At 42.5% G+C, this 62,063-nt stretch overlaps 2 protein-coding genes across 2 annotated transcripts; one reads left to right on the top strand and one right to left on the bottom strand.

Moving 5' to 3' along the window:
* Positions 1 to 2,359: 2,359 nt before the first annotated feature.
* Positions 2,360 to 13,407, bottom strand: LRIT1 (leucine rich repeat, Ig-like and transmembrane domains 1). Its single transcript, XM_063406484.1, has 4 exons — positions 12,204 to 13,407; positions 9,245 to 9,711; positions 5,704 to 6,009; positions 2,360 to 3,393 (listed from the first exon to the last, which is right to left on the bottom strand). Exons 1-4 carry the CDS (start codon positions 12,335 to 12,337, stop codon positions 2,408 to 2,410), a joined length of 1,893 nt encoding a protein of 630 aa, XP_063262554.1. The 5' UTR covers positions 12,338 to 13,407; the 3' UTR covers positions 2,360 to 2,407.
* A 9,134-nt stretch (positions 13,408 to 22,541) lies between these two features.
* RGR (retinal G protein coupled receptor) lies at positions 22,542 to 36,296 on the top strand. The gene is made up of 7 exons (XM_063406505.1): positions 22,542 to 22,620; positions 25,429 to 25,585; positions 26,277 to 26,398; positions 32,462 to 32,615; positions 33,190 to 33,307; positions 34,801 to 34,914; positions 35,820 to 36,296. Exons 1-7 carry the CDS (start codon positions 22,542 to 22,544, stop codon positions 35,961 to 35,963), a joined length of 888 nt encoding a protein of 295 aa, XP_063262575.1. The 3' UTR covers positions 35,964 to 36,296.
* Positions 36,297 to 62,063: the final 25,767 nt, after the last annotated feature.

The raw sequence follows: 62,063 nt of genomic DNA on the forward strand, positions 1-62,063 counted from the left end.
TTTGTGTCCGTGTGTCTGTGTCCGTTCCTGCGCGCTCCCCGCTCGCTCCCGCTCCGCTCGGTTCTTGTCTCTGTGTATTTTCTCTTGTCTCTGTATTTTCTCTTGTCTCTGTGTATTTTGTGCGGTCTCGCTCCCGCTGCAGCCGCCGCCTTTCTCCGCTCGGTGCATTCGCCGCTCCCATCCCGTTTCCCTGCGCTCTCTCCGTTCGGCCCTGTGCCATTCCGCTCTCAGTCCCGGCCCGGCTTTGCCTCCTCCCGCCAGCGCCTCGGGTCAGCAGAGTCTGTGATCAGCCCAGACTCCGTTTTCTTCATGCAGGAAAAGCCAATTCTTTATTCAACAACTCATTTTACACAGGTTTTACAGACCTCGGGTGCAACTTTATTTGGTTAATAGCTTTCTTGCCAGTTACTCCTTTGGTTAGTAAAAGGTGTTCTACTTGTCCATCCAATCTCTCTGTTCTTGGATTGTTTACATATTTTCTTTACTGATTCTCATGGGACAAATCCTTTGTTATTGCATTTGTTTTTCAAGCCAGGAATAGGTGGCTAGGCTAACAAGTTATCATACCAAGATTGTTTTCATATGGGAACTTGCAAATTACCTAGAAGTGGTGACAGGTTAACTTTGGCAATTTAGCAGGGCAGGCCTGATTTTATGAGGCCTTTCTTTTATAATTCTTTTGCCTGTCATGATATAGAAGTAGCATGAATTATTTTATATAGGGATTGGCAAATTCTCCCAATACAGGAGAAATTCCTTATCATTAATGCAAGGAATACAGGGAGTTCTGTCAGAGACATTTGTGAGGTACTCCTGTCGCTGGTATCTGTGTTGACTTGCTTCTTCCATCAGGCCAAGTAATCTGACATAAGTGAAATCCTTCTGTCCAAAGAGGACTTGCAAAATCCATACGGGGCTCCATTCCAACCAGTAAGCCACAGTGTACATACATATCCAGAACATGAGTGGAAATCCTTCCAATAAATTTACAAACACATTTCAGAACAATTCAGCAAGCTTTATCTGTTAGCATTTCAGCTCGGCGGGATCTTTTCCATTCAACATTTGGCAGAACATAGATAATGTTCTTCATGAATAATATTTATTACAAAGAGAAAAATCTTACATACAGTATTACTACCTGAGGGACTTGAGTGGAAAATTACCCATCTGGGAATTACTTTGTGATAAGCACTCAGATTCCAATTCCAGTGAAGTTGCACAACTTAAATGACTGATCAGTTCACCCTGCCTATGAAAGTACATTAATATTAAACAGGTTTTTTTCAGGGTCCTTGAACTTGTAAAATGTTTGAAACCCAAAAAACTGCACTGAGCCTGTGCCATGACTGAGACCATAGATAGGCATGGCTGGTGTGTGCATGGCCAGTGGGCTGACACCACATCACTTTCTCCTGTTTTGCACAGAGCAACTTCTTTCCATGACCAAGTCACAAGTGCCTGGCTGATCATGTGGACCTTCACCATCAGTTTTGCCAGGAGCACAGGCAGCAGTGACAGGGCTGGTTTGGGAGATTTTTACAAAACTGTCTAATGTAGGTTTTTCCAGTATGATTACACAGCATTACACCACCACACACAACGTGCAAAGTAGGCTATTGTATGATTTTTATCTAGCACAGCTAGTATAAAACATATTCTACTAATTACAATACAGGTACAAAATGCCAGCTAGGACTGATACTGAAAGACCTTTGCTGTTGTTCCATCTATTTAGAACAGAGTTTAGGGCCAAAATGCAATCAGCAAATGCTCTCTATTATGCATTCCTAGGAGTGGATTGGGTTTTGTCTCTTCTTTGCACATTTCTCTGAATTCAGAGCATTGAGTTGTGATTATGTTGGGCATATTAGAAACAGTTGCTGTACATCTGTATTTAGTGATCTATTAAGCATCAAGCTGCATGTTTCATGCAAACATGGGGGATGTAAAAGGTGAGACTCTTCATCTTCACCTTCATGAGTATTTTTATTAAATTTACTAAATACTCCCCTGGCTTGTCAACCAAAAGAACATCAAAAGAGCTGAGAATAAAATACATAGCATATTTAGTAGAGCAGGTCCTAAACAACCAGAGCACACTCAGAAATGTTGCTTAGTGTCCTCACACTTAGAGTGTGCACTTCATTTGACAGGAAAAAACAACAACAACAAAAAAAGGAGTCCAGGAGAATGAGGCCATTATCTCAGAAGTTTTTGACTGGGTACAAAGCAGCTAGCCCCAAATGGTCTGAGCAACATGTTTCTGTAAATCTTGGGCACCGTCTGCCCTCTTGCATCCTCTTCCAGAACATGTCAGAGACAGAAGCATGGCCAGGGTGGCCTGCAGTGTGGGAGCAGAGTCACAGGTACAGCCACGCTGGGCGAGCTGACAGCCCAGGTCCTGTCAGCAGAAGTATTCATTGGGCTGTCCCTCCATCTTTGGTATGGCTTCCGAGTCCACGCTGGAGCGGGCAGACAGCAGCCGGTTGGACTCGTCGGGGGTGTGCCTGGTCAGGTATTCCCCTTCCACGCCTTTGGCCTTGGCCCCGGGGGACAGGCTTTCAAAGGTGACGTAGGATTCCTGCACGTCCTTGGGTTTTCGCACAAAGCATTTTTTGCAGCGCCGTTTGAGTGCTCCGCAGCAGACCACCAGCGTCAGAGGAACGGCGATGACACAGGCCACGCTGATGACAACCACATTGATGAGCTTCTGCGTCCCTCCCGCACTGACAACTTCATCTGTGGAGAATATGATGCACTGCTCCTTCCTGGGGATCAGCCCTTTGACACAGACACACACGATGTATTTGGTCTTTGGCAGCAGCCCATACAGAGTGACCTTGGTCTTGCCTGGCTCCACGTTGATGCGCCGCATGTCCCTCTCCCCAAAGACGGCATAAAGGACACTGAACACCGTGGTGTTCTTCGCCATGGGCGCCTTCCAGGCCAGGGTGATGCTCTGGTCGGTGTCCCCGATGACCCTGACAGACCTCACCATCCTCTCCGGCTCCTGCTGGCCCGCGGTGGGGCTCACCAGCGGCTCCTGGGGGTTGCTGTCCTGTGCCGCAGCCGGGAGCAGCAGGCTGTCCCCGGTGCCCGCGCCGGCCCCCAGCGTGGGCACGGTGGAGGTGGTGATGACGTACCTTGCCACCAGTTTGTCGTTGTAGGCAGCTGCCTCCATGCCGCTCGCCTTCCCGTTCCACGTGCCTTTGGCACTGGAGCCAGGGTCGTCCGTGCTTTCGGAGTCTGTGATGATGAGTGAGATGAACGCCTCCGTTGCCCCCAGGAAATTCTTTGCTTTACAGATGTACTCTCCAGAGTCAAGGTAAGAGACTACAGGCAGGCCCAGGATAGACCAGCTCATCCCATCACTGGAAATCTCTTGGTGAACTGCAAGGCAGGAAACATGTTAAATAAACAGGCAATAATAAATGGAATCAATTCCATGTTTGTAAAATATGAAGACTCCATCACCAAAAATCTGCTTGATAAAGTATATAATAAAGAATCATCATTGCCAGCAAGAAAATTACAAAATCAAAGTAAGTCTAAGAAAAGGACTATAAATAGATTTTGTCAAGATTTAAACTTCTTCAGTGAAAAATTTGATGCTATTTCCTCCAAATTGACGTACCACTTGAAAACATAACAGGAAAGGTTCTTCCATTAAAAATAAAAGCTTGAAAATTCTTATGTAGGTGCCATACTTCAAAGAGTGGAAGGAGCAGGCAGCAACATGATCTATTTGAGAATTCGATGCAGACCATGGAGGCAAAGAAAATACAAACAGTGGAGATTTTATTGTAATAAATACACACAGACTAGACTAGAGTATATGGGAAAATAGTTGAAAGATAATATCCTTTCTACTGTTTAATTATTGCAGGTGTTTGTCCTTACACAGGTGTAATCAATACAAATGATTTGTACATAGCTGAGTGGTTTGCTCACGTGATTTACTTGCAGCTTAAAACTAGTGGGGTTTGCCTTTTCTGTTGCTGCAGAGAAAAAAAAAAAGAGTTGGGATCTTGTGGAAGGGTAAAGCACCCTCTTCATTATAAAGCAGCCTCCCTAGGATGGGCACATGCTGCCTCAGCCCTTTCCTGCTGAAAGGTAAACCAGGGAGACATCTGAAAGGCACAGGTAAGAGGATGCAAACTTCTCCCAAGACCTCTCGGGGTCAGGATCCAGCCTTGGCAAATGGCCGCTTCCAATGGCAGTGAAATAGAAGGTAACAGAAGTTACTTTTTCAGTTTAATTATTTACTGAATGAGTATATTAAAAAACATAAAGCTATGGGTTTACTTAAGGCGATTACCTATACATACAGACTGTGGACTGTTTCTCACTCCTTTCTGCTCAGAACACCAGCATTTCAAATAGTCACATTATAGCAGTGGCACAGAAGCTGCCATTGCTGAGAAATAACCTATCTTTCCAGACAACTTTTTATTGAAAGGTGCTAGCATCTGATTTAATGGGGCACAAAAGACATCATTCTCAGTTGTAGCTCAAGGTAAACTCAACACAGGTTTTCAGGAAATCATCCCGTTTTATTTTTTGTGGTGGCTCTCTTTCAAGTGCAGGAGGGATGCAGTGTGATGGGTACACATTATCATTATGAGGAGCAGCTCTGCTACATCCTGCACATCGTGCACAATAGGGCAATGACTTGTGCAGATCCCAGAAAATGATACTTATTACAAATGGTACTACTGCTGTGAAAGAAAATTGCTCTATTCCCTGTTCTGTGCGCTGAGGAGCCCTGTAACCCTTTGAAGATCAGACCCAATACACAGCTGGGTTTAGATCCTGTATGAAAGTCAGGGCAGGACTAGGATACAGGAGTATTCAGGGCAGGATGGAGGCAAGAAGGTTCAGGTCCTGACTGAAAACTTCTAGGACAACAAGCTAAGGACAACTGTCTTCAGCAGAGCAAGGGTCTCATCCCTAAATTCCCCACAAACTAAAGGACTAGGGTTGCAATTACAGCCCCAAACTTTTGTGTGAATGGAAATGAAATCACGATCAGTCACAAAACCAGTGTCTGTCTGAAGGCTTCCCCCAGGAGAGCGGTGAGCACAGAAGAGGTGCTTAGACCAGGTGGTCAGAGTTTCTTTCACAGACCTTTTCCCCAAGAGAGCTTGTCAGTCTGTCAGCGGGAATGATTCCTTGGGGACACTCCCACTGAAGTGTTGTATCCTTCAGCAATTTCATGGCTTTTTGTCTTTTAATATATCAGTAATGCTGTGTGTTTGCAACCTTTTTTGTTTTCTGCAGCTGATCTTAATCCCAGTTGAATTCACAAAACATTTCTCTACCAGAGAAGTTTGCTAATGAATTAGCAAAAGACTAGATAAACAGAATATAGAATAATAGAATAATTCAGTGGGAAGCCTTTTCAGTGACTGAGCAACTAACTAACTGAAAACAGCTTATTGCTACAGTTGGAAATATTTCATTTTGTTAGCTCCAACAGATTCTGAAAATCCCTCGACTTGTGTCACCACCACAATTGCTATGAAACAAAGCAAAACCAGCTTCCTACACATGATAACACACATTTATCTGATAATATTTACATCAACGTGTAAAGTAATTTTATAGTCTATAGAAAATCACAGTGCAAGAGTGGATTGCACCTAGCACAGGTGTGCCTCGCTCATTCCAGGTGTGCAGAAGAGCTTAACCCAAACGCACCTGTGCCGTTCAGCTGGGCGCCGTCAGCTCTCCTCCAGCTGAGCTCGGGGATGGGCACGCCCGTGGTGCCGCACCGCAGCAGCACCGTGCTGCCCAGGATGGTCTTCACCTTGGCCACAGACGTGTGCACCACGGGGCTCTGACACTTCCTCAGCTCCACCTGGCTGAAGAAGACTCCTGCGAGGCTCCGGGGCGTGGAGCATTTCAGCCTGGGCTCAATGAAGGCTATGTTAGGAGACTGGAAATTCAGGAAATGGACCATCTCATACAGACTGCAGTCACACACCCAGGGATTGTCTTGCAAGCCTGTCAAAAAGAAATCAGGGCACTAAGTCATTCCAACAGCACCTCTTGTTTCTACCGCTTTAGCTTTTATTTTTCAGTAGGAGAAGGTGTGATAGGCTCCCAATCTGCTCTACAAGAACTGCCTATGCAGGAGTATGTGGGGTGGGGGATGTGTCCCCCCACTGCTGTTGGCTGAGCCTGGTGGATCCCACAGTTGCCAAAATGGAATAAATATGGCTTGCTAAAGTATCTCCAAATCTGGAGCTGAAGTCATATTCTTTAAGTTCAAAGCAGGATTATTCATTTCATGAGAACATTGTGGTTTGTGCACATAAAGAAGCAAAACAAGAATTTATTATAAACACTTCTCATATTCCAGGATAAAAAAACAAGTACTTATTGGAGAAAGGCTGTGGATTCTTTTGGCATGAAGAGACTATGAAGTCTCAGACAGGACAGAAAATTCTTCTCACTGGACATTCTTAGAATATTAGCCAGATTGTCACGCCACTTTTCACACCTGTAATAATTGTAGCTGATCCAGCTTGCCTATCATCGTTCTCTTCCAGCCCTGTTTTATTCTAAGTTATTTTCATTATTTTAGTAATTGGTTGCTTTTTCCTGAAATGGTAATTTATACTGGATAAGATGAAAGAACTATTTTAAGGATTAAATTGGAGAGTGTGGCTGTTATGGTATATAAAAAACATAGATAGACCATAACGATATTAAGGCTATACACACAGAAAGAGATGTATTGAAAAACACACTCCTGTTTCAGACTCTTGGAATGTTTCTCCTCTTTATTCTGCTCTCCAGTTTGTACCTATTGAATTCTAATTCTGAAAAAATGATATATTTTTAAAAATAGACCTATGGATATAGCACTGAAAAAGCAAATTTGGAACTAGAACAATGCATATCCATGAACAGAAGTTGCTGTATTCTGATTAAATCTGTGTCATCCTACTTACAAATGTTCACACCCAGCTGTGCTGTGGACAGGCTGTGGTCTGTAATGATTTTAGCTAGCAGAATTGACACCAGGGATATTAATGTCTTCTAACTGCAGGCACACGTTTGAAGCCTAAGCCAGAAGCCTGCCTGCCACAGGAGAGAGCTCTGCTCCCGCCAAGGGGGCGGCACCTCCTCTTTTCCATGCACAGCCCACGGACATGCTTGGGGGCTGGCACCTGCCTGAAAGGGAAGAGTACTAATATTCCCTCAAACTGCTTTAAAAGATGCTGCTGAAGAAATTCTTCTGAGTGTGTTCCATATCTTTTTCCCTGGGCTTAAAAAGGATCTGGAAGCGATGGGTTTTGGCAGGAGGTCAGTTCTTATAAATTAATATGTTAAAGTGAAGGGGACTAAGTAAATAATGAACATTCAGCTTGGCTTTGTTGTTTTACGCATTTTTGCTAGCATTTTCTAGTTCATGCACTAGATGACAATTGGTCCCAGGTTCCCTGGCAGGTGCCCCAGCCCCAGCTGAAGCAGCAGCACCCACAAAGTCCAGTGAGGCCTCTGCCCCTGCAGCACAGTTCCATGGGCTCACCTGGACCGTCCTTATGTGGAAAAGCTTGCACCCTTGGCACAGAATATTGGCCAGCAACTTAGCACAGGAATTACTTCTCCTTGAAGGAGTGATGAACCGCAGACAAGGAGTGGACTGGGCTCTTTTTATAATTCATGATTCTTTATACCTCCATGAGAAACAGTCATGAGCAGAGTGAAACAGCTGTGTTTTCCCAGCCTGCTCCTGTGAGGGACATGCATTTTAACTACCTGGTTCCTATGGGTGTTCACAGGATAGGACCTAGAAGCTGGAGTGTCTGTCCATTACTGCATTAATTTTAGCATTATACTCATATGGCTACATGAACTTTTTAGGATCCTGGCACAAGCAACCTGTGCACAGCTGGATATTATTCTGTTTGGCCACGTGCATCAAGGCATGGTCTGTTCTTCTTGATAAAACACTGTCCTAAACTATATTGAATGGAATAACATTTTTACATGTAGCTTGACTATAAAAATAAAAAGGGAAAAGTATCATCTAGGCAGTCTTGCCACAAATGAAATGGGCAACCCCAAACTGCCAGTTTTGGCTTAAAGAAATTGTTACTGCATCTGGCTAAACAGGATAATGAAACACCTGCTCCTCTCCTGATGCTTGTGAAACCTTCAGCAACATCTGCTAGGGACACTAAAACTTTTGTAGGTGGTATTTTGTATCTTTTTAAAGTCTTGTATCTCTTTCCACTGCAATCAGGTTTTAACAGCTTCACCTCCCTAGGTTTACCAAGGGAACAAAGAGCAGCAGGTACTTGCCAGAGTGAGAGGAAACGTGCAGTGCCTCTGCTGAGACTATCAGCAGGTGCCTGGACTCCCAGCCCTGCCTGCAGAGGCTGCACATGCAGGTGCCCACACCTCAGTGACCAAACACAGTCAGAGGGGCTCGGTCAGCAGATGGCAACAGCTCTGAGCCATCATCAACCTGCCGTGGATCTGGACAGTGAACAATGGCTGTGTAATGATGCCATGAGCTAGGGAATGTGCTCAAAACCTCACCTGGGCATCCTGCTGCTGAGAGTCAGCTGTGAGATACCCTGACACAAAAATGGACAATTGCCTCTAAGCCACACCTCTGAGGAGCCTAGAGCTGCCCCCAAAAAGGGTATTCTTGCAGCTTCACCGCTGCCCTTCAAGGCAGCACTATCTTGGTGTGTTTGGGTACACTAGGGTTTAATTCTGTGTGAACAGATAAACAAGGCTCTGGGAAGTGACAAACTGGCAGCTCTGACCCAGATTTTATGCTCAGTCATGGCATTATTCCTCTTTAATTTAGGCATAATAAATTATCCATCCTTTTATTAAGTTCTGCTTAAAATGGGTCAATTCCAAACATGGTGCTATTAGAAAAGAGCACACAAATGATGAAGAGCTGTAAACATATTTGTATTTCTATCCAAAATGGCAGTGGCAATAACTAAAAAGCCTTGAGCAAGTCACCAATTTTGTGCTGCAAAGATCTAAGCAAATAATCAAATTTATGGCATAATGAGATGGGCATGATGAGCCCGAGGTGAGTTTGTTAATATGCAAATGAATTCACACACATTATTTGGGGTATTAAATTGTATACATATAATAGCAGTGTCCTAGCTATGGTGACCACAGTGGGTGAAAATGCTGCAAGAAGATGAGGAACTCTTGACATTTGTTCTCCCTGCAAAATGGCAGGCGCTTCTCTTACCTAGGATGATCTTGGAGTTATCATTGGGGAAGTAGGGAACAGCCTGGAGGTTGGCCCAGGTGGCAATGAGAGCCTGAGGAAGAGTCATCAGCTTATTGCTGGACAGGTCCAGGTATGTGATGTTCTTGACATAACGAGCAGCTTCTGGAGGGATTGAGGTGAGTTCATTGTTGTGTAAATCCAGAAGCCTCAGCTGGGGCATGCCAGCCAGGCTTTCCCAGGGGAAGGATATTAAGTTGTTCCCATCCAGCCTCAGCTCCTGCAGACGACGAAGGCCCTTGAAGGTGATGCCACTGAGGCTGGCCAGGGAGTTGTAGGGCATCCAGAGGTACTCCAGGTTGTGGAGCAGGTGGAAAGCCTCTCCTGGCACCCTGCGGATGGCTGTCTTTTCTATCCGGAGCTTGGTTGTATCGACAGGGATGTTCACGGGAGGGAGGGTCATCTCTGGGTCATTACACAGCACTGTCCTGGTGGGGAGAGACAAGATCAAGCAAAGATGTGATTTTCTTTTATTTTGCAAAGATTTGGAACCTTATTTTAATGCAGAATTTTGATCTGTCTTCCTTTATTCACAAGATTTCTTTGTGTCATTTCTTTCTTGCTGCTGATCTCTGCACCATGCCTGTAAATACATCACCTTGCAGTAATTCCTGTGTGCCTTCTGACTGCAGTGTTGCACCTCTCCTGGATGGTGTGAGTCCACATCTGGCCTGTTTAGTGTTCCTCTTGGGTTTTGCTATCAGGTTTTTTTGAGCACTTATGATAGACAGCATTGACAACATTCATGCACAACAGAGGATTCTAGTGCAAGTTAAAACAAAAGGATCCATCAATTGAACTATAAAAGCCCTACAAAAAGAAGCCTTATTGACATGCGAGAGGACAAGAAGTTATATAGACTAAATATGACACAGGAAGTCTGGTTTGAGAAATGAGGATAAGAAAGCAGCTAACCACTCCTTGGAAATACTCAGGAGTAAGCTCTGCTTTACTGTGGAGGTGAGTAAAGATGGTAGCAGTCACTGCAGCGCAGGCACGTATAGTCACGAGAGAGAAAGCACAGAAAATTAACTCTTTGGAAAATGCTATACTGAAAACAAGGCAGATTTATGTTTTAAACATTCCTCCCCATTTCTAATCTCTAGAGGTCAAAGCATGAAAAGCCTGTACTGCATTTTTGCAGCCTTCATACAAAAAATTGTGACTTGGGATTGTAGAGAGCCGTGAGAAGTGAAGGGAGACAAAACAGGTCTCTCAGAGTGAATATTAATTTTCCTATCAGCAAGCAGGGGAAGGCAAGTTCTTAACAAAACACCAAGCCACCTGGAAAAGGTAACAGGTGAGATAGGCGTGTTCCACTCCACTTGCTGAACGAGACACCACAAGAAATGTAATGTGATCAGTCAAGTAACATTTTCCCATCACACTGCCTCTATAAACAGAATATTACAAAGCTGTCAAAACCAGACTGGTTTTGGCTGAAAGCAATTATTCCTCCACTATCAACAAAAACATATAACATTGCTGAACTGCTCAGGCAGTTTTATTAGATTTATGAGATTTAAATGCTATTAGAGCCTACGGTTAAATTGTTAATTTATAATCAAAACACAGTACATTACTCTCACCCTACACTTTTATTGTGGTATTAAATCCTGCCCACCCTCTGCTGAAAGTTGAGATTTTGAGGAAAATAAAAATATATCAAGAAAAATCCAGAAACCCACTTTCAGTAAAACATTTTTCTTTGTGTAGTCATGTCACAACCTGTTTACTAACAGAAAGACCATGGCAGTAAAGCAGAATGTTTCTCATAGTGTCCCTAAATTATGTCAGTAAGCACTAAACATTTAATCTATGAGATAATCTTCTTCTGGTGAGAAATATGAATCATAATGCAGGGAAAAAAAGGTGGTATTATGCTCCTTAAGGGACTAATGGATATTTTCTTTATTATGTATCTTACTAAAATGCACAACAGCTTTTTCTAGTCACTGACAGGAAATTCCCCTGGGAACTGTGACATTTATGGAGCAATAATTGGCTCTCACGCTGTTGCACTCCCTTTTAACAATTGCAGGCTACTTGTGTCTCCACCATGCTTTTTCCTACTGGGAAAGTTTCTAGTATTAAATCTATAGCACCATAAAAGAGATAAGAAAGCAGAGCTATTTCATGGGGTTCCAAAATACCTCACTTTAGAAATGAAAAAATATTTCAATCTAGAAAAGGTTTATTACAAAGCATTTTGCAAATCCTGTATCTCCTCTGCTGTCCCAAAACCTCCTCTGCTGTGAACCACACCGTATGAAAATATGGCCTCTATTTTCTTTAAGTCAGATACTTTGTGCTTACCCTTTAGAAGGACTCTTAAAACAGTCCTCCAGAGAAATGTATGTGCAATGGCTTTGCGTTCAAAGATGGATGTCCTCTGGTCTTGTCTTCCTTTTTAACGGAAAATTTACAGTCTGAGAGTAAGCTTCTTTTATTCCTTTTTTAAATTAAGTCTGGTTTTTTAGTTCATTCTTGTCTAAAGTCTATTGCTATTCCTAAAATCTCCAGCTGAAGGATTTTTCAAGTAAATTGTTGGGTTTGGTACCACAGCATGAATCAAATCTAGTCACTCTTTAGCAACAAACCAGCAGAGCAGAATAAAACCTTTTAGAACCAGAATTTTCAGCATAATGGTAAAAAAATATATATATTGTTTAAATTTTATTCCTTTTTTGCCGTTACACCAGCAATAATTATGTCATTTCTGTTCTCACAGAGGAGATGCCCGAATGCTTTCTCTGAAATCAGCTTACTGTGTTTTCAGAAGCTAATCCTCTGCAAATATAGCTAGAGCACAGAGCAACTGGAACAATAATGGCCACAAAGTGCAGACACAACATTTCCTCCTGCGAGCATCCTTGCGGAGGAGCAGACACCCCCCGAGGCCCGCGCAGCGCCCGCGTACCTGGCCTTGGTGCCCTCGCCGAGGCTGTGGAAGGCGCAGCTGCACTGCGAGGGGCAGGAGGCGGCGGCGCGGGGCAGCCCCGCCAGCGCCCAGCAGCACAGCACGGTCACCGCCGGCCACATGGCCCCGGGCATGGAGCACCCCCGGCCCTAGGCAGCGTGGAGGGCTTCGCCCGGTGTCCCATCCATCGGCCGCTCACATCTTGTTAGCTCCCTTTTGTTTTCAGCCACACTGTGATCTTCCAGCCCGCGCTGAGTCCATCAGATAAAAAAGGATAGGCAGGGATTAAGGATGGGGACTTGAGTTATTTTCATGAAGGTGCTTATTGCTTCCTGGAACCGTACGAACGGCATTTCTTCCTTCAAAACAGCCTCCTCTGGCAGTCTGGGGCTCTCATGCAGGAAAAAAACAAATATATTTTGGGGGGACCTACATCACAGGCAAGATAACTGTTATCTGACCAGGATTAGCAATAATTTACTTCCTCCCAGATTTATTGGGAAGATTTAAAACGGTTATTTCTGCTAATGGAATGTAAGCCTTCTATCTAAGAAACACTAAAATGTATATAGATAGTGATGCTATTTAAAAGCTTTATTTTCTTTTAAAGACTCCTAGTTTGATAAAGCAATTATTGAAGTGTTGGCAACAAGCCCGATACTGATAAACAGTTAATAACCCAGTAAAAATGTATATATTTCAGTTTCTCCAGGGGCTAACATATACCTGCAGGGCTGACCACTGTGCTCGGACTCGCTGGCACAGCTAAGCTCAGAAAAGGGACCCTTTTTGTGAGTGCCACCTGATGCAGGGCTCTGTGGCAGGATTCAGGAGTGCTAAGAAAAGCTCAGCTCTGTCTTAAGGTCAGCTGAAGAGTGACCTCGCTTTTCCAGCATTCCTCCCTGTTGATAATGCTTTTCCTTTTGAAATACATCAGGAGAAGTTGCCACTCAGAATGCAGCAATAACACACCTATCTATGTACAAATTAACCTGAAGGTTAATACCTATGCTTACATAAATGTTCCTGACAAAGATTGCTCACCAGGATTTCTGGAGTGGAGCTCTTCTCATGCAGAGTTCATCCTGTGTTCACAATGAAATTATGCTGGTAATTTTTCAATAATTCTGGGCAGTGAACTTTCAAAGCTTCAAGGTAATGTAGATGTGGTTTGGGGCTAACTATTAAACAGGTATTTTATGGTGCTGTCATTTCACATAAGCTTGTTTCACATGCGCTTGTTTCACAAGTTACTCTGATAATTAATTAAGGCTTGCAGAAATAATTTATTGAGAGGATAGCCCAAAGGATTACTTTTCCCCCTGCCATTTTCACATTCTACATTTACTGCTGTTCAACCAGAAATTCAAGTATCTCATTATTTATTTCTGAAGAGATGAGAACATAATGCATTTCTGCTCATTAACTATCCATAGTTGTTCTCTCATTGACTTCCATTAGGTCCCATTTCTAGATGTAATGATTTCTCAGTCCCCTTAATGATCTCCAAGCTAAGACCAAGCTTATTGGGTTTTTTTTTAGTGTACTCATTGGTCAACTTGCCTTGCTGCCTAGACTGTGCCTCAGCTCAATACCCACAACATTGACTGAAACATCTGAAGTTAAATTCTACTTGAAAAGGCAATGCAACATAATTAACTCTTGCATCTGTTTTTTTTTTTTCAATGCATCTGATAAAGTAGTTGCACTCCATTGGAGCTCTCAGATAATAAACTTGTAGAAAGCAGAACTGTATTGTAAGATTAGCTTTCGTGAACCTCAATTTTGCCTCACTAATGAAACATTTAAGTTACTACTAAATGTCAGGAGCAGTAGAAGTAAACTTAATTTGTAAAAATCAACAGCAATCAATAAAGCATGCCTTAGCAGCAGCTATTGCTCTGCACTTTGTCAAGAAAGCTGCTATTTACTTAACATGACACAGTCGCTTCTGAACAAGAAAGAAAAAGACCTGGAGGTAGGCTGAGAGATTAATAAAACCAGATAAATAAAAGAGGTAACATTAACAGGTTTCACATCTTGGAGTGTATTCAGAAGTGTGTCTCTGGAAGGAGGAAAAGGGAGCGAAAAGAATCAGTCAACTAATAAACCAGTTATGTTTTATCTGCACTTATATGCTGGAGTTTTCTCTCCCTGCTGACTGTATTATCTTAAAATCCTTTATCGATACACCACCGTCAAATGATGCAAATGATGGGTTAACCATCCAGGCACAGATGTTTGATCTGAATGGTCATGAGAATGGGTCTGTCATTCTGTGTGGAAACTCAGCAAGAGGTTCATCAGGAGATGTGGAAACAGCTCAGGTAGGCTTTGGACATAAGGAACTGGAGGAGAAAGCAGTGGAGGAGGAAGGCCTTGGTGCACAGGAAGCAGATATATTCCCCTGGTTCACAGGCTTCATAGATCATAGAATAACACAATGGTTTGATTTGGCTTGGAAGGGACCTTAAAAGATCACCTAGTTCCAAATTTGCTGGAACAATTTCTACTAGAACTGGTTGCTCAAAACTCCATCCAACCTGGCCTTGAACTCTTCCAGGGATGGGGCATCCACACTTTCTGTGGCCATTCTGTTCTGGTGCATCACTGCTTCATAAACAGTAAAGAATTTCTTCCTTATATAATCTAAACCTCTCCTCTGCCAATTTAAAGTGATTCCCTCTTGTCGCTACACACTCTTGTGCAAAAAGTCTCTCCAGGTTTCTTGTAGGCTCTCTTTAGCTACTGGAAGGCTGCTCCAAGGGCTCCCCAGAACCTTCTGTTCTCCAGGCTGGAGAACACCAATTTTCTCAGCTTGTCTTCATAGGAGAGATGTTCCAGCCTCTGATCATCTTCATGACCCTCCTCTGGATTTGCTCCAGCAGGTCCAGGTCCTTTTGTTGGGAGTCCCTGAACTGGATGCAGTGTGTGAGGTGAAGTCTCAGAATGGAGCAGTGAACAGAGAGAATCAGTGAAACAAAGACAATGAAAAGAGCCTTAAAATTGTAAGAGTAGATGCCAGTCCCTGCACTTGAAGGACTGCGTGAGGCAGCATTGATGAAGTGGGCTGCAGAAGCTGCTGCTGCTTACATCCATGCTCCCTCCCTAATTCAGGGAGATGGAAGAAATAAATCTGGAAGCAAAATTTGACTGCTGTGCTCAACAGACTATGAATTTGCTTTGACACAAAATTCTGGTTAATCCTGAAGCACTGTTTGCTGTACAGCAGCTTTCTAGATTTTCATGGTATTTTTAAGCCTTAAGTGTATGACCTCCTCCCAACTACTGAAGTTATTCTCTCATGATGCTATGTAATGCAAAATGAACACTCATTAGATAATTTCCTTGTAAGTGCAGGTGATATTTATTTGAGACTTTAAAATCAATACCACATTTTGCAGTGCAGAGTAAAAACATTTTTTTCAGACAGACCATCCTATTCCATAATGAAACTAGTGGGAGTTAGGCTCTTTACTTACAGTTCTGTACTCCAAATCATGAAAATTGTGCTCCTTGCTGTTTACTTAGGAAGGGAAGTAAACAGTTCCTCCTCTCCACCAAACTAAAAATACCAGTTATAGGAAAAAATGTACAAAGAAGCAGTGGGAAAGTGTCATTCATCTGAAGTGTTAAGAATTTGTTTTGCATTCTCTGAGAAGAACCAGGTCTCCTGTTTATATTTTTGATGTAAATAAATGCAAAGCAAATGGTGTCAAAGTCTACTGTCAGCAAAGTTCAGCACATGGCAATCTTTCTTGTCTTTCTTAGGTGGGGTTATAATTCTGAGAATTTTTTTGCTTTGTATTTAATAAGGTTAACTTAATTATTTGACATCACAGTTTCCATTTTTTCCCAGAAAAGCCAGAAATATTTTATCAGAAGATTCTCCTCACATACTCTAAAGCTAAATCTGAATGACAAACCCAGCATACTCCACTAAGTTGCTCATTTTTAATATGGCAATTGGACAGAATTTATTTTTATTTCTTTTCTTCATATACTTAGGAAAAATATGGCATAAAGCAAATCAAACAGCATATATTAGCATAAATGAAAGCCATAAAATACCTTATTATCATGATTTTATATGAAAGATTTTATTAGCAGGCAACACAGGGCAGATACTAAATCAATTTCATTAGGTAAAAGCAGCTCCAAGAAGCTTCTGGCAGGACACTTGTAAAGTGGAAAATCCTTCCCACTGATGCACATCGAGAGCACGTTAATGCATTACGTCACTCTAAATTGGATCTTGCATTTAATGCTGATGAAGGCAGCTCCTCCAGACCTACAGGACCAAAGTCATTAACAGAGCTCTGGACGTGCTGAAGAAATAGAACAAACCCACACGGCTTTTGGCATGGCACATTACAAGTCTGTCAGTGGTAATTGTTTCATGCATATTTACCTAGGTTGTTACAGCCTGTGCAGAAGAGCAGACGTAAGGGCAGATCTCTGGCCCCTGGGGGAGATGAACTCACACACCTCCCTCACAAATGCATTGACCCATTTCTGCCCGTGCAGCAGAACCCACCCCACAAGGCCCCACTGAGGGTAGCAGTGCCCAGCAAGGCACAGCCTGGCAGAGGATGCAGGGGTAAACCAAGGCACCCGGTGTGTCCTGCGTGCTGCCTCTGGGCACCAGGAGAGGCCTCAACCTGCCTGAAGTGCGGGGTGTCCGTGACACTGCTGCAGAGCCCCCGGGCCCAATGGAGAATGAGCCCTCAGCACCACGAAGGAAAGCTGGACACAAACTCTTGCCTCACCTTAGGAGAGGACAGGGCCATCCACCATGGCCATGGATCTTCACTCTTCTTCTACAAAGGCCTCATAGTGACGGGCAAACTCAGAGGAACTAATTATCAGGGAGTTACCAAAACATACACCTAGCACCACATAAATGTCTGTCCAGCAGCATGATTCTCACAGAAAAAGTACTATTCTCTGATATGCCTCAGCCACATACACATCCACAACAGTCCAATTCAATGACTGCACATACCATGGTCCTATCTGATGTATTTTAAATGAATGTATTTTAAATGAGTGAAGCTTTCTTAGGTTCATATTCCTGGCCCCATATCTCTATTGTTCCTTTATTGCCTAAAATCCAGTACAGTTCACTTGGTTCAACAAAATCAGCTAACTTTGGGCTTAATATCCTCAGCTGCATGACAGAGGGGGTCATGCAGTAATATTGCTGACTGCAACCACCTTTTCTGATTTGGACCTTAATAGTATTAGTCTAAGTCCTGCAGAGTCACCTCTGCTTAGGTAACAGTGGCTGTTTTATTTGGCTTCTTCAGGCGTGCAAGAAGAACTTCCAGCATTGTTTATCTGGCTCCTGAATGCAGATGCAGCACAGTGTTTTACACAGCAACCTTCTGCCCTCTTGCCAGTCTGACAATCACCAGCTTTCCTGCTCTCATTTACCTGAATACAGCCCCAAGGTTTTGTAGGCTGAGTATATACCTTTGTGGAAGTCCTAGTAAACTTCTTGGAAGCTGCAAGTCTTACAGGGACCAAGAAAATTTTTGGGAAAACAAAACAAAACAAAAGTACAAAAAATGAGAAAAGGAAAGCTTTTACATTGTGTATTTTTTATTTTTTAATGTTATTTTCTCTGCCCATTCCATCCAGTAACCATAAACAAAGCCTAGCTCAGACTAGATAATTCACACATTTGGGTTTTATATGAGAAAAAATTTACATGTGATTAATCCCTCCAAAAGTAAACATGTATCTAACACTGAAGTTGAGGAAAGCTATGCAGAACCCAGGCTAAAGTAATGCTTGTGAGGGAAATCTCAGCAGGAAGTTTGGGGAAATCCCGACACACTGGTAAAAGACTGCTGAGACAAGATATACAATACTACAATGGCAGGAAAAAAGATGTCAAATGTGGTCTAGAAGTTCATCTGCATACATGGTCAGTAGCATAGACTCATTAGGAATGGTTCAGGGAGAACCACATTGCTTCTTTACAAGGGCAATAATAAACAGGAGAGCTGGTGTGCAAATCCTCTCTTAATACAACTAAAGCCCCTCTTGAAAGCAGAGGGTTTTTGATAACTGGGTACTGGTCTTTGAACTGTAATCCCTGGAGGAGTTGTTCTTCTGCAGTGGGAAGGTCTCAGTGCCAAGAGGGAAATACTCTGACAGGGTTGGGTACATCCTGCATTCTGTAGGACTGCCTTCTCCTTCAAAGTCCTGAAACATGTCACTGTTCAGCAGAGAGGCAGTGTATTTCATTATACTGTGAATATGTACATGACTCTAAAACTAGTAGGCTACTCGAAGAGAAAAACAGATTTATAGGTGTCTAAAATGCATTTTGAAGGACAGGTAACAGATCAGGGCAACAACTATAAATATCTGATCATGATCATGATTGGTACATCCACCAAAGACTAAGAAGTCCAGGATGCAATAAATGTTCTGATAACTTTATTATTTTCTACCCTGGGTGGGTATACATATATTTATGAATTACATATTCAATTTACAGTGAATTAAACTACCTGTCTCTGGAGAGGTAACTCAAACAGTAGAGGCAGTGATTCCCAGCTCTACAGGAAGTTCTGCTCTCTGAAGACTGAGGTGCAGCAGCAGGCAGGAAAGCCAGTCCCAGTGCTGCCTGGTCTCAGGCACTGCATCCTCATGGAGCCAATCACAGGGCCAATGTGTGATATTTGGGGAGCAGGTGATGGATCTGGGTCCTTTTTTGAAGAGACTTTCATACAGCACTGCTCTGGCTTTGACTCTGAAGTTGCCCCTCCTGGCTTTCTTACCTCCCACCAAGTTTACAGCTCCTTAATTTTTGCTCAGCATGGCCAAGGAGCTTTCCCCACATTTCATCCCTGACCTCGATACTCTCTCTGTGCTTGCAATGAGCCCTTTCCTCTACGTTCCTCTGCACAGACAGCACCTCCCAGCCCTAGAGCCCATCCTGCTCTGGGTGCCTCGCACCCTCCCCACCACACCTGGGGCTGCCACGCTCACTCCCCAAAGCACAGCCACTGGCTCCTGCCTGTCCCCAACTTCCTTGCCCTGCCTGGCCTTCAGCACTACATCTTCCTCCAACAGCTCTGAGAGAGCTGCAGAGAAAATCAGATTGAGCCGAGTGTTCCACTGCCAGGCTGTGGAGGAGAAGAGTTGTTATGTGGCTGCAGGCATTTCCAAAGGGCTGATGCCTGTCTGCACACTGGTGTGATGACTTTTCCTCTGCATCATCCCTCCTATGGCAAACACCAGGTGCCTCTTTACAATCTGGGTCATATTCCCTATCATTCCTACCAAACTGAAACTCATTTACACAACTGCAACTAGAAGTTCTGCAGACAATACACTTTCTGTTTCCTTTCCCTGGCAAGAAGCCTTTCCCATGAGGACCAAGATTCCCTCTCATCTCAGTGATACCAAACTGCAGTTCTGGGTGACTGCATTCCCAGCCCGCTTCTGCTGAAATGCTGCCATTTTTCATTTGAAGGCATATTTCAACATAAGAAGTCAGATTGGGCTAAACCTGAATCAGAAGAAAGGATTAGGAAGGCAGAGGAATAATAATACATCAGTTTAGCAAAGTTCTTGCTGTGAATATAAAATATTGTGTCAGTTATCTGCATTGATTGCTTGAAGAAAATTCAGAGTGCATGAGCACGCTGTTATCTTTGCACTGCACCTTTTTTTGTTGTGCTTGTACCAGTGCATATTTTACAAAGATTAATATGCTCCCACCAAATCTATACAGTTCTATAAAATCCATAGGGACATATGGCGAGAATATATTATTTTTTTCCTGTGTATTCCTTGTAAACAGGTTAGTAATAACCAGTGAAATATTCTTAAGTGAGAGAGTAAAAGGAAATGGATCTGTTATTGATGCAGAAAGGAGATCAGTAGAATTCAAAATATGAAGTTCTAGGATAACATTAGGTTGAGCAAAAGACCTTTCCCCCTCAATTTGAGAAGAGCAAGTAGCTATTGAAGGAGTGCATAAAATAGAAAAGGATCATTAAAAACCTCATTACTAAATAGTTAATGAGTGTCTTTGGTAAACCTGTTATCTTTTGTGTGTTTCCCTGACTTCACAGGAATAAAAGATATGAGGTTATGTCTTACATAAATAGGACAGAAAGGAAATGAATGCATTTTTACCAACTGGAAAAAGAACTATCGTTAGAAGATTCTATCAATATCTACTCCTTATTTGCACCTCCCCTTTGCTTGAAGAAAACCATTTACAACCTGAACTTATAGCTGAAGTTAGCAGCCATACTGGACCATATATCATTCCATACTATCTCAATATACCCTTAGAAAGTCACTTAACACAGCATCAGCAAAGGCATTAAGAGACTGATGCATATAGTTTCTGTCAACATGAATTTCATTGGAGTCAGATGCTGAACTGCTCCTGGAAAACTTGCCTATGACTGACTTGTGTAGACTCTGCACTAATAAATTAAATGAGATTTAGACATGGAAATTGTTAAGATACTTAAACAAAAGTTAATATAATCATTCTAATAAAGGTCTTTTAAATCCACGAGGACCTGGGTAGCAGCCTACTTTCAAGGATGAAATAGTATTGGAATGAGCAAAGTTTGCCCCACAGACTTTAATACACTCCACAGAAACTACCAGCAGTGTAACACATCTGGGAGATGTGCTTGGGAGCGAAGGTGAAGTACAGTACCAAAAGTACCTGACAGCCCTCAGGAGGGCAGTTCAAATACCTGTGTCCTTTATCCCCAGTCTGGAAGAGCTGTGCAGCTTTGTGTTGACAAGCATTACAATGAGCCATCCATTTTCAGAACTATCACACTAGGAAGATTTACAGCACATTTACAAGATCTAGCACTAATTTTTTTGCAAGAACATACAATGGATCACTATTAAGATGGTTTAGATCACTCATTTGCCATGCTAGGAGGCAGGACTGTCACCTTCTTTGTCATCAAGACATGTAGGTGAGCGAAAGGCAAACATAACAATGGATTTATGTGCTGCAATGTAATTTTACTCTGCTTAAACCAAACATCTGTATAGCCTAACAAATATCATGCCCTCCTGAATTCTACTTTGGAATCCAAGAGCATATCCATCAAGGCAATTACCTACATCAAAAAGAGCTGTAAATTGAATACCAGAGATCAAAAAAGCACAGCAAGATGGTTTCACAACAGTCCTGAAGCTCTAATCAGTTCTCCTGGGCATCACACCCTTTAAGCACAGATTTCAGGAAAACTGCAAAAAATCCACCACTATCATCAACCAACACCCTGACCATAAATGCACCCCTGAAATGTAAACTCCACTGTGTAGTCAGGAGAACTGAACAAGCTCTGGTGGCACCTGGAATGAATTCTCTCTGCCTGACACCTCAATCAGCTGGGAGCCAGGTCAGCACAGTGTGGGGCCTCATCTGGGGGAAGCTCATGTCCCCTGTGCTCATTTCCCTTTTTGCTCCTGTTTTGCAGTGGGATTATCAGGATGAAGAAAGTTATGCATCAGAGAAACAACTGTCATGCTAGTGGCACCTTGTTAGGGCAATAGCTGGAGGCTGGACAAGCTGCACGCTGCACGTACTCCAGAGCCACTGTACACCCAGAGCCCAGTCCCCAAACATCTCCAAAAGGACAGTAAGGTGACGCCTGTGAGTGCTCACCACTGAGCAGCTCACTCCCGTCTTGTGTGTTTAGGGCCCCAAATCAGTAATTTGTGTTTGTCTTTAATCAAGCTGTGCCAGTGTGCCCATTAATTTAAGCCTCAGTTACAAAGAAGAAATGTGTTGATATAGAGAACAGTCATTGCCAGAAAAATATACTGGACAGTTTCTAAAAAAAAGGGGTGAGGGGAAGATCTACAAGCTGCAGAAATTATTGGTTCATACTTTTCCTCTAATTATCAACTCAGTGAGTGCCCCTTTGTTTTTCAGGTCACTCCCCAATTACATGTTTCCTTTGTTCCACAACATTTAATTCTCTTCCAGTGTTGCAAAATTAACTGGACAGGTTTCTTAATCTTGTGTCTACAAAGAACTTGTTGTAATTGTAATGAATGCTTTCATTTTGCTGGTGTCTGAAATACGATTTGCAGGGGAAGGGGGAGTGAGGGTTGATGCTTGTCCCATCATTAATAACATTCCTGCAGGGATTGTAGTGGTGGGAGTAAAAACCCCAAAGCTTTTATATAATAACAGCATGTGTTTGCACGTGAGCTGCTCCTTTAAGAAGCCTCGGGCTACTGGAAGTAGAGAGATCCAGAGAAAAGGCAGCCCCAGAGCTATAACAGAGGGCAGAGGTTAAATCTTTTGGCATATTTACCATAAGAATGGTTGCTGCACACCCTCTCCCTGAAGGCTTCACTGAAATAGAAGTGTTTGCCATTGGCACTGCCCTGCTGGTAGAAGGTAAGTTCAGTGTGGGACCTCAGCAGCAATAAGATTTTTTCCTCCTATTATTTCTGGTAAGAGGGGAGAAGGAAAACTGAAGTGACCAGCAGCATTTGTGATATGCTGACCCTGGTTACAGTGGCTACATCACCAGTACTTCTGGTGAGTAAATCAGGGTGAGCTGCAAGCTCTTTGCCTTGAGTATCTGTGCTCTGTGCATAGCTGTGGCAGTGAACTACTTGCTACTCAGCTCTCTTCTCGGGAATTTGGAATATAATATTTTGTTGTTGACTTTTAAAGGCAATTTTATCTTCCTCTGGGGAAAGAGGTTGAAATGACTGATAATCTCTCAGTAAAATTGGACTGCTTGTTTTGTAGGTTGTGATAGCTGTCTTATAATCAAACATGATAAGCTCCAAAAAAACCTCCGGACTGCATTGGAGGCATTGCAATTAATGGCTGTTGGGTAAAAGTAACAAACCATACCAATTTAATTTCACCAATGTGATCTTTTCTTAAGGCATATGCCACTTATTGAGAGATTGCCACAGAACTGAATTTATATCTACCTGGCAGTTAGCAAAGGCTCATAGCTAGGATTATGTTGGTATCAGTCCCAGGGCCTGTGATCCCTGGGACTGTGATTCCTGCAGAGTGCTGCTCAGAGGGGGATGTGGGAATCATGAGGCCCAAAAGCAGAGGAGGAGAAGCTGTGAGCACCATGGGATAAATGCTCATTAGCTCACCCCATGAACACGGAGCATGGGTGCTCACCTTTGCCTTGCACCCCAGCTCGTGTCTGGCTGCAAAGGAAAGCTGGAAATGCTGTCAGACACTCTTCCTTGGAAGAGAGAGGAAAAAGCTTCCACTTCTTGCCCAGGGACAGGCTGCTGCCTAAGCAGAGTCCAGGGCTGAGCCTGGCTGCCCGTCCTGAGCCATGTGCACAGCCTGGCAGGATCTGTGCTCCCTTCCTGAAGGGTGGGAAGCATCAGGAGGACAGGGACAGTGCTGGGGGCTGGCAGAGCCCAGGAGCTGGGTCCTGCTGGGGACCTGCTTGTGGCACCATGGCCCTGCCAGCCCTGACCTGTGCCAGGGGCTGCAGCCTGCTGGGGACCTGCAGTTGTGCAAGTTCCAGCGTAGAACCCCGTGGTAACCTTCAGTTAAAACTAGGTGTAGTCTAATACATTTATGGTTTACTAAATACAAGTATTTCCCATAGGGTTTTAGGCAGAATGTGCCCAGTAGATTGGCAGTAAAACTTTATTATTGTCATTTGGGTTAGAAGACCAAGCTAAATAATCAGGATTAATTCACTTTCTGAAACACTCTGAGACAAAGAAAATGAAGACCTCTCCTTTTTTTATGGCAGCTTCTTACTGCAGTTTGCAAAAAAAGGTTGTGGTGAAGGGTTGCATTCACTTTATTAAGTGGACACCTTTGCTGATGCAAAAATGAAAAACCAAACCTTTTTTTTTTTTTTAATTTAGTAAGTTTTCCCTTAGTACACTCATGCTGACCTTCAAGAAAGCAGAATCTGGTAAAGCCTGAGGCTTCCAAAAAACAGGGAAAAGATAGAGAAAAATCTGATATAGTAATAACTCTTCAGCTCTACTCTAAATATGCTCAGAACACATCTCTCCTAAAGGCTTCTCTGTATTTGGGAGAGTTGATAGCAGTTTTACCCTGTGGGTGGGAGGGTAATCTGGCAGGGAGGAAATAAAAACAGCAGATCTCAAATGGCTCCAAATATTTCTCCTGGAAATATTTTGTTATATGTTGTGTAATGATAGACACACATCAGCTGTTACTATGATTATGCCATCAGCCATTAATGCAATTAAGGTAGAAGCAGGATTTCTGACTAGAAAAAATCATCCATCTTATGTAACTGCAGAATTACAATAAGCATAAGTAACTACACTACTTTACAGAATCAGGGGATAAGGATTTTTTCTGTGCTACATCATTTCTTTTTCCAAGAACACAAAGACATAGTGGCTCTCATCTAGCTGAAACTTAGAGACAGGATGTTGAGTCAGAGCCCCCATCAGAGCTGAAATAATTCAGGTCGCCTTGAAAAGGGCATTAAAAGACAAAGCTTAAGTTTAAACGAGTGAAGGATGGGCTTCGGAGTGGCACAGCTCTGTGCTGGTGAATAGCTCGGGTTGCTTGGATCCCTCTCTGAGGACCAACATAAATTTATTTTTTTCAATCTTTCAGTGACTGCTTTTCACAATCAGATTATTCCTTTCCATGTATAGTTTATTGATGAGGGGCAGTAATAAGATTGAGCTGGTGTGACTCAAGCACTGTGTAGGCTACCCTGAGACAGAAGCCCAAAGGGAGGCAGGCTGACTGAAACATGGCTGAGGGATTTCTGTGCTTAAACAAAAAAGATTGTTACAATGGATATTAAATACAAATTATTTCTCTGTCAAAGTCATGGATGTGTATACTAGCAGCATATGCTGGCTGTCAGGTCTCTGAAGCTGCCTCCTCTGCATCTCACTTGCTCTGAACCCTGAACCATGTGACCCTGCATGACAATCCAGTTTCTCTTATTATAACAAAAGGCAGAATTACCAATAAGATAAAAGCACTTCTGCTCCACATGATTAATGAAATCTGAAACACTGGCTGGAGCTGTCACTGATGACTTCTCTTCTGAAAGCCTTTGTAACTTGCGTGCAGACTGACCACTACAGATATATTCCCTGTGCATAGGATTCCACTGTAATTATTGTTCTCTCATCAAAGAAAACAGCACTATCATTGCAGATATTTTCCACTTCCAATTGAATCACACCAAACAATTCTGTCTTTCAGCCCTGCTTGGTTTCTGTCTGAATGGCCTGACAATTATTTCTTTCCGGAAAATCAAAGAGCTCCGAACGCCCAGCAATCTGCTGGTTCTCAGCATTGCCCTGGCCGACTGCGGGATTTGCATCAACGCCTTCATCGCTGCCTTTTCCAGCTTCCTCAGGTATGGCAGAAGGGATTTCCTAAAGAGCCACATGAAAATTAACAGCTTAAGATCTACAAGGTCTAACTAATTAAATGGCTCTCTTTCTACCATAAGTCATAGCCAACCTTCTCATTCCCTCAATCTGAAACAGCAAAGCAAAACCCTACATGGTTCTACCAGGCAAGCAGAAAAGCATATTTCACTGCATATAATCACTGACAGATTATAAGACTGACTAAAGAAGACATTTAGCCAGACAGCTTGAATATAGAAGCTACTTGAATATCACAATATCACTTCATTAAACCTCCAGACTGACCCCAAATTCGTCTGCAAGTCTTTATCTGTTTGTTGTGTTGCACTGACTTGCACACATTGACAAAATGGCTCCTCTCAAAGGAGGCAAATCTTGAAGATCTGGATAATTGGATGAAATGTAGATTTCAGATTTAAAACCCCAAACTTTTCAATACACAGACACAGGGTTATATTTTCTTCTCAGCACTGGGAGTACAAATACCTGTTGTACCGTGAGAGACACCACAGCAAGAAAAATGCTGGCAAATGCCTAAAAGCAAACACAGTAACATCTTTCATCTCAGACAGACAGGACAAGCACAGGCTGTCATTGTACCATCTCTGTTCATGCAATTTCTAGACGTGTCTTCCCCTTTATCGTGTTCCTAACCTGTGCCCTGTTTGGTGGCAGATACTGGCCCTACGGCTCCGATGGCTGTCAAATCCACGGCTTCCACGGCTTCCTGACTGCGCTGGCCAGCATCGGCTCCAGCGCCGCCGTCGCCTGGGACCGATACCACCACTACTGTACAAGTAAGGGCCACAATTTACCTCACAACTTGTCCACATCCTGCAAAAGGCAGCTGCCTTGGGCTTCTGAGAATCAAAGCAAACATATTCTTATTTGTGTGTCTTATATATAAGTTTGTTTTTCTTACACGTTAGATAGAGCAAATATAAACAGTTTCTCCAAAGAACCTTTTCCCATAGAGGGGGAAATTACCAACCATCTTCAGGAGATATTCTCTCATCCAGACCACATCGAATTTGTGGCCCTCTTGCCGTGCTTTCTCTTAATCCATAAGCAATCTTTAAAACAAAATCCCAAATAAAATCCAACTCCTCGTGTTGAAGAAAAATCTATTGATCTTGGGCTTTTATCCAACACCCTGCTGTGTACCAAACAGATCATCATGTCCATGCAGATTTTACTAATTATAGACAAATTTGGTGTAAGCAGAGAGCTGCCTCTGCAGAGATGGTGCCTGGAACAGAGCCCATGCAGAGGCATGATTGGGCAGAGTTCAGCAGCCCATTTGTGCAACACAGGCATTTTGGGGTGCAAGAGACTTTTTTTACCCACAGAGCCCTTCAGGCACAGCCTCCATGTGATTCCAGGAGCAAATGGCAAAACATACCCAGAGCACACAGGGACTATGGTCAGTCTTACCATCCTGTTGAGGAAAGACTGCCAGCTTTTTTGTTCTGCAGTTTTTGCAGGAATTCAGCTTGGGCAAAAAAATGTATTTTTTCATGTCCAAACAAAGGCCCCAAATAATGCAGGATGTGAGCTAAATCCATACTAACACCCTTTGGACACTGAAATTCATTTGGAGCTAGAAGAGGAGCATCTGTATTTTATGAGAGGGAGCCTTAAAATAAGCATGTCTGGGAAAGACATTTTACTCTCTGCCACATTGACTTTAATGCTTTTGTGTCATGCACTCCCCCAGTCAAGAACATACACTACATTAAGAGCACAGGCAGAAGGACCCTAAGGGCACAAGCTTCTTTACTTTGCTCAAATTGTTACTTACTGATGGCCAAACATGGCTCCTATAGAGAACATTTTGAGCAACAAAACAAAACAGAACAAAATGAAATGAAAATCCCAGAAGGTGCTCATGCCCTGTGGCTATTCCAGTAAAACCAGCCCCTTCTAGTTCAATTCTTAACATGCTGATTGCAAGGAAGATTAAGTCATATTTCATAGATGTGCTACACCAAGCCCACAGGCTATACTCTGTTCTCAATCCATACATTAAATTCGTGTTGACACCGGTGTGACTTGCATGCCTGTACAGAAGGTACAAAATACCTTTACCTAAAACAAGGCTATCAGCCTTTTATCTCAACTTCCCAGGATCTGGTACTCCTTCCAGGCTCAATTACATCATCCTCAGATTTTTTTTTTTTTATGTCCTAACAGTTTCCCAAGAAAACCTTGGTTGTGGCATTCATCAGCTTGGCACTTGATTATTCACCACCTGTATTTCTGGGAAGAAAGAGGTGATGAGAATGTAAGAGATTACTATGATGATAGGATAACTTGGGACTTTACAACCATTCTGGATGCTATATACCACAAATTTGTTCACCAACATTCCAAAAATTGACCAGGTTTTTAGATTTAGAAGTCAGGACAGCCCTAAGTGACAAAGCACCACCGTTAAAGTGTTTTGATGACTAGACAAGTCACTCACCAGAAATCAGGTTGATATTGCTTGGCATATGAAAGAAAATAGTATTATCACCCCACATGACAGAGAAGGTCAGGATATTTTACTCTCCTCTCTTTTTCTTTTTTTTACTTCCAGGCAACCACACTGGGCAACTCTCTTCTCATCCCCTAAGTGTGGCTCTGGGGTCTATGAGATGCTACTTTGACAGCAAAGAGGAGAGAACTAGAGAAATGACCTAAAAGCGTGCAATAAGAACAGAAATAGCAGGGGAGTCTGAAGGGTATCAATGTCAATCTCTAGCAAGATGGGAAAAAAGATTTTAAAATTTGATCATTAGGGGGAAAAGAAGAAAACAGAAGTAGATGTTAGTGCCTAACAATGAAGAAGAAAAGGGCAGATTGTGAGGAAGCTGTCTCTCAGCAGCCAAGTATTCGGGACAGAAGGTGACAGTTTTGGTCAAGGCAGACATTGTCTGTTCCTCTGGCCGTTCACACTCTGTTCTCACTGTCATTAGAAGTTTCTGAAGAGGGGAAGAATCCCGGTCAGTTCATAAACACAGCATAAAGGTACAGATTTAAAGGGAAAGAAAAAAAAAATTTAACTTGCTTTTAAGAACTAGAAGGAAACAGAAAATCTGAAGTGATTTGTATCCGTACTTCTCTCATTGTTATACAAGAGAAGACAAGCAAAACCAGCAGGGATTTCACAGCAGCATTCCATTTCTAAAAGTAGAATTACAGTGACTTTTATCTAATCCTTAACAACCACGGTAACCTGGGTTGTTACATCAGTATTCAAAGATTACCAAACTACCATTTGCTAAAATTGCAGCTGTCAGCTGTGTCAAGGTAGAAGTCCTAAACTCCTGCCACACTGACTGCAGCCACCCTGCCACAACCCCTTCACCTGGTTTGGCACCTGTATCCGTTTTCCCTGACAAAATGTTGATGTTTATACAGATCTTGTGTTTTTCACTGAAGCAGGAGGCAACCACCAAGACAATCTAAGATCACAGTGAAACAAAGCAAAATTTAAAAAAAAAATGGAGTAAAAACATCCCTTATTAGGTTATTTTAAAAAGCTTTTTATAACGATATGCACAACAGAAGCTATTACACATTACTGCTTTCCTATTCCTACAAGAAATGTATACTTGTGAGTACCAGTGGCTGGTGCTTTTTGCACTGCAGATGAAGTAGGTGTTAACACCTATTTTATTTATGACTGATATATAGTTTTCCTCATCAGATTTTCTGATATTTCTGTCTTTGACAGAAATATCTGAAAATCTTTCAGATTTTCTGTCTTTGACAAACTTTGCTTATTTTAAATGATGCATGCCATTAAGTTTGGCACAAGCCAAACATATATACATATATTGTCCTGGAATATATTATAAAAATATTATACAGATATTATAATTTAACCATTTGCAAGAATGAGGAGAAGGGACTATTTTTCCCCTCCGTTATAGAAAATCCTGTTGACCTCTTATTTGAGACACTCCTTTGGAACAGGAGACTGAAATCTGCCACAGTGTCAGAGATATATTTTCAGTCTGTGAAAATCAGCTAAATGTTTGAATAAATCATAAATCTTAAAAAAAATACATTCATAAATGTTTCCACAAACGAAACCCTGAGATATAGTTTATGATTATATCACTAAAAACTGGCCTTTATGATCAAAAGGATTAAGGTTCCATGCTCTGTCTAGCACTTGCTAAAAGTTCATCTTTTGGCATCATAATTTTAGTAATCTTTGAATGATGAGGGAGCAGTCTTTCTGTTCCAAAGCAATTAGAGAAATCATTTAAAATTCCCTATTTTAATATTTCACTGAGTGGAAAAGAGAGGCTTCCCTTCTGCTTTTCAAAGAGAGAAAACCAGAGCACAAGAGTGATTAGACTTAATGGGGCCAAACTGCCAGCACTGGGCACTAATTAGGAATTATATCTGTAAGCATATGCTGAACCCCATACACATGCATTTAATTCAATGAGGACCTACATGGCTATTACACTAAATTTTATCAGGCCAAGAAAAGGCATTTAAGGTGAAGCAATGGTCTGTTGTGCACAAAAACAACTGAATTGCCTCAACTTGTGTTCTTGCTCTCAGCCTTGTCAGGGAAGGACATTTTTGCCTTGGGAGCACAGCACAGTTCTTTCACTGTTCTTGTACTGAAAGGGTTTTTTCTGAGTAAAACTAAAATAATCTCAAGATTGTTTGATTTTATATTCATACATTTTTAGCTACTTCTGATGTGTGTGTAAATATTTTCTAAAGGGTCAGCCAGCAGCTGATTTTACCAGGTCTACTTCACCATTAATCTCATTTTGCAAAAGATCAAAGCCAAAAGGAAAAATTAAGATTTGTTAGTTCTGATTCTCTCCTCTTCAAGCATCCAAAGTGGGGCCTCTTAAGTGTGAGAGGAGAAGAAAGATGAGTTCAGCCACAGAAATGAGCTTTCCAAAGGCAGGCTGCCAGACTCCATTATTGCATAGTCCTTTTATTCTACATCTAATAAGAAAATGGTGATCCCTAACTCCCACAGAAAACTAACTAAAATAAACTTTTCCTTACAGTTTTTCATAGAAAAGGCACAAACACTAAAGCAATAAGATGCTTAGGCTACATTGCTTCTTTGGACTGGGAGTTTAAAAATAATTACAAATTACTAAAACGTTGCACTTCTATTTCTAGTCCCCTAAATCAAAAGCTATTCTTTCTTTTTCATCTATGTAATTCTACAGTCATATTATGTGAGTACCACAATGCAGTATTAAAGCCTTTGTAACCAAAATATATCTTCTATGTAGTAATCATATGAAAGACAGATGTTAGTCATTATTAACAATTCTTCATTAGTAATCATTACAAAATTATGTTTTAAATTACTAAAAAATCAATATTTTTTGTAAGTACCAAATATAAAACTTAAAGTATTCAATAGAGTATTTTCTTTAATTTTCCTTGGTATTTATATTGCAATGTGTACAACTGTCTTTTCCCATGATTCATTTTTGAGCACCTGCACCAAAAAAAAATTCCCAGTTGATTTGTAATGCAATTCAAATTTCATTTTATTTCCCTGAAGAACCTCTTGAAGATAAGAAAAAGGAGAAGAATAGAACCAGAATCCCTGTAAAAGGAAACCAGATTCCCTGTTTCACTAACACCCTTTATTTTCCTTTTTTTAAAATGTACAGAAGAACATAGCAACACGAAATAGCTACAGTAGAGTTTGTGGTGCCTCCTGGAGCTGCTGCCTCGTGGGGCTCTCCTGTGTGGCCCAGGTGTCCTTCCCAGGAGCCAGCCACACACGGCCCCACGGCAGGGGCTCACCTCATGCACCTCAGCCCCAGTCCTTCACCTCTCAGGGAAAGATCAGAACCGGCCTGAATCTTCCTGCCTGCTGTCTAAGGGCAGACAAAAAGATTACTTCCCAGTGAAAATTGCATCATTGCTTGTCCCTAGTGGGAGATTGGATTAGAAGGGAGTGCTGGGGAAAGTCACTGTTCTCCTTGCTGGTGCTGCTGGCGTCATGGGCTGCTCAGCGTGGGCATGACGACAGACACTGGCCTCAATAACAAAATTATCCAGACCTTTTTACATGCAAGCACCAGAGCTAGCACAATGTCCTGCAGCAGCAAGGAAGCCTGCCTGCCTTCTCCATGAAGAAATACTTCCTGTGCCTCCTCAAGTTTCCAATCTCTCATTACATTCCTGTGGTATTTGATGGAACCGGATGAGATAGATACAAGGGAACACTTCTATATAAAATTAGAAAAAAGTACTGATGCTGTGCTTCACATTTCCTGTTACAGGCTAATTGATGATCTTGAGGGAAAAATTACTTGTCCAGTAGTATTTTTAGAACAAGCTCTGTTCTCAGGTTGTATATATATATTCACATATATATTGATGACCAGTAATTTTAGAACAGAGTATATTAGATATCCACACATGCCGTGCACTCCTGGCCAGGCAGGAAGGAAGAAGGCAGGAGCTGGGGAGTGTGTGCAGAGTCATATTTCTGATCTGACCCACACTCTGCAATGGGACTCTGTTTCTTCAAACACTTCATTCTACTCTCTGCCTCATCTGTGTCTTTAAACACATTCCCACAACACAAGAATATAATGTTTATAACAGCAGCTGTATGTCCAGCATGGTACAAAGCTGAGCAGCAATACAGCATTTGTCTAAACAAAATACACAAAAGGGAAGTACAGTTTGCTGTTTGCTAAAGTCTTCCTTCATATTTTATGGAAGACTGATTCCTTCAGACTTGGTCAGCTTCAGGATACAAAATATGAACAACTGCTTGTTTCTGCCTGAGGCCCAGGGCCTGACAGCTGTTTCCAGTGGTTTTGTTCGGGGCATGGAGACCCCCTTTCCTCTTCCCACAGGGAGCAGGCTGCAGTGGAGCACAGCTGCCTCCATGATGGTGTTTGCATGGCTGTTTGCTGCCTTCTGGGCCGTCATGCCCTTACTGGGCTGGGGAGAGTACGACTACGAACCCCTGCGAACCTGCTGCACCCTGGACTACAGCAAAGGGGACAGGTGAGGGCCAGGGCAGCTCCCACGGGAGCAGAGGGCAGGCTGCCCTCCCCTAGGATGGCCTTGGTGGCACACAAACCCCCTCAGCTGTGCCCACCACTGCTCCTGGGGCAGATGTCCCTCCCCAGCAGCTGGCACGAGGCAGGCATCACCCAAGGCTCCTGGACTTGCCTGCTGGCACGGCTGGAGTCAGCTTCCTCTGTGGCAGAGGCTGGTGCTCAGCTTGCTGCCACTCCCTCACCCATCTACACGCTGCATCTTTTCTGGGTTTAGGGCGTGAAGCTCTTTCAGAATGCTTTTGGCTTTATGCAGGCCAGCACAGATGTCTGGTGTAGTAGGTGTAGTAGGTTTAGAATACAAACACCTGTTGTGATTTTCTACAGTGCTATCCATCCCACCCACAATAGCGTGGCACAGCTTAACTGGCCTTCAGCAAATGCTGCACCTGAAGGACGTTGATAAATGTGGTTTTTGCAATTTTAAAATTAGAATTGGGAAATACTTATAGCAAGTTTACAGAGGTGCACTGGAGTTAAAATAACACCCTCTTTTTTTCTTCCCTCCTCACCTTTTCCAGAAACTATGTCACATTCCTTTTTGCTCTGTCCACTTTCAATTTCATGATCCCAGGCTTCATCATGATGACAGCCTATCAGTCCATACACCAAAAGTTCAGGAAAACTGGGCACTTTAAGGTAAGAAAGCTCCCCGAAGCCCTGTAACCACCTTCACAAAATAGGGCTGCATTCAGTAGAGACAAAGTCCTTGAAAAAAAACCCAATTTCTTTCACAAAGACTTTGACTCAGCTGCTTCTGTCCTAACTCCCCAGTGCTACTTGAGTAGAAGGGTAGTGCACCACAGGATGGGGCCATTCAGAAAGTTCATGGAAACATCATCCTTGAAAATGTCAACATTTTATCAGACAGCCACATTTGCCCCAAGCTAGTGCTGTAAATGGTTCCCCATCAAAGAGTTGGACCAGTGATCCTGAAGATTTCCCTCCATCAACACTGGTCCAACTCTCCTCAAAAAATGAACACATTTAGAGTATACAGAATGTTTGCCAATAGCATATCAATATTTATCCAGAGAAATTTAGCTCAGGAAGGATTGTTATTTCCTGCTTTGCTACAGGCCTTTGGCTGATGGCTGAGGAAGTCAGAACTAACAGCTCTGCTAGGAAACATGCGGGCACTCCATGGGGGGAGAAGGGCCTTCCCATACACACTGTGTTAACACTTGGCTGAGGAAATTCAGGAATCTTTATGAGCTGGAAACAAAGGAACTGTTCCGGTGTGGCAGGTTTATGGGAATGTAATGTGGCCATTATAGGAGTTGTTTGCTGAGGTGCAGGCTGTACAGTCTGGGGCACTGTGCATGGCTGGTGGGCACAGCCCAACCCCTGCACTCAGTAAAGACAGTCAGATCTCAAGAGAAATGTTATACTGACAGAGACAGGCAGACTTGTTTGTAGCTGACTGGAATAAAAACATGTGCCCTCCATATATTTCTTGAACAAATCTCAGTGTTCATTATTATGTCTATTACTTTTTTCCAGTGGGTTTGTATGCACTAGCATGTGATTTCTTTCTTATGATACTCTGCAGCTGTGCAGACAAGTTACAATGCAGAAAATTTAAGGATGAAATTATCAATTCCTTACTCATTAATATTTATAAGATACTTGGGAATATTTATACTTTATAAATAAAATAATATTTATAAGATACTGCCATGAACACAATGGACAGGGCCCTAGCATAAAGGACAGAGAAATCCTCCTACCACAACATAGCTACTGCATCCATTTTCTGCAGCAGCATGGCAGTGGCTTCACACAGTTTGTCTGCAAGACCAACTAGGAAGTCAGAAAAATATCATTCCTTTTAATCTGCTTTTTAATTTCTACATTGCTCTCTCCCCCCAGCAGCAGTTACTCTCCATGGCTTCTATATCCAGCACACACTGATTTAGCTGATCCAGCATAAGGTGTTTTGTCCCCTGTGCCACTCCCCACCCACGCCCAGGATCAGGCTTTGGTGCAGCTGGGCTGTTCTGTCTCATATCCTGCTGGCTGATCCTCTCCTGCTACTGAACACAAACCACGGTCTCACAGGACCTCTCCCATCCACTTGTTGCAGTGTGTGACTGTGAAACACAAAGAAAACTCTCGCTCTTGTTTTTCAGTTTAATACTGGTTTACCACTGAAGACACTGGTCATCTGCTGGGGTCCCTATTGCCTCCTGTGCTCCTATGCAGCAGTGGAAAATGTGATGTTCATTCCACCAAAATACCGCATGGTACGTGGGTGCCACCTCAGAACCCAAACAGTGAAATTCTCCTCACTCTCCTCTCTCTGTCTCTATGGAACAATGCCTATTTACTCACTACTGGGTTTACTTGTAAAAATGTATACAAGAAGTCCTTTTCCTCAAAACATTCTGTTCATCTGCCATTTTATAGTGAAAACAGGTAAGCACAGTGATATAACAGGCACTGCATTACTGCTTTGATCAAGCAAAAATTTAGGAAGTCGGGGGTATTTTCAGCAGTTAGTTAGGAGTGTGTAACCTGTACTCTTCTGTGCCATGTAGGAGCTTTTTGTGTCCTTCCCACAGTGAGGTACCAGCTCAGAATTTTCAGTTTTAAAGAGACTGTCTGTCTCATTCATATTTCTAGCACTTTTCTTTCCTCAAGGAAGCTGTAATTGATCATTCCTAAGGTTCTGCTGCCTCCTTTTTCCCCTTTCTTCTATGAGTCTTGGCTCCAAAGCCACTTTTGGGACTCAGTAATATCACATCAAACCTTACATTCCATGCCCCAAAATCAGCCCAGCTTCAGGTCACCAAATGCATGACTGTATTCAGTATCCCACATTAAATGTGTTAGCAACATCAGCCTGTTTATCTATCTCCAGGTGTCCATGGCACACCTTTCACTCCTCCTCAGTGTTTGTATTCACTCTCAACTGAATTATCCTTGTCTGAGGCAATGCCAACCTAAATTCTTTCTCCTGGAAACTGTAATTTCCTCAGGAGGACTTCCCAGCAGTGAAATTGCTTTTACTTCTCCCCTGTCAGGGAGTGGGAAGCTAATGCCATTGGAGAGAGGCTTTTTTTGGTGAAGGGAAACTAAACTTAGGCTGAAATCAGCCCACTGGCTTCTCTGTTGTTTTCCTAGTAATAAATATTGTGTCTCATGACAGATTCCTGCCCTTATTGCCAAGACTGTGCCAACGGTGGATGCCTTTGTATATGCCCTGGGAAATGAGAACTACAGAGGAGGAATATGGCAGTTCCTCACGGGACAGAAGATTGAGAAAGCAGAGGTTGATAACAAAACTAAATAACCCATTATGGCATTACACAAAATTACTGCGGGTACATCACTGAAAGCAAAATTCAAGAGAAAACTGAGTGCATTCTCTGATGTGTGCAAAGGTGGTTCCACATTGGAAAGGCTGTGCATTGGCTACAAACAATGAAGTATGGAAAGAAAGCCCTCCAGATAACTGTCCAAACCATCAGGAGCTGCTTGTCAAACAAGCTGCCTTAAATCTGTGTCGATTGTCATCAGTCTCATTTTGTATGTCACTGCAAATAAACTATGTGCTGGAAAGCATTTTTTATCTCCTGATAAAAGCTAACAGAAAAGCTCAGCAAATTAGCTAAAGAAAGATATTCATTTATCCAGTGAGGCCTCATCAGATCAATCTGTGCAGGTTGTCCATATGGTAATGTCTGGATTATTAGAAGATTAAACCAGTATCCACTATTGACCACATGTCTGTATAAATAGCTTGTTCATCTGAACAACTCATTTTCAGTGCACCCAAAACAGGAGTTTCCAAATTTCCATCATGAATCTGACATCCTTGCTCCATAAAAACATTTTAGTGAGCATGTTTCCCCAGTAAGGAATATTAGCTTGGCTCCTAGTCAAATGAGTTACTGTGTGACATTCAGCTCTGTCACACACTAAACTGCATCAGATTTTGCAGCTGCTGCTTAGCAGGACAATCAAAAGCTTATAATCCATCATAAAAAACATTCATCTTTTTGTTGAACATTGAGCAAAAACTAAAGGGAGATATGAGTCAGATTCTGTTCAAAAATGCCATAAGAATAAAAATCAATTTCACATCTTCTGTTAAATCCTCCTATGTTCTACATAAGAGAGCAACTACTGAATCAGTGGTGATTAAAGAGTCTGAGCAATTTAAAAGTCACTTTCATTATTATCAGAATTCATATGTATTTTGAACTCTCAGAAAAGTCCATTTTAAATACTTGCATTTACTCATGTTGCTCCTATTGCCTAATGATGAAAAACTGTCAGTTGATATTGCCTGTTATTACAAGATGTGTCTCAGAATTGCCCATTTGTAAAAAAATATGTGCATGACAGAGATTAGAAGAGATTGTGTGTACAAAAAAAGCAAACCTAATTGATATTTACAGGGATCATATGGTTCATTTCCAAGCACTGACAGTGAAAGGGTCTTTGAAACTAGCCAAAGTAAAAGCTGATCCATACTTCTGATGCCTTCCAGCATATTAAAAGGGGAACCAGTTGTTTATGAGGTACAAAAGGGTAGATGGTACAATCCTGCAAGCTAAGCAATCAGTGGGTTGAAGGAACACTCCTCTCATGTCTAGAGATAGGGAATGAAAGTCATTTTGTCAGCAGTTAACCAACATGATCCCATTCAAAGATGTGCTTTGGGACTTCATGAGGTTTAATCTGGTCACAAACTACCTGACAGAGCACTGAATAATGCCATGACAAAATTATCCAGAATAATGACATCTAATGCTGACAGCTAAGACTTACATCTTAGATACACATAATATAAAGTGAGCAGATGACAAAATGTTTGCCCTGATAAGTGAAAATAATGTGTCTGGGCACAAAATTACCTTTAAATAAGTATCTACAGTGACAGGCTCTGAATATGCAATTATCTCTTTCTCAGGAAAGAGGCCTCGGTAGGTCCTGCAATCACCAGCTCCATTGTCAGTGGGGTCACAATGACAAATCTCAGCAGAATGCTAAAAAACACTAAAAAAGGAGTAGGCAGCAAAACAGGACACATGGTCACACCATTTGAAAACCATCTATTCAGACTTAGTGAATAGAACACATAGTTTGGGTCATTCCAGCTCAGAGAGGATAAACTACAGAGAAGATCAAACACAGGGAGAAGCTTGAGCACAGTAGGGAGGAAATGAAGGAGAGTGTTGGCTCAGAAGAGGTGGCTAGTGAGGAGAACAGAGACAGGCTTATTGAACCAGGGATACAGGGCATGAGAGATGGAAGGACTGTTTGCTGCTCCCAGTAGCAGAAGAATGATGGCACATACAGTAAAATTAGTTTGAGATGTGCATTTTCTGAAGGACATGGTTTGAGGAGTGTTTTCATGTCTGCCTACTGAAACACATTATGGATTACATAAAAAGATTGTCATAATCTAATAAATAACAGCTAAAGACATTTGGTTAGGAACTGAGTCCCTTTGGCTTAAAGGAAATACATCAGGAACTCATCTCAGACTTTGGATTAGTCCATTTGCTGATTGATTTTTGACTTGCTCTTAGTGCAAACTTTCTAATGTGGGAGTAGAAAGCAGCAGAGCTGTTTCTTCATTCTGTTGGACAGCTACAAATCTAAGCATGCCTCTGCTTAGTTTGCTGCATTCTTTTTCACATTGATTACTGAGAAGTAGTGGTGGGTAAAGCTGAATATCATGGCTTAGAGAACGTAACATTGGTAAAGGGTATTCAAGCCTTGAGACAAATGAGGCCTCTGTCCCAAGCAGCAACAAAATCTGTCTTCTTGAGCCCCACTGAAGAAACACAAGGTAACCAAGTCACTGAAGCCTTTCAGACCTAGAGACGGTGCAAAACTTACACATGGAGTGTGAAGAACCCAGGATGTGTTCATAGGGCCCAGAGTAGTGTTGTAAGCTTGGGACTAAGCAGAGGCAGTACAGTGCATGACAGTGAGATGAGAACAGCCTGTCCCACCCAAGGGGGAGAGAGGACTCACCTCAGATGGTTTCCTGTGCACTGCTCCCACTGGGTCAGAAATCTCACCTGGTTTCACTCTGCACCACTAAACCTAAAAATGTAGATAAAACATGAGTAATTTCTCCTGTCATTTATCTCCCCCCCTACATGTCTTCAACAAATGCTTCACAGCATGGCCCCATAGCTGTTCCAGCTCCAGGACTCCTTCATACAAGTTCCTTACTGAGGGAAGAGAGGCAAACAAAGCATTTGAACAAACAGTTCAAATTCTGGTTTATAGCCTTGGCTGCTGACTTCCTGCCAAAGAAGGGAGGAATTTGAGTTGCTCATGGCTCATTTATTGGATTATGAATACTTTCTCTCCACAAAAGAAAAAAAAAAAAAAAAAAAAAAAAAAAAAAAAAAAAAAAAAGAAACACGAGAGTTTCCAGGGACTGGTCACCAAGATTTAGCAGTACTTGCTAACTGGTCACTCTTCTGGCTATGACTAGTTCTCACCACTGGTTTATCCACATTAGGAAGTGGCTGATGACCACTAACAATGGCCTAAACAAGTGTCCTGTGCTTCAGGAAAGTGTCTGAAAGCAAACTGCAGGGCATCAAGACGCCCAACACATACTTTTACTTAATTGCACAGTTCATCCTTAGCACAGTCAGCCTTCACCAATGTGCTGGCTCAGCGCCCCATGGCACTGCTGGTTGTCCAGGTCTTACCAGTGGATATCTGTTACCATCCTAATAACACCTGTCACAACAAGGTGTTATCTTGAGTAGTTTAGGCTGAAGCATACAAAATCCCATCATGATTTTGTCCCAGATGGCTAGAAACAGGATTTACATTACCCTAACCAAAGTACAGGCCAGGGGGTTATACAGGGGATGCAAGACACTCCTACACATGTATTCCAACTATTCTCTAAACCAAACTGCATAAGAACAAAAAAATAGACACTCAGCTTAAGCCAGTATAGCCAATATGAACATCAGTGATTAATACCTGTCCTGTCACTACAGATGAGAGTGACTACAGCAACAGTGTGTCCACTGTTAAAAATAATTAAATAACACCTCAGGTTATGTCACATTAGCCACTGCAACCCAAACAAAACAGAAGTGGAAGGTGGGCCGCCCCTTAGGCTTCAATTACTTGATTCCAACCACTCTTAACACCCAGTGATCTGCAGTATTATATCCAATATCACTTAAACACCCTACCATCCCTCTTACAGTCAAACTAATTCTGCTCATTTGTGTCAGAGGGAGAATTTTGACACACTGATGAAAAACAGACTTTCAAAGAAAAAACAGAAGGCAATTTTTCTTCCTTATCTCTAAATACAAAGTGTAATTTCTTCGGGTTTTCTTTCATCAGACATAAGTGCCTCACACCTTGCATAGCATTTCATGCAGTTCTACTTTCAAGGTTATTAAACACCCACAACTCCAAATGAAGTTACTGTGTCCTCAAAAATGCTGCAAACCCAGATCTTGCTGACTCAGCTTTCATGCACTGCCCACACTTACAAACACCCTACAGTTCAATGAAAGGGACTCAGGCTTTTCTGCAGTGCACATTCCCCGTGTGCCTCACACACATTGTGGTGTGTTTTGCCCAGCACCCTCAGCACAGCCGGTGGGAGCATTACACAATCCAGCAGTAGGGTCAGAGGAGAAATCTGCACTGTTCCCAGTCTATCATCATGCCTCTTTGAACTGCATTACTGTAAAACACGGTAGTAAGCTGGTTTTGTCATCACAGAGAAAAAAAGGACTGCCAAAACCTTAAACATGGTCCCAAGTGCTAGTGATTGGTTTGGTTCAACAAGGTGGGATACAAAAACAAAAAGTGAAATATAAGATCCTTATAGCATGATGAATGGCAAGTGTTAGTCACAAATACTCATCCTTCCTGTTACGCCTCACTTAAATTTCTGTTCATGTTTCACCTGCAAGGATGACAAAGAAGAGGCTCACACCCCAGCCGATGATAGTGAGAGTTTGCATGTTGGAGTTAAACTGCAATATTTGGTACCATCTGTGTTTCTATACACATTCACACTCAAGATTGTTCATCACAGGATTACAGCCAATGGTCTGTATGAGCTACCCTGGCCAGGCTAACACAGTAAATACTCAGAAGGCTTTTTGTTATGAAAACAGGCATTCCACTCTCTGCAGAGAAGAAGGGAGGGTAGGTGTTGTTTGAAAGTTTACTAATGTAATCTTTTGTGCATGTCATTAAAAGACAAAACGGCCCAATAACAGCACTGGGAAACACAAAAATTCTTCTCAATGAGATGCAAGTCTGAATGATTTTTAATACAATTGAAATTGTAAATGCAAGATTTAAGAAATTTTTTTTTAACATTTTGAGACCCTTGGATCTCTGCAGATTGTAATTTCTTCCAGGGTTTGCCACATATGAAGTTTTCCAAAGCAGGTTTTGTTCGGAACAGAGCATCAGATCACAGAACAGTCAGAAGAGGAGAGCTAGTGCTGTGTAAGGAGGCTGTGCTGGGCCACAGGTTTTCCTTGTTTCAGGAGAAGCAGGAGACAAGCACAGGCTCACTGGTTAGGAATAACACCCTGAGCAGTGCCAGAGAGGTGAGGCAAAGGGAGCTGCAGAGAGCTGATACTTCCCTTGAACTCTGACCCACAGAAATGGTCAAGACAATTAAGACTTTGCACCTAAATGCTGATTTAATGTATTTCAGATGCAAATCCAATTACCTGTTTTAAAGGAATCTAATTTTAATTAACCCAGGTTTCAAATTAATGTAAACTAATTAAACATTGTTTAGAAAAATGTTTCAGAAGACAATACCTAGTTCAGTAGGTCTCTAATAGTAGAAAATGTGCTTTCTTTACCAACAATTTGTTCTTCAGAATTAGAAAAATAATTATGTAGCTATAAAGCAAGGCCTAATACTTTTTTACAGTGCTGTCAAAAGTCAAGTTTGAAAAATAATTCTTTCTAATTATTGTAGTACAAGATTATGACTCTAGGAAGACAAACATTTGTGTCCTACAAATATATATCTTATTTTTAAATGGTGAAAACAATAGTTCACTTACACGTAATAGTTCACTTTACATCCCCAGGTTGGATGGGGTTCTGAACAACCTGTTCTAATAAAATGTTTCATTGCTTAAGGCAGAGGGGTTGGAACTAGGTGATCTTTAAGATCCCTTCCAAACCAAATCAAGCCATTCTATGATTCTATTTTATAAAAACCAGCAAAGAATATTATATAAGTGGAAGCAGAGAGCAAACTTGCAAGTGCTCCAGCAAGAGTGCTAAAATTTTCAATGTGCTTTCGACCTTGACAATGAAAACAAACTGTATTTCGATTCAGGTGACAGTTGGAGGCTCTAATTGCTGCAGAAGCCACCCTTTTAATCTTCTTGGTGAACAGTGAAAAAACAGATCTTTTCATGGTGTTCATTGATTTGTGTCCACTGTCCCAAGATTTCTTCCACTGAACTACACCAAGAGGTGCTACAGCAACATTCTTGATTTCTCTATCAATAAGCTGACCCATCATTCAAAGACAAGCAGTTTTGCAAGGAAATTATATCACATCAGATGAGAAACCATTGTGCTGAAATCAACTGTAGAAGCAGCAGCTTAAGGATGCTATTAACTACAGATGGGGCAGGGAAAGTGCCATCAAACAAACAGAAGGAAGGCAAACCCAGTGCTTTGGTGGCAACGTTTGTCAGCTCTTTCATACTGAAACAGAGTCAGTTCAGACTTTGAAGCTGATCAGCACTCTGCAGTTATGCTTCTGTCTCAGCAGCTCATTGAGTGGCAGCATGTCCTACATGTCCTAAACATCACAGAATGGTGCCTCTGATGCATGGATTAAATGCTGCATTTCCCAGAGAACTCTGAAGCCTTTCCTTTACTAAGAAAGGAGTATCTAGTTCTTGAAATAGATAACAAACAAAAACCTTAATGGAGACAAGACAGTGGGCTGATTTAATGTTAGCTCCTTATCTAGAAGGAATTTACATATTGAGATACTTGGCATTGGCATGTGATACATCAGCTCCTGGAGAATGGTCCCCAAGCCTGAGTTTGGTACATAAACTCTCCTCAAAAGTGGAATCCACACAGAAAGTAAGGAAAAGCACCTTAAACAGACTATAAATCTGGAAAGAGGGGAGATTTCTGCTTCATGTCCTTTGGCTCCATTGAGCCACTTCATTGCAGCCTGTTTTCAGCAAGGATTCAAAACCTGGGACTAGGCAACTCAACATCATTGAATTATTTGAGCCAGAAAAGACCTTCCTAGAATCACATTCTTGAACCACCAATTAGGAATAATTATTTTTAATTAATGGTTGGACCTGGTTTTGCCAACTCAATGAGAACAAGTAATTTGAAATTGATTTGACTTGACTAGATGTGAAGAAATTCAGATCATGGTATTTTTTCCAGGACAAAATGCAAAGACTCATGTGTTCCTAGTGAAAATTTGAATTTCTCCAGGATACTTGTAAGCATAAGTAAAATACAGCCCATTACACCTTTTATGGATTTACCATGTAACATGTTCTCTGAACTGAATATTAGGCTACTGTCAGCTCTTAAAATACAGTTCATAGGTAGATACCACTGAATGGGGACATTTTAAAACCAGAGACTTTTTCTTGATTGACTCCTTGGTTTTGCTTCTCTATGCTATAGTTCCATCTTTAAGTGACATAAAACTGTGTGGAGTAGTAACTAAGAGATAGATGGGTAAATGAGCCATCAGGGTAAATAGTTGTAACCTGCAAAAATGTATTTTGGTAAGATCAAGTGTTTGAGATTCAAGAACGGCAGTTGATTGTATGCACATGATAGAAGACTTTGCTTTGAAAAACAGAGCTCAGAAAAAGGATTTAGGGGTCATTATAGATAATCGCCTCAATGTAAGCTGTCTGGGCAATGCTGTTGCAAAAAGGACTAATGAGATTCTTGAATATGGGTGGGGGACAATAATATGAAGCAGAAATAATGAAGGATTTCAGCATCATTTGGCAGCACTGCCAAGACCCTTACTAGGTTACTGAATGCTGTCCTAGTGTCTGCATTTTAAGAGGATTTGAAGACATTGGACAGAGTTCAAGTGAGTGTCACAAATGAATTCTCTGGCTTTAAAAAAAAGCCCATGCCTTCTGACGTGATGGGTAAGAAGCTCAGCATATTCACCTCACTGGAGAGAAAACATAGACACACCTTCGTCACACTGTGTGGGTAATTGCTCTTGGGGAAGACATACGGGAGGAGCTTTCCAGTCTGGCTGACAAAGATCCAACGAATAAAAGTTGAAGTCAGAAAAATTTAACCTTGAAATAAAGGGAAATTTTCCAGCAACAAGGTGATGAAAGACAGAAACAACTTATGAGGGGAACTAATGAAACCACCACCACTTGCAACCTTTTAGACAACAGATAGCACTGAAGATACACTTTTGGCCTAGCTTCAGACTAGATTATTATGGTTGTCCTTCCTGGCTCGGTAAGCTGTGACCCCTTAGTTCTCCTATGCACAGCTTTATTTCCTCAGCCCTTGGTGAAACAGAACTGCCTATACTGTAATCAATGTGCTTGCAATGTGCAGTCAGTGCTTCCATGATGGCTCAAATGATGCTACAGGGGCTGTGACTGGGAAGGATGAAGGGTTAGTGTTGTGGGGTCATGTTGGCCTCATGGGAGAAGGGGTAACCTTAAGTTCTATTCTGACACAGAGAGTCAGGTAAGGGTTTGATAGCAGGTGTTTAAGAGATCATAATCCATTCCTAAGGGTGCAAACCAAGTGTAAAATCGTCTTGGGTAGCAGTGGAGAGTGATCAACCCTTGTGAAGCTATGAACGCTTTCCTTTACATTAAGACCAAAGCTAGTTTGAAACATTCCCCTGATTTCTCCAAACTCATCCACAGAGCACTTGGAAAGTGGAGCACATCACAGATACGGTCAGATCTGATCCAAATGTGCTTGCTGAAGGGAGTCACACTAGCCAACTTCATTGGTCTAAAAATTTAGAAGGCACCAGGTGCTTATTCAGAGGCAGGATCCTCCAGGGGAAACTGTACACTGGAGAGCATTGCAGACAGACAGATACACCTGCTGTGGGATAGACAGGTGGGGAGAGCAGAGTATCAGCATGTCTGACACAACTGCCTAAAAATGGCATTTCAAATCAAATATATATAGCAGCCATTCTTATAAATAAGAAACAGCAATGAGTTTTGACCTGAAGCATCTGCGAAAAAACCATGGTTCTTGACTCCAGTGAAACCCCACTCAGCAGATGAAATTAGAAACATTAATCCCATGGCACAGCCCATAATTAAAGGCTCCATCTACCACCAAACAGCTGTGTGACTACTGCTGGCTGGACCTCAGTGCTTTGAAATAGGATTAGGAGGAAATTAAAAGAGAAGCAAGCATTGCAAGCATCAGTAAGACAAGCAATACCTTAGTGTCTTCTATTATACGGAAGAAATTATAAAATTGGTGTCCTGTTGCAGTTGCTCTTTCTCAGAATTCATTACCAGCAAAAAATTGGAGTATTACAAACAAAACTAAGGAATTCAGGACTAGAGGCACATCAGAATCCTATCACCCAATGGTCTTTGCTTACACTGAGAATTTATTAACTTCTTTCTGCTATAATATTTCAGAGGTCTGAGCTTGTCACTTGTCCTGGTTTTGGCTGGGTTGGAATTAATTTTCCTCATAGCAGCTGGTGTACAGCAATGTTTTGGTTTCAGTGTTTCTAATACCGGGGTGTTTTCCTGATGGCTGAGCAGCATTTACACAGAGCCTTTTCTGCTCCTCACCCTAGCAGTGAGGAGGATGGGGTGCACAAGGAGCCAGGAGAGGACACAACCAGGACAGCTGGCCCCAGCTGACCTAAGGGATATTCCAGACCGCATTACATCATGCTCAGGATATAAAGCTGGGAGAAGAAGGAAGAGGGGGACATTCAGAACGATGGCATTTTTCTTCCCAAGTAACTGTTACATGTGAGGAAGCTCGGTTTTCTTGGGGATGGCTGAACACTTGCCTGCCCATGGGATGTGCTGAATGAATTCCTTGTTTTGCTCTGCATATGGACGTGGCTTTTGTCTTACCTGTTAAACTGTCTTTATCTCCACCCACGAGTTTTCTCACTTTTACTCTTCCAATTCCTCCCCATCCCACTGCGGGGGGAGTGAGGGAGCAGCTGTGTGGGGCTTAGTCGCCAGCTGGGGTTAAACCAGGACACCACTGAATTCTACTCCATTGATTTACAACCACAAGAGTGCATAATGCCTCAGACAAATATTTACAAATAATTATCCAAGGCGATGGTGTTCTCTCCTTGGATGTCTCTAAATGGTGCCTGTTGTTTTTCTGACTGAAAACTATTTGAAGATATGGACAAATGACAGGATAACGACAAGAAAGTGTCATCCTGTGAGAAAGGTGCCATATGGTACACAAATCCCATTAAGAGGGTTTAATTGTTATTTAAAAGCCTACAGACAAGCAGGAATTAAAGGGAGCCCAGTTCAGACATTCTCTGGATGCCGATTTTGCTTCAGTTTCGGTTGCAGTCAGAATGCAAGATCCATCCCTCCTCCTGCTGGTAGCCATTAAATATGACTGGAAGAATGTGGAATAACCCCCAGGAAGCCGGGGCTGTGCATTCTATCTTACCAAGTCACCAGGCTCCTGCAGTGCCTCTGTGCCAGCAGCCAGTCCTTTCTCACTTGCACTGACAATTTAACTCAGACAAGCTGGTTCATCTGTAACGCAGGATGGGAATTCCATGGTTTAAAATCTTTTGTGTCTCTTTGCAGAAGTAGCCCACCCTCCTGCCAGAGCCATAAGGCCATGGCTGCAAACAACATTACTTGTCCTTAGTCTGTTTCTTTTTTCTTCTTTTTTATTTCTCTCCAGGTGATGGAAAAGAAATTACCTGGGAGGTGTTTCCAGGTGAGGTGTCTGTACTGTGACCAAGGGGCAGTACTGGAGCTGCAGAGCTGCCATCTGCACTGGTTCCTCGCATCCCAGGCTGGGCTTTCCTGTCATGGAGGAAGGAATACAGATGAGGAGCTGGCTAACTGCTGCCTCCAGCAATCAAAAATTATGGCACAGAGCTGGCTTGCCAAGTTTGAGGCAGTGGAAAAAACTGACCTCTGAAAATGTATCTTGGATATTCCATCAAGGATAAAACTGAAGTGTCCAGTTTGATTTTATTAAATTGGTGTATGGAAATAGTACATCATTTAGAATCATAGGCTTTGGTTAAAGCTGTAATTGCAAGGTTTTAAGCAGGTCAGGGGCCCAATTAATAAAATTAAGTCCAGAAAATTTAATCCCTCTCTACCTTTTTGCTTCAATGTGACTCTTGTTAACTCCCTAAAATTAGATTTTTAATCTCAGATTGGCACCCCATTCTCTGCCACTCAAGTAATACAAGCAGTGAGAGGATTATGGCCACTTATGTAGTATCTATTTTCCTATAATCCTTTTAGCACCATAAATGCTAAATATAGCATCCAGTTTAAATTAGCTTTAACCTCGAGTTGACTCCAGTTAACCATGCAAGAATAGGCAGGGGAAAAAAAAAAAAGAAAAAAAAAAGAAAATGAAAAACAAACCACATCCCAAAGAAGGCTAGAAAGAGGTAGCAATATTCCTACACTTTAAAAAAAATGTAGTAAGCTGTTCAGTCATCATATTAACAGCTGACTACAATAGTGGTGAATTGTCAACAACTTTTTGAAAATGTGGGACTTGTGAGCCCTTAGTCTGCCTCACATGAGTAAACTGGTCACAGAACTCACTCGTACAAACAGCCATCCCAAAAAGCTCAACAAGAAAAGGGGGTGCTCCTGCAGCTCTTTATTCCTGGCTATATTTACAAATCATTAACACTGAACATGGAGGCATTTCTATTAATCAAACTCCCACTAATTTTTCCAGGACAACCCTCTGTAGGCATCATGAGACCTTCATAAGGAAAACTGGTATATCCCCTAATTAGGAGAGGACCACCACTGTAAATTGGTAGTGAGAAGAGCTAAAACAGGCTCAAAACCTAGAACAGGAACGACTTCAGTAAAACAACTGCAGAGAACCCTGCCTTTTGCTTCGCAATTGTTTCAGGAAGAAAGAAATCCTCAGCACCAATGCAGAGGTTTCAGGAGGTCTCTCATTCTCAGAGAGGGTTACCCCTGAGGGGTCCCAGGGAGTGGGTGCAGCTCCTGCTGACCGCAGCCAGCTTTACAGCTGCCAAGGCCAGGTCACTCCATGCATTTTACCTTGGACATTGATAGGTTACATACTTACTCATTAGTCTTTATATTCTATTTCTGCCTCTGCAACAGCACTTCTGACCAGCTCTGGTTTTTCACCAGCCAGTTTGCTTAAGGCCCATAACAGCAAATTAATCCCAACAACCAAATCCTCCTGAAGTAAACAACCATACACCATTAAAGTTACAGGTTCATCTCAAAACTTAATACTAGAATTAATAAGGCCGCAAGTTTGTCCACTTCTTACTTTTGCCCTTTTCAAACACCACATGGAGACAAGGAAGCCCAACTGCAGCAAACCCGGCATTTTTGCATACTCCAGAGACAGAATGACTGCCAAACCCTACTCTGGCATGGGAAACGTCACAGGGATGCAAATTAAAATATATCTGATTGCATCTGCCTGTCCATTTTGCTTCAGCTTGTTAGGAACAATTAAACAGATGCCTAATGCTAAGCAGTAAAATGAGTACCCAGGAACTCTTCCCACAGTTTCCTCCTTCACTTGGAGGACTGCCACATACACAGATTGCGACATTCTCAAATGTTCATTATTGAGACACAGTCATCTGCTAAACACAGATTAGAAGGAGAGGATAGACAGAGCTGGTCAAAGGAGGAATAATGAATCAGGAAATGTTGATGTGTACTGTCCCAGCCACTACCAAAACATGTGGTAAGCTTCTGTTTAAAAAGCTATGAAATCTCAGCAAAATAAACAAACACATTGATGAAATGGAATTGGGGTTCTACGTCAAAAGCAGAATCAAACTGGCAGAGGCAGGAACTCCAGAGCCCACAGTACTTTCATGCTGTTCCCAGAATGTTTTTCCATAAGAAGCATCAATTTTTTTCTATTTTCTGGAAAGGTTGTACAGTAGAAAAGTAAACAAAACATTTTCATCTACACCTGGCTACAAAAACAAGGAGCAATAAGACAGCAACAAGTATAGGTCATATCTGGAGGGAATATAAACTCCAAGTATTTAGTTTGAGTCTCCTGAGGTTAGACTGAGCACCTCATGGACCACAGCCGGAGCATCACTGCATGAGGAGCACTCAGTCTCATTGAGACATGAGGGGAGCAGCAGCACCATAGAGAGCAGGGGGGATACAAAAGTGAAAGCCAAGGACACAGTGGTAGAATCCCATATTTGGAGGAGAAATTAATTCAGTTTTGCTATATTGCATTTGCAAACCTATTCAACTCTTGACTTCAGCAATCTCTTTCGCTCTGGACCAAATCCCCTACAGTAGGTGATGGACAAAGATCCCAAGTAGGTTGCACAGGAAGTTACCTGGTTCTTGGTAACTTAACATAAACTTGGCCCTTTGGAATAAAATCTTTCTGATTACTTTCATTTTGTAGAATTTTCAAAACTTGTCCACTGGTACTTTTAAAATGATTACCAAACTGAGCAATTATCTAAGCTATCATTTCCTCCTGAAATACAGGTCAGTTAAATCTTCTTAGGCTTTGCAATGGCTCTACAGCACACAGTTAACAAGTTACTCCACATAAAGGAGGCTGAAAAGGTTTTGCTCTCCTCTGTATTCTTAAAAACAAATAAAAACCAAGACCTCATCATAACATAAGAAAGCCCAGTCTTAGAAATTGGAAGAAAGAGATTAATGTCATTACGCTAGTGGGCCCTGTAATAGTGAAAAGACTGCATATCTTCTCTTCATATCTTCTCTTTATTCAGTCCTGTGTTACCATCACCAGAGTACACTGAAATGGAAAACTTCCACCAGTGGGGCAAAATCAGTGGCCCTATGCCAAGTCACCCCATCCTATGCCCACAGCCAGAAAAGATGCACATGTCCATGCTGCAGTTTGAGACCATCATCATTTCTTTGGTGCAACTGTCCAAGCAGCATTGGCCAAGAGTGCCAAGAGAAAAACACTTTTCTCTTACCAAGGCATCCTTGGAAGGGAAAGGCACTGGTAATTTGTACTGCTGTTTGTTTTCCAGGCTGTGTCTCACTCCAGAAGCACATGCATGTAGGGATGGGAGCCAAAGACAGGGAATTGTATCCACTCAGCTGTTCCCAATGCAAGAGTACCTCCATCCACTAGCAAGCACCAGCCTCCCCATCCTGGAGAGATATTAAATCTCTTAAGGACCTCTCTAACTACATATCTGGCATTACTTTCAAGTAATGACAAAATAATTTCTCCAATAAACTGTTTCCAGTAAATATAAAGTGTTGGAGAGAGAGAATAGTCCCTGCATCTCTTGCTGAGGGGACCTGGTGTCCTGAGTGCAGGCCAGTCCATTTAATCCAGTGACCTGTCTCCATTTACTGAATTGATTTGGCATATGAATGTTTACACTGCTGAGTGTATTTAAACTAATGGCTGCTAAAGCAGCTTATGTGACTTTTTAATCTAGCTTTTCCATAGAGTCATTTGGGGAATGACTGTTTGAAAGGGAAACAGAGAAGAAATTGGGGCAAAACTTACGCTGACAGACACTGAAAATGGGATGATGTGGCCACAGCAGTTACACAGGCAGATTTGTGGCTCATTCATTACCATCAGACTGCTTCCCACAGCTGAGCTTTTCTACAGGCCACCTGACCAGAGGCACAGCCCCCTCCCTGTGAGCTGACCTCAGGCAAGCCCTGGGCAGCCTGCACTTTACAAAATTAATTTCATCTTCTGAAGCAGAAAATACAAATTCCTCTTTCTCCCTGAGGAAAGAGGCTGGTGGGGAGTGTGACCAGTTAAGAGAGGCCCAGCTTGGTGGCTCATTCTCCTGTGCTCTCACGGGTTTTGACTAAATGATCTTAAAGATCTTTTCCAATCTAGTTGATTTTGTGATTAACACAGTTGTTTAAAGAATTCTGTGTGAATTACAGTGAACCTCAAAAGTTGCCACAGATAATTTGGTGTGACTATCATTAATCACTGAGGCTAAAGGACCACTGGTGACTGAAAGAGTTTCAAGGGCCTGCTGCAATGTACAGGGACTGGCTCTGATCACAGATCGCCTGATTTATTGAGCAGGTGTAATACTGTATTGCTGTGGTTGAAGTCTCTTTGTGCCATTTTCCCTTAGAGAACAAAATGCTCTTACAAAACACTGAGATCTGTTGATCTGTGGCAAATATATCTGTATCATACTATTTTCTTTTTCAAAGTCTTCCAAACCTTTTTTTGGTAATTAAGCATGCCACATCAAAAATCACATCTGTGCAAAATCATGCTGACCTCCCAACACGTCAGGCAACTCATGTTGTTTCAGCATATGATGGAAAAAGTGAATCAAGGGACAGCAAACAGTCTTTGCAAGAGTAATAATTAGATTTACTTCTCCTAATTCCTTGCACATGATCTTCTGATTTGCACTGCAAGCTTATCTACCCACCACACTGCAGCCCTGTAGACAGCACAGGACCAAGTCTAGGTATTCTATATAACCCACAACTTCTCCACAGGCCCTCTGGCCGACATTGCCACTGCTGTTTTACATATGACCAATAAATTGACTAAGTGTTCATTTTAAAAAAGAGCATTGTCTAAGCCTGCTTTCTGACGTGGATATATCCTTACCAACACTTGGTACAAACATTGCTTCAAAACTAGAGACAACAAAATCAAAAATCTCCTTCAAGAGGACTGGTGCCTGTCCCATCAAACATCTCTACCTGCAGGTGCCTCCACAGAGCCAGGGGCTGCTCTCACAATCCCAGATTCCTGGTGACTGTCCCACTGCTCTCACAACTCTGCTCAGAGCAGAGTGTTGGTGACCCAAGATATAGATATAGGAAAATGAGATGGGAGGTGATACGTAACACAATTATGGTTCCCATCTTTCGTTTCCTGAAGGAAACCCTATTCCATCAGGATGACTCCAAAGCTGAAGAGTCAGTTCCCATCACCTGTCACAGCAAGAAAAGAAGAAATCACCTTTGGGTAATCTCATCCTGGGGATAATCATGCTAGCTCAGCTCACAGCCACGGCAGGTCTGAGAAGCAGGAGGAGCAGATACAGCATGATGTGGCCAGCCCAGCTCTTTACGAAAGCCACCTTCGCTCCTGGGTGCTTGAAGCCATGCTCTGAGCAGGGCTCTCCACTTTTCTGAGTATCCCACCTCCCCACAGCAATGGCAGCACCTGACTTTTCCTGCAGCATCCAAAACTTTGGAAGGAAATGGCATGATGTTAAACTGCAAGATTCACCTGGCAGTGGATTTCTGAGTGATTATCACATACCTCATTTGTCCCCGGACTCCAGTCACCCAAGAATCGTGATAATCCCCAAAATACACGCCCTAGTGTGTCTTATCAGTGGCAGAAATTACAGCGATGCATAAACAATGAGTTGTGCTTTCCACAAGCGCTCGGATCTGGCATGAATTCCAGGAGCCAACTCATGCCCTCTGCCGGGTCAAGCGTGGAAATGGCCTCTCTCCTTTCCCCACTGCCAGCTCAAAGGCACGCCACAAGGTCATCTCCAAACACAGCACATCAGCTATTTGCTGACTAGGTACCTGCATTCGCAGCTGGGAAAGGGAAGGTCATTCAGCACTGTGCCTCCTCTCAAAAAATAATACTGCTCAGAAGAAAGCTGCTGAACGTAGATCGTCAGTCCCAGACTGACAGCACAAGGTGGCAGAAAGCCAAGCAATGAGAAAGGAGAGCCACAGGACCCTGTCATAATTATATCTTCAGTTGCAGAAATTGCTTTGATGTTCTCTCAGCAGGGGATAACTTCCATTTCCTTCAGTCTTTGCTGAAGCTTTAGTAGAAACATGGGCTGTTTCTGTTGGATTTTTAATTAGAGATGCACTATACGATTTCCTGCACAAACCAGGGTGTCCTCCCTCAGCATCCATTCAGACTGCATGGAAAGGGAGGCTGGATAAGTAAGATCAGAACCAAAGAGGTGCCTGAAAATACAGAAAATATTCCTTGGAAGACGGCGAAGACACAGAGGTGCACTCAGGCTGTAGTTACAAAATAGTGGAAACCTCTAAAAGCCTGGCTGGCTCCTGCATTCAGCACCTTGTCTAAGGAGCCTGGCCATGGCTCAGCTTGTGATTTACTTTGGATTTCCAGGAGAGAGCTGACTGTGACAAGCATGAGGAGTGTTCACTATCGGGTCTCCTCAGGCCGAGGGCCCCTGGCAGCACACACCTCCCTGCCGCCTAATCGGCTCTAGGCAGCCAGACAGCAGCTGCCACTTGCTTTGTGCTCTTGCATAAACACTGCGGGTTTTACGCTGAAATCTGGATTTGACAACCTGGAAACAAATAACAATGGCTGATGGCAATCCCCAGGCATCTGAGCAGGCTACTCTTAATGGAAAAGAACTCTGCCACAAAGAAATTTGTTTCTTATATTTTAAAGATTTATATTTTTGTTTGCTGCTCATCAAACAAATCATTTGTACAATATTAATCTCCTACATTGTAACCCATCTTCACTGACATAATCCTAATGCATTACTGGGGTTACAATAGACAGAAATAAGAAAAAACAAAAGACAATGTCATTAGTGAATTAATATTTGACCCACTGATCATAAACCACAGTGCACACATCCTTGGAGAGAGTTAGCTTTTATCAGGATCCTCATGAAGTGTTTAGAGAGTACAAAGCTAGGACTTCCTCCTGCAAAACATCTGTTGAAGCCAATAACCTTCAGGTAGCTCCTAAGGGAGGAAAAATTTGCTGAATGTTCTATCAAGAATGATATCAACAATGATACCAACATTTGTCAAGGAATGTTCTACTTTTTATGTCAAAAACACTGCCTTGTACTTCTCTATTCCTTTCAAATAGTTCTTCCACTACATAAATACCATTACCCTATACATAATCTAGCGAAAATATATGGCATTTATTAACAAATATTTTAAACATACAAAACTGCCATCAGAGTCTCAGAGATATCAAATCAGACAGCTGATGTTTGTGTGCAGAATTCAGTGTCAGCATATACCAGCCAAGAACAACACTTGCTAGAGCAGCAAATCAGGGTTTATAGTGGCAAGTAATAGAGAATGAAGTTTACATATCAAATCCTCTAAGAAACACATTAAATCAGTGCCCTCTGTCACCTCAAGGTGGAATTAATTTTTTGGTATGCCCCAATAACTAAGTTCCTTCTCACTTCAGAAAAACATTATTTTTTACATGCAAAAGGTGGCATCAGATCTTTGTAAAAGGAATGAAAAGGCAGAAGTCACTCCATAGCTCGAACATGAAACTAAAATAGTTTTTCTGAACACAAAAAAAAAAAAAAAAAAAAAAAAAAAAAAAAAAAAAAAAAAGAGACATGCAGGAATGCTGTGTTGTCAATAGCAATAAAAATTTTCTCTAGAAAATAGAAATTAGTTACAGTAAACAGAGGGAAACCCATTCCCTGCCAGGCTGCCTCTCCTGGCATACGTGCAAAGTGAAATTAGATTTTATCAAATAATGTTTCTCCATATGCTGACACTCTGCATCTTCTGTGTTCTCTTTTTCCTCTGTAGTTAAAAACTTCCCTAAAGGCTTGGCACTAGCTAGAGAGCTGTGGGGCTGAGCTGAAGAAGAAAAGGGCTTTTCCCCCCAAAAACACGCTACCTTTGCACCCCCTACTGGGGAAACAGCCACGAGCAAACAGCCTGCAGAGCCTGACCACGGAGATCTTCCCCTCATCACCCGAATGTAACCACAGGGGAGCAGTTTTCATCTTTAATAGGTCATCTCTTCTAACCCCGTCATATCAATTGGATTCTAGTCAGAATCTTTACTGACTTTAGTTGGAGCTAGTGAAGAGTTTACACATCAGACTAATGCACAGTAAGAGAAGCTCATGCAAATCCCTTATTTACCACAACCTTGTAAGATAACTCAAGTTTTTTGGTTGTTTGTTTTTTGGGTTTTTTGTGGGGCTTTTTTGGGGGTTTTTTTGGGTTTGTTTTGTTTTGTTTTGTTTTGTTTTGTTTTGTTTTTGTGGGTTTATTGGGGGGGTGCTGTTTGTTTGGTGGTTTGTTGCTGTTTGGGTTTTTCTGTAAGAAAGGAGTCCCCTTGTGCTGAACAGAAAGGCCATTTAAATACAAAAAAGCTCTAGTAGCAATATATCATTAAATAACATGTCCAGAGGACAAATAGTTGCTAGCTACTGAAAATCGGACCTTTGCTATTGATACAAAGAAATGGCTGTGGCAGATTTTCTGTAGTGAGGCTGGTGAGCCCTTTTCCAGAACCTTGACTCTCTAAGGTAAGCAGCAGATCCAATATAACATTTCTGTTCTTGTCTTCATTGTATTTTCTACTAATATAAACTGTAATCCAAGGGAAATTTTTCATGTTACTTGATAGAAAACTGTGTTAAAATAAGATTATCCAAGAAAGCCACCAAATAAGGTATTTGTTTTCCCAGTTATTCAGAGATAGCAATAAACCCTTTAAGAGCAGCTCCGCTGTTACATTTACAACCAGAAGGTGGCATTGAATGGCCACAGATCTGCTCCCAGTGTCCTTAACTGCTGCCTGCCAGAGCCCAGCAGGGAAGGGTCCTGGGCACTTCACACAGTGTAAATCTGAAATTTAGGCTACCACTCGCATCAACTCTCTGGAATTAGAGCGATGTAGTCAATAACTAATTTGTGTAATAGTAGCAAAAAAACCCACTTTATTTCCTCTCTCCTGTCTCTTCCACTTGTGCAACCAACCCATGGCAAATCTGCTCTGGTTTTTTTGAAGTCCGCCAAAACCATAGGATGCAGAAAGACCCCCCACACCCATATGTGCAGAGTATGTGCAATACTCCCATGTGGAACAGAGGAGCAGAATCTCAAAAGCTCGGGAGAATTTCAAAGGAAGGAGTTACCAAGATCCTTACCACTTATTCACATCATCTCCAATGTTGAAGGCCACACTAGAGAAACTGGGGGTGTGGCTGAATCCTCAGCTGGTTTCCAGCAATTCTGACAGCCACGCTGCCATCTTGCCTCTCCTACAGCGTTTGTGTATAACTTCAGGGATGCACTTCTATCAATCACCCAGGCAGCAGCTTGCAAGGATTCACTTTGGACAAAGTCCTCTGAGGAACTGGTGCACAGACAGGAGCCCTGCCCAAATGCAAGGGAAAGCTGCCCAGTGCAACTGAGTGCACATAGAAAGCATCTCTCACAGGGTTGTAGTCTTGGAGAAAAAAAAATCCACACATGCACACCTGCACACTGACACCAAAGAGAGCCTGAGAGCCCCGTGTTTCCTCCGTGCTGTGCAGCAGAGCAGGAGCTCCATTCCCTCCCGCACTGCTCCAGATCTGCACCGCTCCCCTCAGTCCCGGCTGGTGCGCACTCCGGGGCGGCGGCACACCCTGGGGCCGGCGCTGCTCTGGCTGCACCACGCCTGTGTGTCACGGCTGCAGGAGAGCTGTCCCGTGATGTGGGACAGTCGGGGTTCAGGGGATGCTGAGAATAGCCAGGAAATGTGCTGTTCCAGAGCAGCCCTCCCCGCCGCAGTGCATGCAGCGTGACCAGCGGGCCGAGGGAGCAGCACTGGGGACACACACGGCACAGGCCACCTGGCTCCAGGCTGCCCCTCGGCACAATGGCAGCACTTCCAAGAGGACTGCAGCGAGCAGCACAGCAGGGGACACAAGAGCAGGGCCCTGCTCCCCTTGCTCTGCCACATGCCCTCATCAAGTTGCAGTCCTGCTAACTCTTTGAAGGAAAGGGCTTTGCTGTCACAGGGCCAGCTGTCAATCAGTCATACTCACACCATGCCAACACACGGTGCTCTGCCAGGAACAGTTGCTGTCTCAACACAGGCTCTGGTATACTGATAGAAAAGAACTTAGAAACAACAACAAAAAAAATTAACCTTTTTATTTTTTTACTAAGACAGCTCAACACAACTGTTTAATTTACTCTTTTAAATGAGTTTATCGTTGCTCCTTTTCAGTGAAGCCTTGTCTTATTTACTCCAGTGTTGTCCCCATCCCATCAAAAAGAAGCCATTTGGGAGAAGAAAATGCCACTTACTAAAACAGTACAAGAGGGGAAAAAAAAAAAAAAAAAAAAAAAAAAAAAAAAAAAAAGAAGAAGAAGCAACAGGCATCCAAAATTGCAAAATGGAAGGATCAACAAGCAGCCCTCTTGTTAGAGAGTAGAAATGAGCCAAGTCACAGAGTTCTTGTTTAGCACAGCATGCAAAGGGCCCTGGTTTATTCCTCTTTACAGCTCAGCCATCCTGACTGCAACCATTCCCTGACTCTGGCTGCAGCAAGCTCCTGCTGCAGGTTTCCCTTGCAGCCTCTGACTGCAGGGATCAGTGTGCAGGGATCAGTGTGCAGGGATCAGTGACTGCAGGGATCAGTGTGCAGGGATCAGTGACTGCAGGGATCAGTGACTGCAGGGATCAGTGTGCAGTGACTGCAGGGATCAGTGTGCAGGGATCAGTGTGCAGGCTGTAACTGCAGGGATCAGTGACTGCAGGGATCAGTGACTGCAGGGATCAGTGTGCAGGCTGTGCCTGCAGGGATCAGTGTGCAGGCTGTGACTGCAGGGATCAGTGTGCAAGGATCAGTGACTGCAGGGATCAGTGTGCAGGCTGTGACTGCAGGGATCAGTGTGCAGGCTGTGACTGCAGGGATCAGTGTGCAAGGATCAGTGACTGCAGGGATCAGTGTGCAGGCTGTGACTGCAGGGATCAGTGTGCAGGCTGTGACTGCAGGGATCAGTGACTGCAGGGATCAGTGTGCAGGGATCAGTGACTGCAGGGATCAGTGTGCAGTGACTGCAGGGATCAGTGACTGCAGGGATCAGTGCAGGGATCAGTGTGCAGGCTGTGGCTGCAGCTCTTACCCAGCTAGACTGTGACTGCAGGCTCCAACAACAGGCTCTGATTGCACACCCAGACTGACCTCACAGCAGTGATCCTCTCACCTCAGAATCATCCTTCTTCATCATCCTCACATTCATGACACTCCATGATTCTCACCAGCTACCCCACTCCCTTTTGTCACACTTACTTTTACTGGATAGAGCTGTGACTCATCGGGGCAAGGCTGTATTGGGTAATTAACACAGCTTTTACTGATCAGGGATGAGGTTATCTGTATTCCCTTCTACAAATCAACTATTCAGGATATTTCAACTGTATTCCAGGATAAGGTGACATGGTGAATACTGGGATTTCCTTCTTTCTGTGATCATTTACGTGAAAATGTAAAAGGAGACTCTTGCAAGGAACAATCCAGTTGCTGGAACTACTCTGTATATACATAGAGTAAGCAGCAATTTTCTCAATGAGCTTTGACCTTATCTCAAACTTTATGTGTAGCTTTGCTTACGAAAAAAATAAAGATAAAAATAATATATATTTTATTCCTGTATTTCAGATAAATAATTCAGAAGTTTCTGAGTGTTTGGAAGTTTCTTTATTTTGAAGTGAAGGGGCTCCAATGATGGACCTTTAAAGAAGAGATCAGCTTTGTCAACCCTCATGGCAGCCCAGAAAAAATGAATATATGCATGCAGAGGGAAAGCAGAGAAATAAAATTCAGGGTTGGAAGAAACCTTGTCATTTGGGCTGCCAATCATCTGGATCAGCAGAGCCTCCTGACAGCCTACAAATCTGCATTTCCCTTTCCTGGGGCTTGGTAGCTGAAGGACAGAGAAGACAGGGTGAGATCAGCTCCCAGCATGACATGAGCTAGATATGGTCCTGAGTCACACCTGGACATACAACATAAACATGGTGTGTGTTCTGGGGGTGCTTAGGTGTGAGCCCTGTTACTGCTGCCTCAGAAAACATGAGGCAGGGAAAGGTTTGGAGTGAACAGGCAGTGGCAGGTCGATCCAATCTAAAGCACAGTGAAGCTCAGTTTGTAGCACATGAAACTGCTGAAAGATTGAGTGCTCAGAGAGACTGAGGGAAATGCAAACAGAGCCCCCGGAGGGGAACCATTTTTCAGCAGGTCATGAGCAAGCCAATAATGATTTCCACTTCATTTGTATGTGTGCTAAACATACTTGGCATTACTTCAGAGACTGGGGTCAAAAGTTCGCTGATTGCTGAAGGCATTGTGCTAGAAGATGTAGCTGGATAGCTTCTAGGGGAGGGTAAAAGCCAGGTTTGCACTAACCTTTACCCCTGCCCTGTCCTGGTGGGTTTTCCCAGCTGAGATCCATTATATATGCAACTGGCACACTGAAGAATGGCCACAAAGTTTATCTATCTACCTCACTGCCAGGATGCTTCAAAACAGCAAGCAGAAAGGACAGCAACTAGGGCCAGCACTCATTTTGCATCTCCCAATAGCCTTTCCATGCTGCTGGTCTCCTGGGCCAGCAAGAGCCTTTCTTTTCTCCTGACCCTCTTCAGCATGTCCACCAAAAGCTAAGCACAACACGCACAAAAATCGAGTCATACATACAGGAGGTGAGGGAGCAGCTCCCTCAAACACCCATTGCCACGGCCCTCTGGCAGTGGAGGACACTGCACCATTAGCTGCCACTGCTGGCTTTGCTGTAATGCAGCAGCAGCAGTGCCAGTCCCAGCACTACCTGATGTGCCCTGAGCCAAGAGACACACTTGGCAGGCAAAGGGTTGGACAGTCAGTAACTTAATTTCTTGGAGACACCCACCAGCATTTTAGCCTCTTCACAAGCTTTGGTGGACTCACAGTGTCAACATCACATGCTCTGAGATACATGGTGAAGTTTCCAGAGAACTCCTTGAACTCCATGACCTCCTTAGGCTGCCCCTTATGGTCCCAGTAACACTTCACTGTGCTACTTGGGCATAAGTGGAAAAGAAAACAATTTGCAAGCAGAATTTTCTCTGCCTGAAGATAATAACAAAGCTACAGGGAAAAAAAAAAAAAAAAAAAAAAAAAAAAAAAAAAAAAAAAAAAAAAAAAAAAGGAGGGTCAAGTACACAAACACAATGCTGCAAGTGTCCCTTTCCACCAGCTCTCGATTTCCTATTGACTCCTTGCCTTTCTCTGAAACATACTGGTGTGACAGAGACTCTCACAACTCCCTGAGTTTCAGCAGACAGTTTGACTTTCTTTGCACTGAACTGCAGGAAAGGAGGAGATTTACACTGGTCCCAGGTACATTACATTGGCTGTTTTCCAGGCACAAGTAGCCCCATGGAAAAGAAATCTTCCAGGGAAACAACAAGCAGACTCAAGGGAAATGGAGGAGCAGAGGCTTCCATTAACTCACACAGGGAGTGGTTGAACTGGATTCAGGTACTGAATATTGGCTGGGGAAGATAGAGGCTCATTTTTCACAGACCCCTGTGCAATTGTCTTGAACTTCAATAGGAGCTTGCAGTGCGTGCTCTAAGACTGTAAGCCTGATAGATATGCATTGTCAATTTGACTTTTCTCAAGATGGGGAGGAGTAAAGGAAACAACCCTGTATCTTTTTTTAGCAACTCTCCCCTGCCTTTTTCTTAATTAAATTCACCATAATGACCAGTGTACTAAATCTAATAAGAAGTCTGAGTTTCTGGTTTCCATTGGCAGCCATTTGCTCTGCGCAATTTAGGAACCTCACTAAAGCATAAGAACAGTATTGCAAGACAACCTTCTTGAGTCAGTAAGTAAGAAGAAAAGCTTACCTAGACAGTATTAAATCACTAAAATTGATTGCACCCTATTGCTTATGCTCTGATTCCACTGGCAGGAAGGCTCTGAGCTGGTTTATTTACACACACACTAGTGAACTCATTCACACACAGCTGCTTTCCATCTCAGAGCGATAAAAATTAATAATAAAAATAATTAAACCTTATCAGCCTTCAAGCATTTGGAAACCCCAGAGCCCCATTGCCAGATCCTCTGAAAATGCATCAGCCTTCCCATGAGAGAGACTGGGGCTCAATTCCTGCAGGGACTGAACTACCATGGCGCCTGGTCGTCACACTCCAGCAACAGATTATTCTGTGCTATCGACCCCCCTGCTCTGGGTTAATTCTTTTAATTGTCTCACCACATCTTTTCCCATTAGGTTGATGTAACTTGTTTAAGCATATACAGATTGATTTATGACAGCACTAGGGATGTTAATCTGATGCCTGCTCTCCAGTTAATGCACGCTCGGTGAGAGATGCAGGACAGCAGTCTCCCATATGGGAGCTCCAGCCTTTTGCCTTGAAATCAAAGGCAGCCTCCCAGCGAGAGCAGAATTATAGAGCTCCAAGAATAGTGGCTTCCACTGGCATTACGGGTCAGGGAAGATCACTGCATCCTGCTCTCAATTCTCAAGTGCCATCTTCTTTAAATATAGCAGCAATCAAGGAAATGGAAAATCTCTTTAAAAGTTCACTGTTAGGAAATTACTGGAGCCCATTGAATTCCTAAAATCTTGTCAGGAGGTAAAGAGCTCCCTTCAAATGCAATCTCATTTGTCTCCAATTAGAACCAGTTTCCTTCACAGTGGATGTTCAACATCCTTTAGCTCATTGCAGTATGCTCCCTGCATTTCCCTTTTAGTCAAGGGATGTGCACGTAGTACAGAAACCTGCACAGAGCAGCCATACACACAGTTTAGGTCATGAAATGCACAGAACACATAATGCTCATATTCTACTGAAAAACAGAGCTCTCAACAGTACCAATAAAAATTTGGAAAGCTTTGGGAAAAAAATAGGATACCCCACAGAACCAAAGTACTTTTCCATTCTGTTGCCATGTTCACAATTAAAACAATTGAGTGCATCAAAAAATAATTAAATTCAGCTGCAGGTGCCATAATCTAACTGAAAATCAAAGAAAACTTGCCCCATAATTTTGTGTTTCTGGGACAAAAAAACAAATCAAAACAAAACAAAAACTTGATCAAAAAAACTCTCACACATCCACTGTTCCAAACCACTTAAGAAAACTGAAATTCCGCTTCTAAATCTAACCTACATAACCAAGCATTCTTTGGGATTACAACTGGGACACCACCAGTCCCATCACATTTTGACAGCAAATCCCATGCATTTTCCCACCAGCAAGAGGGCTCAGAACAGGAGCTCTCTCAACTGTTTCTCCCTGCTATTCCTCCTTCTACCTTTACAGTTGGTCCTGCCTTGGCTAGTAGTAAATGGACTTCATCTCCTTGGATTTTTAAATCCTCCAGAGAGCATTCAGTACAATTTCTAAACA

Source organism: Prinia subflava, chromosome 9 (genome assembly GCF_021018805.1).
Source record: "Prinia subflava isolate CZ2003 ecotype Zambia chromosome 9, Cam_Psub_1.2, whole genome shotgun sequence".
Taxonomy (NCBI): domain Eukaryota; kingdom Metazoa; phylum Chordata; class Aves; order Passeriformes; family Cisticolidae; genus Prinia; species Prinia subflava.

Coding starts and splice junctions, on each gene's coding strand:
- LRIT1 (XM_063406484.1), bottom strand. CDS start 12,337: ATGCCCGGGGCCATGTGGCCGGCGGTGACCGTGCTGTGCTGCTGGGCG. Junction 9,712..12,203: donor GGCGAGGGCACCAAGGCCAG/GTACGCGGGCGC, acceptor TCTCCCCACCAG/GACAGTGCTGTGTAATGACC. Junction 3,394..5,703: donor CGCCCAGCTGAACGGCACAG/GTGCGTTTGGGT, acceptor CCTGCCTTGCAG/TTCACCAAGAGATTTCCAGT.
- RGR (XM_063406505.1), top strand. CDS start 22,542: ATGGTTGCTGCACACCCTCTCCCTGAAGGCTTCACTGAAATAGAAGTG. Junction 26,399..32,461: donor ATACCACCACTACTGTACAA/GTAAGGGCCACA, acceptor CTCTTCCCACAG/GGAGCAGGCTGCAGTGGAGC. Junction 34,915..35,819: donor TTCCACCAAAATACCGCATG/GTACGTGGGTGC, acceptor GTCTCATGACAG/ATTCCTGCCCTTATTGCCAA.